Source organism: Podarcis erhardii (assembly GCF_964252035.2).
Source record: "Podarcis erhardii genome assembly, chromosome: 9".
Classification (NCBI taxonomy): domain Eukaryota; kingdom Metazoa; phylum Chordata; class Lepidosauria; order Squamata; family Lacertidae; genus Podarcis; species Podarcis erhardii.
The window spans coordinates 17,395,607-17,467,695 of record NC_138512.1 but is presented as its reverse complement, the minus strand read 5'-3'; the positions used below and the strand labels follow the sequence as shown (position 1 = coordinate 17,467,695).

General features: G+C 41.9%; 1 long non-coding RNA gene across 3 annotated transcripts; it reads left to right on the top strand.

Annotated features, from left to right (window-relative positions):
- The first annotated feature begins 12,376 nt into the window (after window positions 1-12,376).
- On the top strand, window positions 12,377-53,821 carry LOC309349710. Of its 3 annotated transcripts, none has more exons than XR_014160119.1 (5): window positions 12,377-12,556; window positions 18,314-18,390; window positions 21,096-21,213; window positions 37,438-37,495; window positions 53,426-53,821. It is a non-coding gene; the product is annotated as an uncharacterized lncRNA (long non-coding RNA). The 3 variants fall into 3 exon arrangements; XR_014160120.1 differs by having other exon boundaries at window positions 18,314-18,463; window positions 21,122-21,213; XR_014160121.1 differs by lacking the exon at window positions 53,426-53,821 and adding an exon at window positions 38,049-38,153.
- The last annotated feature ends 18,268 nt before the right edge of the window (window positions 53,822-72,089 follow it).

The following is a 72,089-nucleotide window of genomic DNA, read 5'->3' as shown; positions in this document are numbered from 1 at the left end:
TATGGAGCAAAAAAATAAATAAATCATTTTTCTCTTCCCTCCCCACCCCACCCTATGATATGTTTTTTATTTGCTGAGCAGAGCTGATCAATTATTTTTGAAGTGAAAAACCAATTTTAAGTCAGTAAACACTGTCCTCTATCTTTTTGAGAGGAGATGGATGGACTTTATGAGGCTGGACTGAAACTCTGAAGTTTCTTGAACTGTAAAGTACTGATTTGACTAATCCCAAAGGCAACTGTCTCAAATCACAGTGTTCGATCTCAGCCTAGTGAGTTATACCTACTCCTGATCGAATCTGAGAGGGATGGCCCTTTTCTTATATTTTGTGCTTGTTTAGCTTGGCATGCTACTAAAGTATCACTGAATTGAACTGAGTCTATCCATCTCCTCTTCCCAATAATTTAATTTATACCATTTTATTTCCCTGGAGTGATTCAATTTCAAAGACAACTGCACAAATGTTTTCCTAGCTAGAGGGAATCTCCTGCTGCATATGAGGGGGGGGGGGGGGATCCTCAGTGTGGCAGAAGTTTGTTTCCTCATCACAGTGTGCATACATGGCACAGATTTTCACCACATTCCCTCTATTTCTTTCTGCTATGCTGCTTATTATTCTGAAGCTTTGATTGCAAAGTACAAATGTGATCACATGCTTATTAAGGCATGAAGTTTTCAGTCTACTGTCTTGAGCATTAATGGAGGGGGGGAATGCATGATTTAAAAAAAGACATATATCAGGTAGCATTTGTTTGGAGAATAATTTTTTGTAGGAAGAATAACTGCAGTGACTTTGAATTCATAAGTTAGAGGAAGGCAGTGTTCCAGTAAGTCAGCACCCCTGACACCCTTCATTCAGCCAGACCTTGGGTTGACATTAATCCACAATTGTCCAGGGTTCTAAGGTTGCTATGAATTACTGCAGCTAGACTGGTGACCACCAAGACCATATAACACCGGTCCTGAAAGACCTACATTGGCTGCCAGTAAGTTTCTGAGCACAATTCAAAGTGCTGGTGCTGCCCTTTAAAGCCCTGAACAGCCTCGGCCCAGTATACCTGAAGGAGCATCTCCACCCCCATCATTCAGCCCGGACACTGAAGTCCAGCTCCAAGGGCCTTCTGACGGTCCCCTCACTGCGAGAAGTGAGGTTACAGGGAACCACGCAGAGGGCCTTCTTGGTAGGGGCGCCCACTGTGGAAAGCCCTCCCATCAGATGTCAAGGAAATAAGCAACTATCTGACTTTTAGAAGATATCTGCAGGCAGTCCTGTTTAGGGAAGTTTCCAATGTCTGATGTTTTATGGTATTTTTAATACTTTGTGGGAAGCTGTCCAGAGTTGCTGGGGAAGCCCAGCTAGATGGGCAGGGCATAAATAAATTATTATTATTATTACTTGTTTTATTGTAGGTTTTATACTTTTAACTATATTTTATTAGCTTCTTCATTTAATATTTTGTAAACCATCTTGAGATCTTTCGATTCACTTTGATATTTGGTTTCCCGAAACTTCGTTTCCTTGAAATTTCTTAGATATTTTGCCTGAGTAAGAATTTTGTAATTTGCCTTGAAGTGTGTGTGTGTGTGTGTGTGTGTGTGTGTGAGAGAGAGAGAGAGAGAGAGAGAGAGAGAGAGAGAGAGAAGGAAACTATTTGGTACTTCACCTCAGGCAAAAGAATGTCCTATGCTGGTCCAGTTTGGCTGGCTCACACCCAGTCCTATTTTTTTCTAGAAAAAGAGGTGCCAGAGCTCACCATGAACACCTCCCTCATTCTTTTAGAATGTCAGTGGCTCCCACCTGAGAGGTGCTGGAACTGAGTTCTGGAGAATTCTGGCTGGAAAAAAAGTCCTGATCACACCTTTACTTTCCACAGAACAAATCTGGCATAAGATCAGCTCTCAGCGAACAGTCTTTGAAAGAGCTCCATTGATTTTTTTTTTTAAAGGTCTGGTGTCCAGTTATTATAAGAGTCCCCATAAAATCCCATTTGACAGAATTTTGTGTTGTTGCCGACTTTGCAGCATTTTCCTATGATTTCAGACTTGCCTATTGACCTTGTTTGCTACAGGTCACTGAAATGTCATACGTATACTCGAAAATTACCACCTGTCATTTCTTTTAGAAGGGGGAATTGCTAAGATAAAAGGGATGCCAAATCCCCTTAAGGTTCCATTATAGATAAATCCACTGACCTTTCAGTATTGCCACATTCAGCAAAAGAATTAAATTCCGAGCAAAAAGAGAGAGACCAAATTAAAACAGATGAATTACCTTTAGCACAGCAGCAATATCACGGAGTGGCTCAGCTCTTTGCCAATGTACCAGCCACCTACCTTCTCTTTATTCCTTACTCAAAGACCAAGTGCTTCTGCCAAGAGTTAAAATGCAAATCAAGAAGAAGAAAACATTATGTGCACCGGTGAGGCCATTCAGCATCCCAGGTAAGGCAAATCTACATGGACTGTTCAGCCCCACTGACCAAAATGGAATTGAATGCGCTTAAAGTCAATGCTGTCATTCAACAGCGTTGATTGCTGAGCTTGGTTGCCATCGCAGCTAACTTAAAGCAGTGGTTTTCAATTGATGCTCAACAGAACTCTGGTTCTTTGGAAGCTTATCTGTGGTTCTCCTGAAGGAATGGGTTTCCCAAAACCCAAAACTGACTGTGCAGGCAGTTTGAAACTGCACCAAAATCCCTATTTTTCCTTCGCTAAAATCCATTAACTTGAGCTCTGAGACAATGTATAAACAAAAACCTGGCTGTGCTCAGAGCCCTCTCCTTTATCAGTTTGTGACAGCAGGGATGACCCTGACTGCACCAGCAGAACAGAGAAGACATGTTCGTGCCTTATGTGCTGATCACAAAAGACGCACAGGCCCAAGTCTGGGAACAACTCCAGAAAGTGTTCTCAGAGATGATGACCTCTTCCTCCAAGATAAGAGTAGGAAGAGGAAGATCCTTTTATGGTCAGGAGTGCAGGAAGGAAATCCCTTTTATGGTTAAGAGTGCCGGAGCAGGAACATCTGTGATGTCAACCTGCGTGTACAAGCTGACGTGGCTGGGGAAGGGGGAGAGGGTGCCTGGAGGATATAAATACTGCATGAAACTTCTCATTTCTTTGGACTTGCTGTGGACTTGATCACACAAGTGCCTTCTGCTATCCGGAGAGCAGAATAAACTCTTTCTTTGAACCAACCCGGGTGTCATTTGACTTCCTTCCTCCTGTCCTGAGCAACGCAGACCCAATCGGTGAACTCAAATAAGGCTACACTCAGGTGACAAGATGAGCAGCAATGGACTACCTTCATTGAAAGAAAACCTGGGCCATATTATGGAGATCAGGTTATTTTTTTAAAAAAAAAAAAACCTCTATGTCCAAGAGCTACTTGCAGTTGACCTTGCACTCCATGTTATGTATTCAGTGGTTTGTGTTTGCCTGAGCTTGAGTCTGGACTAAGGATTCTGAGCCCCTGTGTTCTCATTCGATACATGATATCCAATCACAGAACATTTCAGGATTTGGGCCTCTGCCATTGGCCCTTAAACGCTGAGTCATGATTCGCAGCTTGGAAGTTTAGACAACCAATCACGTTGGGAGTGGGAGTGGCCCAGGCCTTCAGAAATGTATATAAGCAATTGCTTTGCCCCTGTCGTCCAGTTCTGTAGTTCCATAAAGGTTCTTGCTGTTGTCACTGTGTTTTGCCCCATGGGAACCCACCTCTGCACACTTCACTCTGGGTGTGCAGAGCTCAGTGGCATTCAGTTTCTAGAGCATCCCAGTCTGGGTTGTAAACAAAGGTGAGCAAGCATTTTGCAGGAAAATGAAGCGATCTTCATGACGGAGGTGAGCATCATGGTCTGGACAAAATCACATTCTCATTCAAGTCATTACAGATTTTGTTGACATGGATAGTATTTAGCTCTCAGCCAATCAGTGTCAGAAAGCCTCACAAACAGTGCAATGCAGTATAGATAAGCATTTATTCATTGGCTAGCAAAAAGTGAAACTGACAACACAAAGAGCTTTCCAAAATAATTGTGCTCACGTCTGAGCGACAGAATGTTATTAAGGCAGCAAGATGAAGAACAAACAGACTGGAAATTTTGTGGTATGTGGAAGCATCATAACATTCTTTTTCTGTGTACCAAAAGCAAATAAGCCGTTATTTAAAATTCTACTCATATTCGATCCAACGTGCTGTTATGTTAGAATATTCCCTGGAAATGATCAGGATAATAGCTGCCTTTAGGGAGATGGCAAGGTTGCAAAGCTTGCATTTGCCAGCATTTTGTGTAATTGATTCTTCTTTTAGGCAGAGGAAACCAAAAGCTAGAATTCATTCACATGTTATGTTGGGCCCCTTGCAGAATTGCAAAAACGATGTAGCATGAGCCAGATCAGAGCTACACATTCAGCTGTGGCATGGTAGGAGAGCAATTGGCAGTGAAGAGGCAGCCAGCAGGAGATAAGTGCTCAATCCTTCTCTTTCCGCTGCTGTAACTCCACTTCCTAAACCTCTTTTCCCTAAGCTCCTTTTCTAGACCGGTGTTCACAATGCTGAAGAATTCATTGGTGAGGAGGGTTGCAGGAGGAAGCAAACAATGTGAAAATAGTTAAGAACTCTGTCTTCCTAGTTCTTATCCATTTCAAGTTGTTGTCTTGCTCAGGAGCATAGGAAACAACCGCAGGGGGCCGTGGGTGCTTGGGCACCCACAATAATATAATTGTGGGGGCCAGGCACCCACAAAGTTAATGAGAAAAGCTGGCAGGCAACAGTGACACTGCCTCCAATCAATCAATCAATCAATCAATCAATCAATCAAATATTTTTATACCCTGCCCATGTGGCTGGGTTTCCTCAGCCACTCTGGACAGCTGCCAACAGAATATTAAAAGCACGATAAAACATCAAACTTTAAAAACCTTCCCTAGACAGGGCTGCCTTCAGATGTCTTCTAAAAGTCAGGTAGCTGTTTATTTCCAGATGGGAGGGCGTTTCATAGGGCACCACTACCAAGAAGGTCTGGTTCCCTGCAATCTCACTTCTCACAGTGAGGGAACTGCCAGAAGGCCCTCGGAGCTGGACCTCAGTGTCTGGGCAGAATGATGGGGGTGGAGACATTCCTTCAGGTATACAGCTCTGCCCTACACAACCAGAGATTGAGGCATCCTCTTCCGGAAGGCAGGCTTGGACATGGAGGCTGGCTGGAGAGGAGGAGGAAGAGGAGCTGCTGCAACATGGATGTGCAAAACCTTCCAAAATCCACATGGCCAAAGCAGGCAGTGGAACTAATTATAATTTTACACAGTATGTTATTTTCCACACACACTATGACATGCCTCTCTATTCTCCATTCAGGCAAGTAAGAGTTTTTAGCAGAGTTCAAGGGAATATTCCAGTCAGGCAAAAACATTCATAGGAGGGGCATGGCCTGGGATGTGTTCCAATGTCTAGACAGAGAAACCTGGAGGGGCTGAGGTATTCAGATGGGGCAAATATATATATATATATAAACCCTCCTCAAAAGTTCACCTACATCAAGCATGTACAGTGCACTCTATTCTTCCTTCACTGGAACACGCAAACTGAAATAGTAGCATGTAACAAACACAATAAATAGACCTTAGTATCTAAAAGCTTGCGATGAATAACAGCTCTGCACACCTGTTGTGTTCCAAGTTCAGATGCAGAGATCTTAGTCATGAATCTAGATGTCACTGGTCCACCCTCCTCCTCCCACAGGACTTGATAAACTTAAGTTTATCATCTTTCATCTTAATTTGTGCCATGCTTGGTCACACAACTCAATAATGTTGACAAATCCAATTTTCTAAAAGGCTTCGGGTTGTTTGAGGGGAAATCATGATAGAAGGATCCGCTGTTGAGCGTCTGGCTTCCAATGGGACTTGAGATATGAGCAGACAGGAATGACAGACACACGTTGACCGAACCACTCCCTGTGTCATTATACTCTTGGTTCTTTTCCGAAGGGATAAACATTTGTTGTGGTCTTATTGATTGGTCTAGTTCTGAGCATGATAATTTAAGCCTGTCAAAGCACTATTCCTGCTCAGAAACCTCTTCTGTGCTATGCACCAAGTCTTGCAAAGTGGAAAGTACAATTTAAATCAGAGGTGCAATGTACGAAGGTAGTGGGACACCCCCTTACCATGGGTTATGGACTACAGCTACCTCCCAACTTACGTGGGGGTCATTGTTCCAGAGATAGTGCGAGACACCGAAGTTGCACATTCTCAAAATGAGCCTTTTAAACCTGCAAAAAGCACAGGGTAGTACTTACCACAGTCTCCCAAGGCTGCTACAGACTCTCTATGCACCTCCGTACACTCTCCCAGGATGACTGCGGTGGAGGGTGGAATTGCCTACCTTCCCCCTCCCCTCCCCTTCCAACTCCCTCACCCCACTTTTCCAGCCAAGTGTGTAAAGCTGTGGTCCTGCAAGTTAAATCCACATAAGCTGTTACTCAACTTTGTAAGTCAGCGGCTCTCAAAGTGTTTGGCGTGCCATACAGGTATGGCAAGAGAGAATAGAACTATGGCAGGAAGATTCAAGGACAATCAATATTATATTTCAGGAATGATTCATCTTCATGTATAGTTGCATTGTTTTATACTTTCTGGATATCCCATGATCACATTATAAAGCAGTTGTGTTCTACGTTATAAATCAAGCACTGCTAGGAGTTGTTTCGCTTTGTCTTCCAATGTATTGTATTCCAATGTATTTCTTGTTAATTAAAAAATGGTGTGGCACAAGCACATTTTTGTTCTGAAAGTGTGGCTGAAGAGAAGAAAGTTTGAGAACTCCTGGTGCAAGTGATTGTTTAACCAACCCCATATTTCTGGCTAGCTGACCGGTTCTACATAAACTGATGGCTGTTATAGTAGAGATGTCAGAGCACTCAACTGAAAACAAACCATGAAGCAGATTGTCTACTGTATGCCTATTCAACCTTCACTGCAGCACAGATTCCTGTATTGAAAGCTATTCTTAATTCTCTACAACAAATGTTTTTTAACATGCTACATTATATGTCAATAGAAACATAAATTGTTTTACATGTTCATTTATGTGGGAGTTCCATTCTCAGCACCCATCTGCTTCAGCAGAGCACGTATAAGTGTGCCTATCCCCATTTCACCTCGTTCCACTCCCTGTTCCATCCCTATTCTGGCCTCTTCCAGGTCCAAAAGGACCCGCATGTCAAAGATTTCACATCAATTGGACATGCCTAAAATGGTCGCCATCTGTATACAGATACCTTTTCTCTGTTTGGATGTGTTCTTTGTTGCCAAAGACACTTAACATACACTAAAGCTGCAATCCTAACCATTTGTATTCAGAAGTAAATGCCACTGAATTCAGTGAGGCTTACTGTCTGACCTGTAGGGTTAAGATTTCACGTTCATGCTGCTTCCTTTTGCGAATTTTTAAAACTTGTGGAATGCATCACTCATTATTGTTCTTTCCATGTGGAAACAAAGGATCTCTTTTGTTACCTGTGGATTGTATCTCTTCCCACCAGCTTGGGGACTGCCCATTTTGGACCACCTTAAATTCTCATTTTATAATTATTAATTTTCCTTTTCTCCCCCTGAAGTTTTCTTGACTTTTCACTAAACTATCTCTCCTTGATACCCGAGTGCGGGAAATGAGAAATGACAAGTGTATACTGAACTGTAAAATCAAGGTAGCAAATGTAGCTGCAATCCTAACTCCACTTACCTAGCAGAAAGACCCACTGAATTCAATGGGGCCTACTTCTGAGTAGAAATAGTCAGGTTTGCAGCCATAGATGGCTTTATGATGGACCATTAACTAAGAGAGAACTTAATTGATTTGCAAATATCTGTTGATGGCCGAGCTATATGTGTCTGTTGTGGGCTATATAAAAATACATTAAAATATGTACATTTCTGCATCAGCAAAGAATAAACAAAATAAACCAATTTCAGCAGAATGGAAAATACCAGATGAAAGTGCAAATGAATATTGGAATGCATTGAGTCATCTTTGTACACCCCTAGGGACTACATATTAGCTATTTATATATGCCAAAGGCATAAACACCATTTTTAAAAAATAAATAATCTTTGCTTGCACTGATAACAATGCTACAGTTGTTATGTAATATGCAAAAGTGTATGTGTGTATGCAAATTCATTTATTCAAGAGCAAACCTAAGATGTTGGCTACTTTGTTCTCCCCACTTCTACAGAAATCTGAAAAAACCATCTAAGTTGCAAATGTCTTGGAACAGATAATGACCGCTCCCCACTTAAAACGGGGGGCGCCTTTTGCGTGGACGCGTGCAGCCCTGGATCTGGAGTGGCCCCATCAGCATAGGCTTTGCCTTCCCTCAGGTGGGATACCTGGAGGTCCCCGCCTACCCCAGTGAGTTGTCCAATCCCACCTGGGGGAAGCGTTGCCAGGGAAACCAGGCCAGGTAAGGGGAGGGATTACCTGCCCACACAATAGAGGGTGGATCTTAATTGGTACTCAGGCCTATTGAAATCGAAATACTTTAGGTCTATTCAATAACTAAGTTAGATAGTATCCAACATCTTTAGAACTGGCCAATTTATGAGAATACCTTGAATGGGAGAAGTGTTTCTATAAATGGTTATTCCACCTTCTTATGTTTGTTTGCAGCTTGGTTGTTATAATATTTATGCGTTTATTTTATAGAGGTCTTCAGGTTATATTTTGAATTTTACTTTCATTCCTATTTCCAGTTTGAAAGAATATGCTTTTGAGGTAGATGAACTGTTGTCTCTTTTTTTAAGGAATCTGTTTTGAATTCTGTTTTTTAGACGTGTGTGTGTGTGTGTTTGCGTAGTAAACTTTACAAAATAAACCTGGTAATTTTTATTGTTGATATGATTATATCTTAATCTACTCCACATTTATCGTTCCTCACCTAGTTGTACATTTGCAGTGGCCTCAAAAGAAGAAAAATGAAACACATCTATCCTACAATAAGCTATGTTTCTAGCACTTAGGCTTCCTTTTTGCTGCCTGCCAATGGTGCGGTGCAGATGGCGCTGCGCTGCTGATCTGCTTTCCAATGCTTCACATCACTGCCAGTTACTGAGTAGGAAAGAGCCATGGAGGGAGCATCTGATTGGCTCTGTTGCTGCTCCTGCACTGCACTGAGCTCACTGCTGCCTTGTACCTCCCTCTCATTGACCAGCTAGCACAGGGTTGGAAAGCCAGTTCAGCAATACAACCTTCACCTGCACCACCTTGCCGACATCTATTGCTGCTGCTCAGGCAGTCTCAGTTTTGTAGGGGTTTCTTTTCTATTCAGTTTCTAGCCCACCACGCTCAGTTCATCAGCCATGACCTCTAGTATGCCAAGGTCTTGATAATGCCTGCCACCCAGTATAGATGATCCAGGCAGGCTGGGAAAAGCAGAACTTTATAGAAGCCCCCCTGGGTATAATAATAATAATATAATAATTTATTATTTGTACCCTGCCCATCTGGCTGGGTTTCCCCAGCCACTCTGGGCGGCTTCCACAGAGACCAAAAATACACCAAAATGTCACACATTAAAAACTTCCCTGAACAGGGCTGCCTTAAGATGTCTTCCAAATGTCAGGTAGTTGTTTATCGCTTTGACATCTGATGGGAGGGCGTTCCACAGGGTGGGTGCCACTACCGAGAAGGCCCTCTGCCTGGTTCCCTGTAGCTTTGCTTCTCGCAACGAGGTAACTGCCAGAAGGCCCTCGGTGCTGGACCTCAGCGTCCGGGCAGAATGATGGGGGTGGAGACGCTCCTTCAGGTATACTGGGCTGAGGCAGTTTAGGGCTTTAAAGGTCAACACCAACACTTTGAATTGTGCTCGGAAACGTACTGGGAGTCAACGTACTGGGTACCACTGAAGGTTGCTCTCTTTAAAAGCCTGTGTCTCCTCAGACTTGCCTATTTTCATTCTATGGGCAAGAAGTGGGTACTTAGGTGATGTGAACTTAAGATGTCAGAGTCCGCGCTTAGATACAAAATAAAAGCATGTTCAATGTCCAGTTCAACAACTGATCATTTTTTACCATGCGAGATGGGCAGTGAGGGTCAAAGGGAAATCAACGTGTAGATGATGAGATAAAAACGGGGTATGATGGTGCTGAAGCCAAGCAATGTTGACAGCCATGGCAGGGGGTTGACAACCTGCTCCCTTTACAACAGCTCAACGCCAGGCCCCTTCAGCTCACAGCAAACATGCAAAGCTACCACACATCGCAACATGCCATTGCAAGTAAAGGCAAACCAGGAAGACAAGAGCTAGACAAGGAACCAAATCTGACAGGAGCCACCAAGGTCAGAGTGTAAGAAACATCAGAAGCAGAAAAGCCTATTAATTATAGCAGAGATCCAAATGCAGCACAGCCACAAAGAAACATTAAAGCATATGCAAATTCATTTACATACAGCCACCTAGATTCCTTCAGATACAGCTAAGGACTGAATTTTCAGTTATCTGCTCTCAGCATCATGAGTGGATTAGCAGTGTGGAACTGATCCAGAAAACCATTTTGTTCTGTATGGGCAGCATCCACCAAAGTATTTCTACAACTGCAAGGATTTTTTGGGTTGCTCAATGGTCCCCTGCCTGTCCCCCCACATTCCCCTAAATTTGTTCTGAAATCACTAATCCCTAGTCCAGGAAAGTTAGGAAGTTCAGCTAAATACATACACATTCAATCGACACTACAAGAAAAATTCAATGTTGGAATAAAATGATGGGGGGCTGTACTATGTGATTAATCCCCTTCAATATTCCTCAGATGAAAACAGCAACATTTCTCATTCCCGCCCACCAACTGACACTCCTTTTTTATTTTTTATTTATTTAACATAATTGTTATAAAATATAAGCAAAATATTGCAAATACATACATACATATATATTTCAAATAAGCACATATATATGAAAAAAGGAACAAAAGAGAAAAAAGAAAAGTTGGAATAATTTCTTCAAAGTTTATTCTAGAAATATCTCAGTATGAAAATAATAATAAAATTTCATTGATTAACTTCCATCGCTTACACTGTACTCCCTATATACAAGATTGTATCTGTTATTCCATATTTTTCCCATACAATCTCACACAAATATTCTAACCAATAAGTTTTCTAAATATTTCATAAATCTATTCTTCTTGTTGTTGTTTAGTCGTTTAGTCGTGTCCGACTCTTCATGACCCCATGGACCAGAGCACGCCAGAGTACGCCAGGCACTCCTGTCTTCCACTGCCTCCCGCAGTTTGGTCAGACTCATGTTTGTAGCTTTGAGAACACTGTCTAACCATCTCGTCCTCTGTCCTCCCCTTCTCCTTGTGCCCTCCATCTTTCCCAGCATCAGGGTCTTTTCCAGGGAGTCTTCTCTTCTCATGAGGTGGCCAAAGTATTGGAGCCTCAGCTTCAGGATCTGTCCTTCCAGTGAGCACTCAGGGCTGATTTCCTTAAGAATGGATGCGTTTGATCTTCTTGCAGTCCATGGGACTCTCAAGAGTCTCCTCCAGCACCATAATTCAAAAGCATCAATTCTTCGGCGATCAGCCTTCTTTATGGTCCAGCTTTCACTTCCATACATCACTACTGGGAAAACCATAGCTTTTACTATACGGACCTTTGTTGGCAAGGTGATGTCTCTACTTTTTAAAATGCTGTCTAGGTTTGTCATTGCTTTCCTCCCAAGAAGCAGGCGTCTCTTAATTTCGTGGCTGCTGTCACCATCTGCAGTGATCATGGAGTCCAAGAAAGTAAAATCTCTCACTGCCTCCATTTCTTCCCCTTCTATTTGCCAGGAGGTGATGGGACCAGTGGCCATGATCTTCGTTTTTTTGATGTTGAGCTTCAGACCACATTTTGCGCTCTCCTCTTTCACCCTCAATAAAAGTTTTTTTTTTAATTCCTCCTCACTTTCTGCCATCAAGGTTGTGTCATCTGCATATCTGAGGTTGTTGATATTTCTTCCAGCAATCTTAATTCCGGCTAGGGATTCATCCAGCCCAGCCTTTCACATGATGAATTCTGCATATAAGTTAAATAAGCAGGGAGACAAAATACAGCCTTGTCGTACTCCTTTCCCAATTTTGAACCAATCAGTTGTTCCATATCCAGTTCTAACTGTAGCTTCTTGTCCCACATAGAGATTTCTCAGGAATCTATTCTATTCTAAACACAACCAATACCTTACATTTAATTCTTGTCTACATAAACTGATACTCCTTGACCCCCATTCCCCACCCACCACAGAGCATTTTCTATCACACCGATAGGACACAGCACACACACCCTCTGTCATAATCTCATTGCTGAGCAACCATGTGCAGAGCTCACTGGAGTGGGAAGCCAGCCAACCAGAAGAGTCTCTGAGGTGTACTTGCCTGGAGGCAGAGTCAGCATCCAAAGCCAGGCCCAGTCTAAGGGGCAGTCAAACTGCAATCCATGTGTTCAGATGGTCCAGGAGTCAGGGAATCTGATGATCATGGTGGTCAAGGGTCAAGATGAGCAGGAAGCAGTAAGGTAAGACCAGGAACTAAAAGCATTGTTACCAGTCTCTGACTGCTGCTGGAAGCTCTGCTTAAGAAGGCTGAAGCCAGCGGGTTCTCATCAGCACCTTCTCCTCTGTGTCCTTGAAGGCTGGTCAGCGGCAGATGGAGTCACTCTGCCTTCTCTCCCTTCAGGCTGCTTTTCCACCATCCTGAGAAAACCCCTTAATCCTGATTTGATTTGATTCTTTGGTAGTTTGAAAAAAAGAAAAGCACACACCAACAAATAAATTTAGAAACGGGCAAGATTAGACACGGACACACAAAGCACTTTTAAAATATATAAAAAATCAAGACCTTGCACTCTGTTTCACATTTCTTCCCACCCTGGGTGGCCCTGCCATCTGCCTGCCCCTCAGAGCTGATGTGTCATGCAGGGTTGCACCTTAGGGCGGCAGCCTCTCCTCCTCCTCACCCGCTCTCCAGCAGCCACCACAAGCTGCCCAAGAGGGGAGGCCAGCAGTGGTGGCCATGAAGAGGCAACAGGGTGCTCCTTCAAAGTTGCCACTGCTGCCATTGTCATCGCTCAGGACAAACACTGGATCAATTTTGGCTTTCAAATATTATAAAGGCGATATGCCTTTACTACTTCTTCCCTACTGACAGTTCTGGCAGGTGAAATAGAGCCATTCCAGGATCAAATCAGAAGCTGGGTGGCTTTCATAATTCTGGGACTGTCCCTGGAAAATTGGGACACTTGGAAGATATGATTTGGCCAAGTCACACTGACATTGAGCTCTGATGTTACAACAACCACATAGTGTGGTTTCAGAGATGACCATAGGAAGCTGTTCTCTACCTTCAAGTAGGTAGCCATGTTAGTCTGATGCAGTCTAAAGAAATAAAACTAAAAAATTGTCCAGTAGCACCTTAGAGACCAACTAAGTTTGTTCTGGGTATAAGCTTTCGTGTGCATGTATTCGTGTAACTGAAGAAGTGTGCATGCACACGAAAGCTTATACCCAGAACGAACTTAGTTGGTCTCTAAGGTGCTACTGGACAATTTTTCAAATTTTTTTATGTTCTCTACCTTGTGAGACCCTAGTAACACCTACAACAACTGTCAATAGCTGGATCTCTTTTAGGCCTACTTGGAATTGTTTGTGAGTGGACCTGGGACTTTCTGCATACAAAGCATATGCTATACCACTGAACTAGTCCTTTCCCATTAGCCAGCCATGAACTTTTGACTTCTACCGATGATGACGAAGAAAGCAACTGCCAGCAATGCGGGTGGGACAGAGCCCCAAACTAGTACTGGTTGTGCGATTGGCCTGAAAGATGCATAAATCAACTGTGGTCCATGAAAGCCCATGCCGTTTCCCACTGTAACCATCTATTGTCTCAATTCTTCCTGCTGTTCAAATTACCTTCCATAGAACAAAATATATTTGTGAAAGAAACAAATACTTTCTTGTCTTTTCCCTTTAAACTTTTGCTTTCCACTCTAATTTACCCCCCTTACAACTTTACTCTTGCCCCCCCCCCCCCCGATGTTTTACTCACCACAATTCTGCTGTTCATTTCCCCTCATTGCTTCTCAGCTTTTCCTCTCCTGGATTTTCTTCTTCTTCCAACCTGTATTGCATCAACTGTACCCTAAGTTACAGGGGAAGCTGTGCTTCTGTTTTGTTTTCCATACCTATCCTGCAAATCTTCCTTAAACTAAAAAAGTCCCACTGTGCGAAAAACCTTTTTGAGCTACATGCAGCTGCAGACGCTTTGTGTGTTTCCTCAATTAATAATTTTGGCTTTCAAATATAATAAAGGCAATATGCCTTTACTACTTCTTCCCTACCAACCTATTCATTGTTAGTAGTTGGCCACTTCAGCTGGTTTCCCCCTGGGGGAGCAGGAGGGGAAGGCAAGAACTCCATTAACCAGCCTTTCTTTCCATGTCAGAAAATTATGCCAAATGTTTATTGAAACTTGGATAGACAAGGCAAATTTATGCTTGGGCAACCAAAGCGATTTTGCCTTATTAGGAAGGCACTTTAGCTCCTGGGCTACTTCCAAAATTACCATGTGATTGAAGCTTTACTGCTTCTTTATTTTTGCATCCAAAATGTCCATATGTCAAGTGCATATATTCCAGCTGAGATAACAAGGCGGGGGGGGGGGGGAGGAGGAATAAAACCAATTCATTCTTTCACAGAAAATAATGCAACGGTGACGTGCCCTGTTCCAGAGTTTTTAATATTTTAGACACCCCAGAGGTTTTATTGTGACATTGCCAAAAACAAATGAACGGAGGCCTTTTGTTAATTGCTCCATTGTACTCACTCTTTATCTGGGGAGTTGATCAGTTAAAAGGGGAAACGGTTGGTGGATATTTAGTGCAATCCTTTGCAGGACCAAGTAAGTCCCGCTATATTCAGTCAAACTTACTCTCTCCACCAACTGTGTATAGGGTTTCATCCTGCCAACTTCTGTCTCTTGAGGATTATATTACCTACTGTTGAAGCTTCCAGTGGGGTGGAGTCTTCACGAGGCTATATTTTCTAGACTATATCTCATTGCAATTTGTGTATTTTCTCCTGATCTTGAAAGATCAATGGGAAAAGATCAATGGGACTTACATCATAAACATGCACACTACATTTTAGTCTCGTATGTCAGGGCTTAGACTGTGGCCTGGTCCTTTTAAAACTTGATGAACCTGTCATAATAGAGTCCAGCCTTGAAACACAGGCACCATCAGTGCTGAACTTTCATTCCAATATCACCATCTTTAAGGGAAACAATCTTCAATACCACCCTGAAGAATCCCAGTGGGTTGTATGCCAGGTTTCAATGGAGGCCACAATGTATGCCTTCTTTGCAGTCTTTACTGCCACATGGCAGTTGTGATCATGTGCTTTAATATTCAGCCATCCTCGTAGCAAGAGCTCTAGTTGGTTTTTAATCCTTGTTTTTGCAAAATGTTCAAGCCAGGGGGGTAAAGCTTGCCTGGATTGCACTGATAGCTCAGTTTGTTAGAACATGGTGCTGATAATGCCAGAGTTGCAGGTTCAATCCGCATATGGGACAGTGGCTTATTCCTGCATTTGGGGTGAGCTTGAGTCTGAGCCTGGTCCAATGCTCCCCCACAATGTTTACCTGTACTGACCTCTGCCAGTGTCCAGTTGTCAGTTCTGCCCTGCCAGTGCAGCTAGTCAGGAACCAATGCCTAAGCCAGCGGTTCTCAACCTGTGGGTCCTCAGATGTTGTTGGACTACAACTCCCATAATCCCTGAGCTCTGGCCTTGCTAGCTAGGGGTGATGGGAGTTGTAGTTCAACAACATCTGGGGACCCACAGGTTGAGAAAGGCTGGCCTAAGCAAACCACTCACAATCTGTAATCAATAAAGTTGTGGCCAAAATTATGCCAATAACCTTAAACTAAATTCTGTGTCAATTGTGTCTTTATTATGGGGGAGGTCTTGGGATCTTAGCACGCAAACAAGAATGTTTGTATGTGTTTTCTAGGACTAATGGCAAGTTAAAATGGAGCCCCCCCCCCCTTGCTGCCTGCTCTTATTTCACTTTCATTGTACATACCAAAGTTGAAATAATATAAATAATATAACCTGGGTACAATTAAATAGAACTTAATTTAATTGTGCCCAGGTTATATTGTTTATATTATTTCTTAAATTTAGATCTTGCACACATATAAAACAGTATAATTAAAACTTCTGGAAAAAAGTTAAAAACAACATTCTAAAACACACACAGAAACAACTCATTAAAAACAGACTGCATTTTATTGTCAGCTTAGGACACCTACCCATTTCAACATTTTGGAAGTATATTCCCTTTGCACTGGTGGTTAAGGCTTGCCAAAATTGCTGGTGCTCAAAACTCCTTCTGGTTTCAGCTCAGTCGTAAAGCTTTTCCTACAAGCCGCATGTCAGCTGCACCTCCTTGTTCCTACACTACAACTAAAATAAAACAACTTGAAAAATGTTTCTCCAACTTTTCATTTCTACAGATGTTCTCAAGTTGTTCTTTTAAAGGAGTCAATATAAAAGGAGAATGTACCGAATTCTACTGACTTCATCGTGAGGAGTAACCATACCAATCACCAGACTGTGAAGTCAAATATTTTTTCTGGGGGGTGAGGGGACTCCTGCACTGCTTGCAAAGCTTCAGGCACAATCTGTTGATCATTTCTTATAGATTGATGACTCTGTAGGGTATGACTCACGGGATGCAGAACTGAGTTGTTCAAATAACTTTCTCAAGGCCACAAAATGAATCCAAGGCAGATGTGGGAATTTTTAACCCAGGCCTCCCAAAAGCAAGCCCAATTTCACAATTCAATTTATGCTAGCAAAATTCAGTTCCCAAGTAAGACAAACAACATTACTGCAGAAGTCCCATGCATATAATTAGCCAAGTAAACTCCAATACGAGGAACAGACTTGGCATATGGGAAGGGCTGGTTATATGATGTGGCATTGCATTGTGTTATGGTATATTCATGTATCACCTTTTGGCCTAAAGACCAAACTACATTCAGTTGTGAATGAAAAACAACTTGAGGAAGTACAGGAGGAAGTCTCCATAACAGTGAAATATGTAGAAGCCAAGTTATGTGATGAATGGTTGGAGGAATGTTGTTCGCTTAGTTGGAGAAGAGAAGAGTGAGGTGTGACATAAGAGCAGTTTTCATGAAGGGCTGTCATGAAGATGATGAAACAGACTTGTTCTCTGTTACTCCAGAGGGCAAGACTAGAACCATTATTTGGAAAGTTGCCGGGGGAGCATATTTCAGCTAAGTATTAGGAGAAAAACTGTTCAACAGTAGCACAGAGTGCATTGGGAATGGTGGGATCTTTCACTGGAGATATTTTTTTTGGGGGGGGTGGATGGCTATTATCCATGGTTGCTGTGGTGGCATCACAAATTGCAGGCCCTATGCTGAGTAGTGGGCTTATACAAGATGACAAGATGGAAAACTTTTGGGAAAAGTATTTCTGAGGTTTGATGGCTCATAACACCTGATTGGCTCTCTCATGCTCATTGGCTACATTCAAATGAAGGAAAACTACTGCATATCAACCTAAGCAAGTTGTGCTTCCCTTTTCTGGTTATTTGGCTATAACTTTTGATAGTATACAGATAATGGAACCAACTTTGTTGCATTGTTGTTGTTTAGTGGTTTAGTCGTCTCCGACTCTTTGTGACCCCATGGACTAGAGCACGCCAGGCACTCCTGTCTTCCGCTGCCTCCCGCTGTTTGGGCAATCTTTTATTGTGCTTTTCACTTTGGCTGCAAATCAATTTGGGACTTTCTTGATGAGAAGCAATGTGCACATTTAATGAATAATAATAAATGAACCAAATCGGACCTAAACTTTACGATACAAGAAAACCTCGAGGCCTTTTATGCAAGCAAATATGCATGGGCAGCATTTTCTCCAGTAAGAATTAAACCTGCATGCACCTTCCAGTGATCTGACCAAGAAATGCAAAGGTATACCTAACAAGCATTAGGTGCTTACAGTGTTATTTTATAAATATGTATGTTATTATAATACTGTATTTACCACTGTAAAATAACATCAGACCTGTTAGTCTGCTGTGTCATACACCATCAGAAGTATATCTGTTTTTTGCTATGGTTCTTGTTGTGCATATGGTAAAGAGGTAAAATTCCAGTATTTGCCATGAAGTGGGATATAGCAATGCAAAGCTGTTGTTTTTTAGTGTGGTGTCTGCCCTTGAAATTTTATCTATCTTCCAGAAACAGAGCTTGTGCGTGTTCCAATAAAGGACTGGATGGCTGATCTTGCATAGAGATAGATTTATCATGACATGGAGGTGAGCCTGCAATACCATGGGCTTTTCAGATTCGATTTCAATGTCTTTCTTCATGATATCTGACACCAGAAAGGTACCATTTACCTTCATATTTTCACAATTTAATTAGTTGTTAATATACTGGGATAGGAGGAGATGAAACATCAGTGCAGAAGACAGTGTCATCATTCAAGTTCCAACTTTCTATGCACAAAAAGCACCTGGGGCCAAAAGGAAAAGAAAACCCACCTTAAAGAAAACGAACTGATTTTTACATGATCCGATGGTGCAGGTTTAAGTGTCTGTGTTTGGTTTGTGAAAATCAAAAAGAGTTGAGAGAACATCCCAAGAAATCCCTTGATTTTTGCTACTGGCATGGTTCCCTCCCAGCTACTGTGAAAGTATTGGGATTTAAAACCAACCAACCGTTTGCAACAAAAACTGATCCAGGAAAGCTGCCTTAAGTGTGGTTGTAGCAATTCTGGCACTCGCCCCACCTCCCCATCTGCCCTCCAGTCCGGCAGGACCCGGCTAAGAGAGAGGAGGGTGTGCCGAACACTTTTATTTTCAGGACAAAACACAACAAAATTGGTAAATGCTGCCACCACTTCCTTATCTTAGGATAGCCCAGAAGAATAACCTAAGGAAGGAGATTACTCTTCAGTGTTACCGGCCACCCCACCCTGCATTGCTTTACCACAGTTGCAGGCAGAAATTCAACAGGTCTGGTACACGGCTAAGTGGTCAGACTTGGGATTTAGATTTCCCCTACAGAAGGCACACAGAACAGAACAGGAAAATCCTTTTTCAAGGTTTATTTAAAAACAAAATTAATCATACTTAAAAGTAGGCACATCTCTTACAGGGTTCAAACAAGAAAATAAAAACATTGTATAGCATCGCTAGCTAACATACTTACAAATGAGAACACAAGAAAACTTAGGACAAAAGCCAGAGGCCTTTTTATTAGGAATCATTGGAGAAGAAATTAGGAAAGAAGACAGGACTCTATTTCAATATTCGACAGCAGCGGCCAGAATATTAATCGCACAAAACTGGAAAAGCACAAACATCCCAAAAGTGAGGGATTGGCACACAAAATTATTTGAATTCGTCGAATTGGCAAGAATGACGCAAAGGGTCAGAAATCAAAAAAATACAAAGTTTATTGGAGATTGGAATAAATTTATGGCCTATATTGAAGGAAACTATAGAAATTTACCAACTATAGTAGGTCTGTTATAAACTTACGATGTATAAACTAGTAATCAATACCAGCTGCAGAAAATGAAGCCTTTAATTTAAGAAACCCGAAACCAGCAGGGAAGGAAGTCAGTATGTATATTTGAAATGTATATTTAAATCTGTTGTTTGTGTCTAATGTTCTCCTTTTAATTTCTTTTATGCCTTTTATTAATTCTTTTTCTTGTTTTATGTGTAAGTGTACGTGTTTTCTAATTTATTTTTTGTTTAGGTTTATGTTTATGTGTATGTGGCAAATGAAAACTAATAAAAAATATTTAAAAAAAGAAAAAGAAAACTTAGGACAGTTCGTAAGGTTCTTCGCTGAATCCGCATCTCAAGAAGACAACAAGAATTCTACATCACAAAGAACATGCATATGAATGTAGAGAGGATGGCAACTGCCAGCATCTTACTCTGCCTGGCAGAAGGGCAGATGCTACTCGCTTTCAGGCTCCATTCCTAAAGATTTTATCCTTGAGAACCCACGTGTAGTTGGACCCAAGGACCAATCAGTTTTTCTGATTAATTAAAAATTTACAAATGGTCACATAGTAGGGTGATAACTCAGCTTGTGACAGCTGAAGCTTATTTGTTCTCAAGACCTTGAGATGAAAAGGTTCCTCCCCATTTCCAGAAACACCAGATCCTCCTTTCTTGTTGTAATGTGGTTTGATAGCCCCCATTCACACCAGGACAGCATCTTAGATAACCAGGTGTTAAAACCCACAAGTCAACTAGGGAAAGTTTCCTTCCTGCAGATGCATGAGATAACTTATTCACACTTCCAGAGCCAATTACCGGTAGTCTACAGTTTAAAGTAACAGATACACATTTCGCATAAATCCTTTGGTCTTCGGTTCTCCCACAATGCCTTTCCTCAGCTGGACCAAAGTTTGTCTAACTAAGATTTCCTGACATCACTACAGTGGTATTCAGGTGCAATACATATTTTACAGAGCAATCCATATCTGCTTTTCACCAGGCTATGGGGGGGGGGGTGAACTTGGTGAAGGAGCTCGAAACTGCCAATCTTTCACCAGCCAGCACCTGGTGAGTGATGCCAGGGCAGATCTCCTCCTGCCAACTCCCAAACAGGGCCTGCTGGGAACAGGGCTAAGTTGGCCTGGAGTCTATTGTTTTGTGAGTCAGTCCTGCTGCCATCAGATGATGGTGTCAGGCCTGATCTGGGTCCAATCACTGCTCTAGCTTCCAGCTGATGTCACAATCTGCCTGCCACTCTACCTTCTACCATGACCACAGTGTATAGCATGGCTGTGGACGTGGTTAGAAAATCACCCCCCTCACAAAACCCCCGATTTGTTTTATGCTTTTCAGGAGTCTGTGCTAGTGACATAGCTACTCCCCTCTACACTCCAAATTCGGCATCAGCCATTGTTCATACCTCTACTAAAATGTCCTATAATTAATAATATAGTTAATGAGCTACATCAATTATACCTCTTTTGTTTCTCTTATCTAAGGTGCAGGTGTGTCATTTACATTGCAGATTAATATTTGCTATAGTGGATTGTCAATCTGAGTTTCCGTCATTCATCAACACCGCCTCTGGCAATCTTCAACAGGTTCTTTCTTTAGCAGGTGAGATTCTGCCTGCTATGTCACAGGCATTCTAACATCTCACTGACTGTTAAGACAGTAGAAATGGAATAGTAATTGGGTAACAACTTCCTCCTCAGATAGGTAGACGTGGTTCCGACTTTTTGCACTTTCATATATGGGACATAACTTTGGGAAGACTTTTTAATATATAGCACTGAGTCTTTAAAACCCATTTACCCTAAGAAACATATAAGCAGCTCAGCTCTATGCATATTTATTCAACAGCAAGTTCCAATGAGCTTAATAAGAATTATTCTTATTATGAAAATGTGCTGAAGATTTCAGCCTTATCTCTCCCCCCCCCCATTGCATATTGCCCCCCTATTCAGAAAGTTGTGGCTGACAAGTGTTTCTTTCCCCGGAGTCTGCTCCTGGGTACTTCATTTGAGTGGACCCCATATGACAGTTGCACTCTTAGCCTCCATGAATATTTTTATTGAAATAGGTAAAGGTAAAGGGACCCCTGACCGTTAGGTCCAGTCGTGGCCGACTCTGGGGTTGCGGCGCTCATCTCGCTTTATTGGCCGAGGGAGCCAGCGTACAGCTTCCGGGTCATGTGGCCAGCATGACTAAGCCACTTCTGGCGAACCAGAGCAGCACACAGAAACGCCATTTACCTTCCCGCTGGAGCGGTACCTATTTATCTACTTGCACTGGTGTGCTTTCAAACAGCTAGGTTGGCAGAAGCTGGGACAGAGCAACGGGAGCTCACCCCGTCGCGGGGATTCGATCGGCATCGGCTTCTGATCGGCAAGTCCTAGGCTCTGTGGTGTTGGTAAAAAATAGTGCCCCCCCAAAAAAACCCCATACCTTACTTCTACTACTACCATGGCTATTGAGTGGATTGTACCAAAGGTTCCGGCTCTGGAAATTTCTTCTCACTGAACATAACACTTTCGAAACAAAATAAAAAAATTCCTTCCAGTAGCACCTTAAAGACCAACTGAGTTAGTTCTAGGTATGAGCTTTCGTGTGCATGCACACGAAAGCTCATACCTAGAACTAACTCAGTTGGTCTTTAAGGTGCTACTGGAAGGAATTTTTTTATTTTTATTTTTTTATTTTTTATTTTTTATTTTTATTTTTATTTTTTATTTTTTTATTTTGTTTTGACCATGGCAGACCAACACGGCTACCTATCTGTAAATAACACTTTCGAGTCAGTGATTTTATTCAGGGCTGTTGCAAGAGAGAAAAGGGTTCAAGTCCTGCTTGTGAAAAATTATTCCCATTGTGTTCCATGTGCTTCCTCTCAAGGAAGTATGCACAGGGCTGCATTTGTCTTGTTCACACATTAATATTATTATTATTATTCTCATCATTAAATGCATTGCCTGCCCTTCTCCAGAAGGTCCCCGGGTGAACCACAACTGTTTTAAATTTAGAATTAAAAACAGAACATATTACATTCACAAGAATAAGGTGGGCCCCTGAAATCACATATCTCAGTTGTCAAAAGCAAAGGTAAAGAGATGCGTCTTCAGCATTGACCAAAGATTGTACAGTGAAGAAGTCAGATACAGTAGAACCTCGAGTTGACATAATCATGGAGGCACGTCTGCAATTCGAAGCGTTCGCATACAGAATCGCACACCCGTGCACCCGCGAGTGGCAAACCCGGAAGTAACCCATTCCAGTACTTCCGGGTTGCCATGGGACGCAACTTGAAAAGACGTAACCTGAAGTGAACGCAACATAAGGTATGGCTGTACAGTTTTGTAGGGAGAGCATTCTATGGTTACGGGGTTGCTACTACCACATATCTTCTGAAGGAGGTGAAACTATCAAGAGGGCCTCCTCTGCTGATCTTAATACCTGAGGGGGTCTGTAAAGAAAGAGGGAGTCTTTGAGATACTTAGGCCTAAGTCAGTTGAGAGCTTTGAATGTGATCACCATGAACTGGGCCCTGAACACAGGTACAAGCTACACATCTGTAAAGGTTTGTGTGAAAGAGTGGACACTTGTTGTATCTGTGTACACTCACTGAACGTAGCACATGAACACCCCTGTTGTTATCTCACAAACAAAAGTGTGATGGGTGTTTGGTTCCAAGGGCTTGTATTATACAAAGGGGGAAAAGAAGTTAACGAAAAGCACAATCCAAGCTATTTGGAAGCTATGAAAGTATTCACTGTAGCCTTGAGTCAAGCACTCCTTCCAACTTTATTTAAGAGTATTTTTATATTGAATTCTAATCACCATGTTTCTCACCTCCTAACCTGCTTGGGAAGTAAATAGCATGCTTCCAGAGTACAGGCACCGAGAAAAATTTGCCAATTGTCCATTAGAGGATTATACTTTTGTGGTAGCTGTCATTAGTTGCCCTGTTCTCTGGTTCCTTTCTAAGTGATGTGACATTTCAAAATTGATAGATTGTTGTGAGCACATGTATGCACCATGTTGCCTTGGTTCGTTTGTTTTCAAGCATTACTGAAAAGAAAGAGCTTGGTTATTATTAGTTTTTTAGTCTTTTTTATTTCTGCAAAATAGCCCAATAACAAACATTAGTACAGATGGAAAGCCTCAGAACCATTCTTCACAAATGAATGGATTCTGATTATGGGAGCTTGGCTGTTTTGGGAACAATACAGCAGGTTTATGAAAGATTATGTTGCCTCAGTTGTCTGTGAAGTTTTGGCATTTGGTCCTGATTCTGTTTTTTGTTTGTTTTTGCCTAAGCCTTTGGAGAGCTTATTTGAACAGGAAGCCTTCCATGGCACCACAGCCTTATTGGGCCTATTGATTTATGACTTGCCTTTCTGATTTGAGACTAGTGTACACTGGCAGTAGAATGAGGTGGGAGAATGGACTGTGATCGTTCAGACTAGGTGGGGTCTTGCCACATTTTAAAACGATCCCTGCTGTAAAAACAAGTATCCAATCTGCCTGCAAGTTGAAGCAACCACAGAAGAGAAAATGATGTACTATAACTTTTCCCCTGATGTGCTTCATAATATTGTTACATGGTGGAACATTTTCTTTTAAAATAATAATAATATGTGAACCCTGTTTTCAATCTGGCTAGTTTCAATCTGGCTACCTCATTCTGCTACAGGTGTAAAGCAAATGTAAAGGAATTCTAGCAGGGGAGATTCATAAGGAAGCAGGCTTTCTCCCAGGAAGACATATCTCGAGTAATGTGAGGAACATTTTAGACATTTTGGAATTGTTGGAAAGAGAGATTAACAGAAAAGCAGTTTTGATCTTTGTGGACACGGAGAAAGCCTTTGACAATATTTGTTGGAGTTTTATGAGGAAGAATCTCCATGGGATGGGGGTAGGCCAGGGATTTGAAAACGGTATTGGTGCGATATATTCTGAACAAAAAGCTAAACTGATAGTGAATGGTATGGTTATGGACGAAATCTCAATAGAAAAAGGGACACGACAGGGATGCCTGATATCCCCCCTTCTTTTTATATCGGTCCTGGAGGTTTTATTAAATATGATTCGAGCGGACCCGCTGGTTAAAGGGATTCAGGTCGGAGTGAAATTCTATAAATTAAGGGCATATGCAGATGATCTGGTGTTAACACTGCAACAGCCAGATGAGAGTACTAAAAGAGTATTAGAACTAATTGAAGTTTTTGGTCAAGTGGCAGGGTTTAAACTGAATAAGCAAAAAACGAAAGTGTTGGGAAAAAATTTGACATTGGAAGAGAAAGATAGATTCCAGAGTGTAACTGGTTTGGAAATAGTAAAGAAAGTGAAATATCTGGGGGTGGATGTAACATCAAAAAATATTAATTTATTTAAGGACAATTATGAAAAATGTTGGACAGAAGTTAAAAAAGATCTAGACACATGGTCGAGGCTGAAACTTTCCTTGCTAGGCCGTATTGCTGTTATTAAAATGAATGTATTGCCAAGAGTGTTGTTTTTGTTTCAAACATTACAAATTCTAGACAAGGTGGAGTGCCTCAGAAGATGGCAAAAAGATATTTCTAAATTTGTCTGGCAGGGCAAAAAGCCAAGAATTAAATTTAAGATTTTAACAGATGCGAAAGATAGAGGGGGTTTTGCCCTGCCGGACTTAAGGCTTTACTACGAGGCAGCAGCTTTCTGCTGGCTGAAATCATGGCTACTTCTTGAGGACACAGATATCTTGGATCTAGAAGGATATGACAATAATTTTGGTTGGCATGCGTATTTATGGTATGACAAGGTAAAAGTACACAAGAGTTTCAAAAACCATATTGTCAGAAAGGCGCTGTATAATGTTTGGATTAGATATAAGGATTTATTAGAAAGTAAAACCCCCAGATGGTTATCACCAATGGAAGCAAAGGCAGTTAAAAGACTCAACATGGACTCCGATTGGTTAAAATACTCAGAAATTTTGGAACATGATGGTGATAAATATAAACTTAAGAGCTACGAGAAGCTAAAGTCAAAAGTCCGAGACTGGTTGCATTATCATCAGATAAATGAAGTATTTAAGCAAGACAGGAAGATAGGCTTTCAGAGTGAGAGGTCTAAGTTAGAAACAGAGCTATTAGATTCCAATACTAAGAATCTTTCTAGAATGTATAATCTACTGCTGAAATGGAATGTACAGGATGAAACGGTAAAATCAGCAATGATTAAGTGGGCGCAAGATGTAGGTCATGATATTATGTTTGCTGACTGGGAACAGTTATGGACCACCGGCATGAAATTTACGGCATGTTCTGCCTTGAAAGAAAACATAATGAAAATGATCTATAGGTGGTACATGACCCCAGTCAAGCTGGCTAAGATCTATCATCTGCCTGACAATAAATGTTGGAAATGTAAAGAGTCTGAAGGAACCTTTTATCACCTTTGGTGGACCTGCCCAAAGATTAAGGCCTACTGGGAAATGATCTATAATGAAATTAAGAAAGTCCTTAAGTGGACATTTCCTAAGAAACCAGAGGCCTTTCTCTTGGGTATGGTGGGCCAATTGGTACCAAAGAAGGATAGGACTTTTTTTATGTACGCCACTACAGCAGCAAGAATACTACTAGCAAAGTATTGGAAGTTGCAAGAACTACCCACTCTGGAAGAATGGCAAACGAAGGTGATTGAATATATGGGACTGGCAGAGATGACCGGCAGAATCCGTGACCAGAGGAAGGAGGCGGTGGAGGAGGACTGGAAGAAATTTAAAGTGTATCTTGAGAATTGTTGTCAAATTAAGGACTGAAAAGATGTCGAGGGGTAAGAAATAAAGATTTACAGCTGTAAACTATAAACCATAGGGAAGAAGTTTTAAGGAGGTGATATGTAAAAATTGACTGAAGGGTTGCTAGAGAGAATTGTGAAATAAGGGTGCAGAACAGGAGAGGTATGGGGAAGTCTTCAAGTTTGTATGATCTGTGTTTTTTCTCTTTCTATGTGGTATTGTTATTTTTTCTTGTTATGTTTATGTTGTTATGTTTATGTTGTGAAAACTTAATAAAAATTATTATAAAAAAAAATAAAATAAAGCAGTTCTAAGGCTAAATGATCAATGTATTTATTTCATTTGTAGTTGGCCTCCACCACAGGGAAGTGGTGCCACTGCTATAACAAACGAATTGTGTTAGGGCAGTTCAGTGGAATCAATAATCTGGACCTTGTGTAGCTATATATGAGCTTTCCCCACCAAGAATGAGTTTCAAAGTTTTACTGCAGAACAGTCTTAAATACTAGTTACATACCATGAACAAAATAACAGAGTAACATATTGCAAACAAGTAGTGTGGTTCAGTCTTTTAACTGCCTTATGCAGTTTTGAAAATCTTCTTCTCTCTGGTCCCAGAGAGAGATCCTAAGCTCGTTCATCATTGCAGGGAGTTGCATTGAGAGTTGGAGTCGAACTACATTTGGATGGTCATATGTTCTCCATCCTTGATATATAATCATAACCATATATTTTTATGTGGATGGTTGATTTCCTCTCTCTGATTCCAGAGAGAGATCCTAAGCTCGTACATCATTGCAGTTATCCTCTGCTACAGCTCCTGTTACTAAGCACCTCTGACTTCTCAGGTTTCATCTTCTGCTGTGAGGGCTGCAGCTTGGGTTTCCTGTGATGTGTCATCAGGAACTCACTAAAATGGAAACACACCAGCTTTCCGCTTTCACCCAGAGTGAAACCTCTTGCTTAAGGTTAACTTCTCTTTACAGCAATCCAAATACAGTGGTACCTCGGGTTACATACACTTCAGGTTACATACGCTTGAGTTTACAGATTCCGCTAACCCAGAAATAGTACCTTGGGTTAAGAACTTTGCTTCAGGATGAGAACAGAAATCGTGCTCCGGCGGTGTGGCGGCAGCAGGAGGCCCCATTAGCTAAAGTGGTGCTTCAGGTTAAGAACAGTTTCAAGTTAAGAATGGACCTCTGGAATGAATTAAGTACTTAACCCGAGGTACCACTGTACAATGCATTCAAATATAGCATTTTATGTACTTGTAATTTTAACAGATTGGTCTCAACTACAGCCACACCACAGGATTGGCAGATATTCAGTTTTTCATCCCTTGTAACCTGTGGCATATTCCTCTTTCCCCCCTTTAACTGTAGATCATAAGTACCTTTGGCTATGTCGTTTCCCTTCGTCATTTTGTAAAGTATTGTGTGCACTAAAAGTTCCATATATATTGGTGTGAGGAACCTGTGGAACCCCCACCCCCCTTCTGGTTTTGCTGGACTAAAATTCCCATTATTCCACCATGCTGGCTGGTGTTGATGAGAGTTCAAATCCAACCACATTTAGGTGGTCATGTGTTCTCCACCCTTGATATATCACTATAACCATATCTTTTTATGTTGGATGGTCAGTCTCTCTCCACAGTGATTGATATTTGTACAGCCGTCATCAGCTAAGGTCCTTACTTATATGAGATATAAACCCAGTCTCAGACTGGTCCATAATACATAACAAAATATGTATTTTATCAAAGTAATTGTTGAACTGAAATACAATTAAGAAGAAATATATTAATAGTGAAATACAATTAAGAAGAGGTACCAGTATATTAATAGTGAAATAATTATTAAGCTCTGACTTACGGTAAAATTATTTTTTATTCATAACCAACTTAATAATGCAAACACATTGGCATTTGGCAATAACAAAAGTTCCTTTAGAAACACAATTTACAAAGACTCATAATCTAGTCCCTCAAAACTTGCTATATCATGAAATAATAATAGGTTTAAATATATGATGCAAACTACTAATAATTATAAATAGCAGAATGTAGGCACCCTATATATAGAAATGAGCAAAGCAGTGATATTTTAAGGAGCAGGCTAGCAGGCGGGGCCCATCATAGGAGCCTACACAACACAAAACACTATTGCTGCATGTAAGTTTTATTTTATTTGTTTTTTATCTTATATTTTGGAAATGTACATCCAGATTTTTATCTTTATTTTTTTTTTACGTATAAGCTTGTTTAGTTTATACATAGATCTGGAATTGGACCTCTCTCAAAAACTGTCCTGATCACCTGTCTCCAATTGATCATAAATCTGATGCATACATATTTGTTAAAACCCTGAAATGGAAATATGGCTGATATGTGGCACAACAGAATGGGTCTGTAAGACAAATTTGCACAGTGTCATTGTTACCCCCCCCCCCATTTTTCTTTTGTTGGGTTGGGATCAACACACGTCATTACCTTCGCCATCATAAAAACAAGCAAACATAGCAATCATATATGGACAGCATGCTGTGCCACAAACTTCACGATTTATTGTGTCAAAGGACATTGTCTAATCCACAGGAGTTTGTAGTCCACTCACAGGCTCCTTCTTGAATTTTTCGCACTGCAAAAATAATGCCCAATAAAAACTAATTTCAGTGATATAGTGCTATATTTCACCGTACAGTCCTTATGGAGTTTGCAGCTGAGCTAGATAAACGTAGAAGTAGATTATGTTGATCACTGTCAAAGTTAGATGAAATAATAGTATCATCTAATAAGTCATTGGCAAAAGACTTGTGTCACCTACTAATCAATATCCAAGTTAAGTAGCTAGCCCAGGGGTCAGCAAACTTTTTCAGCAGGGGGCCAGTCCACTGTCTCTCAGACCTTGTGGGGGAAATGGACTATATATTTTTTTTTGGGGGGGGGGGGATGAACAAATTCCTATGCCCCACAAATAACCCAGAGATGCATTTTAAATAAAAGCACACATTCTACTGATGTTAAAACACCAGGCAGGCCCCACAAATAACCCAGAGATGCATTTTAAATAAAAGGACACATTCTACTTTTGTAAAAACATGCTGATTCCTGGACCGTCTGTGGGCTGGATTGAGAAGGCGATTCGGCTGGATCCAGCCCCCAGGCCTTAGTTTGCCTACCCATGAGCTAACCTGTTCCAAACAACAACAACAACAACAAACAAACAAAAAAACAACAACAGATGACATCCAATCCTATCATGCATGAAAATCTCCTTGTGTTTGAGTAATGGTCTTGTGAATAGGGATATCTGAGGAATTCAGTCTTCGAAGATTCCAATATGAACTGACCTTATCACCAGCTCCTGAAATAATGTGTAGATCAGAAAGGAGCTGTCCACTGAATTTTGCATTCCTGCAAATGTTGTGACACAGCCCCTAGCTCGCAAAATGTCGAAAAAATATGTTTTTTAAAAGTATGTTTTGAGGCAAAAAAATTAAATTGAAAAAAGAAACAGTTTAAAAATGTGTATTTTGAGAGAATACACTGGGGGGGGGGAGTGGGTGCAAATTAATGTGACGATGTGATGTAAACACATTTGAAAGCGACATGGACTGAAAATAGATTGATTTGTTCATCCCTGCATGTAAGCTAACCCACAAGGAAGATGTTTTCACTCTGTGACAATTAGCTATTCTGGTCAGTAATAATTTATCTGTAATTTCTCAGCTGAGTTGCCAACTGAATGAACCATTACTTTATTTCTGGTAAGTTAGACCCGCTATTACAAATCTTCAGGTTACTATTCCGTGTTTATCAATTTGCTCAATGCACAAAAATGATAATGTGTGCTGTGTATCGAAGAGTGTCTAGGCTATTAGGAAGAGATGGAATTCTTTTTAGAAACGCCAACAACTACTGCTTTAAATTGGAATGAATTTCTACAGGGCACGCATATAAGTTAAGCTAAAGTTAATTTAGTTTGGCAGATAGAATATGTAGGAAAATCATCAAACTTTAAGTTTGCATTAATGCAGTTCTTCAAACTTTGTGCATAAAAGTATGAATAAGGTAGGAATTTTAGTATAGGGATGTTCCTGTGTTCTTTGGCCATTGGGGGGAACAGATGTATGGACACCACCCACAAAATCTCCATCACTGCCCAGTCCAGCACCTGTGTTGAGTGCTAAGATCTGATGTGAAGCTTCTTAAGTGCATTTGGTTCAATGCACTTAGAAGCCTTCTTTTGTGTCAGAACCCATAGGCTCCTGACAGAACCATCAATGACTAGAGAGAGATGTTGTGGCAGCTCCTCCCCAACCTTTCCTTAGTTTAAAAAAAGATCTGTGTGCTCTGAGGGAAGGCGGAACTGATGGGGCAGCCATTTCCAGACCACGAATGGACCTGAGGGAAAGAAGAAACGAGGGAGCCCAGACCAGAGAACTTGTGTCATCAGCTCCTGGTTGGCCTGCTTTTTCTTCTTCTTTCTTTCTGGAAATAAGTAACATGGAAATGAGCATTAAACTCTAGCTAGATTCCACTGTATTTGAAGAAGGCTTTACATTGTGCGAAAGATCACATTGCGAGCAAAAATTAACTGGTGAGCAAACATCAGGAAGATGGAATGAAGCACTGTCTGTGTGCAACCTAGCTATTTTTTTATGAGCTGGGGAAAATCAACACATACTGATGTTTTCCTATCATGGAAAGTCATTAACAATAACTTACTGTGAATGAAAAATATACAAGTGCACTACTGACTCACACCTGTCTCACTCCACTCTTCCTTGAGTCAAGTACAAGTCATAAGTCTTAGCTTACTATGGTATGTAAGCTAATATTCATGGTTTGCTTCTCTCCAGTCAAACCACAATGCCAAACCAATGGGTTTTCTTGGTTCACCAAGGGCCAGCTCACATGACACAATAAACCAAAGCCAATAAAGGGGGGGGGGGAATGACAAAACACAAAGGAAGTGATAAAGTGATGCTGCTAATTCATGGTAAGCCATGTTTTATTTGATGTGCAAGTAAGGTGTTAATAAGTGGATGTGTGCCACAGACTAAAAACAGATCAAAAATAATGAAAAGTGTGGTTTCGATAAGATTCTCTTTTGGAAAACGCACAAATGGTTGCTCTACTTATGCTGGATCAGTTTTAGACCAATCTTCCTCCATTTTCTTCTCAGTATATCTCCCCCCCCCACACTTTGTTATTATTTACTTAGCGTCCAGTACTGGGAAATGTGAAACCTCTGGAACATTTTGCTATCTATGGCATCCCTTGGGCATTTCTCCTGAGAAGGAATCTCCAAATTCACCAAGAATTTTACTTTGGCAAAATTTAGGGACTATCTAGAGATGTGGAGGCATCCCTCCATGGACTTTTAGACACTATGCAGTCACACATCTGAGGCTTCCCTCAAAAGCCTTGCATGTTTTACGAGAGGAAGAGTTTCCAAATCTGGTTCAGAGTTTGATCTCTGTGTGACGCCTTTCATGGTCTCTTCTGCACTGGCAGTGGGCTTATGCAGGTCATATCCTGTCTGCAGTCACCCTTTGTTCCCTCTTGCAATAAGATCAGCTTGCCCCACTTGTACTATTTCTAGTGTTGGCAACTGTGTTTCACCCCAGAATTGAACAGCTGTCCTTTAGAGTACTAGGATAAGCCCCTAAGGGACTAGTAATGACATCAGCCATTTCCTAAATAGCCGGAACACAGCTCTGTTGGAGGGAAGCATTATAGAGATGAATAATCACTAGTGACAAATCCTCGCAATAGTATTTCAACATCTAATTAGGGATGTTGTCACAGCTAGTGGCAGTTCTTCTTTGTAAAGCTTGCATGAGAAGTATCTCCTCTCTCCTCAGTACAAGGTACTGCAGCTGACAGACTAGGAGCAGGTGATGTCTCAGGGGTCAGTGTGCAGCTGCCCAGAACAGTGAAGGAATGATTAAACGTCTTCCATCTCGGTGGGAAGGATGTTCTCCGACTAATCCTAGTGAGATTTTGCCATGTCATTCTTTCATCATATAAAAAAGCAGACTTGTGTACATGATATCTTATCTCTAAAATGGAAAGGTCCATTATTACAATGGTAGCTTGCTGGTCTGTTTTTGCATTTTCAATAGAGATTTCAACATATCGTTGTCGGGAAAACTTGGGGAGCAAACAAATGAGCCTAGAGGGAATAATCAGTTCCATCTATATTATCATTCCTCCCTCACAATCTGAGCAGCTTACTTAGAGAATGTCAAACCTTGCCATTAGTGGAGAGCAGGTCTGCCCCCTCCCACAAAAAGCTAGAATGAAGTCATGTGGAAGGGACACATGGGTGCCCCAATGTGGTGGTGTTGGCATCCGTTAATCTTGAGAGACAATGGAGTGTGCCACCAGGACTGAACTCAAACCACTGGAGATTCACAGCATGTGCTGTGGCTACAGGGACCCATAACTTGTAACTGCTCCCTCCTTCATTGTTTCTGCTGTATCAGCAGCACCGAAGTACCCCTCCAAGGTGCAAGCCTAGGGAGTGTGTATGGAGGTCCTGGGTTGCCCAGACACATAGCCCATCTTGGCCCCACTGATGCTGTCAGAAGGAAAGCAAAGCAATACATTTGGCACCAGCCTGGCTGCCAGAGTTGCCAGAAGGAGGTGCCATCTGTCAGGAGTCCAATTCCCGGCTTGATAACACAGTGAGCGTTGTTAATTAAAAAGGATGGGGGTTTTTTTGGCAAAACAAACAAATAGCTCTGGATGGTTTTAAGACAGCCTCCGCCATCATCAATCAAGATGACCCTTCTGAGGACTGCTTCCGGCGTGACCAGAAGTAACTGAACTTTCACTTCATTTGTCTTTTGTTTTGCTTCCTATCTTGCAGCCCTCCCATTCGTCGTGAACTCAGACTGAGTGGGTCAGCTCCCAGCTCTACCCCATTCTCTGAGAGGCTGTCTCTTAATGCTTCTCCACCTGTTTGTGTTTCCGGTGAGCTTTGCCCACGTCCAACTTGCTCTCCGCCATTCCCTTATCAGCCGGCATTCCTAGGGGTGGGAGAGTTGGCACCAGCCAATGCTCATCCTGCATGGCAGTTAACCCTCTCTGTTCCTGGCTGCTTTCTTCAGTTGGCAGTAATCCTTCCCTGGGAGCTAGCTCATTCATGACACCATCCAACCATCCTAGGGACTCCACTATGGATTTGGGTAGGGTTTACTCCGTAGCCCTTTCTTCTCCCAGAGATGTCCCACAAGTTGGCGGGTATGGAGTTTCCCTCGGGGTTCACTCCCAAAGCCTTTCTCATGAATGTGTAGAGCCACAAGGCAGCAGAGATTTAGGGTCAGAGTTTTCCTTCTCCTAGTGGGGCTACCTTCCCATCCACTCAGCTGTACAGTGGTACCTCGGGTTACATACGCTTCAGGTTACAGACTCTGCTAACCCAGAAATAGTACCTCGAGTTAAGAACTCTGGTGGCACGGCAGCAGCAGGAGGCCCCATTAGCTAAAGTGGTGCTTCAGGTTAAGAACAGTTTCAGGTTAAGAACGGACCTCCGGAATGAATTAAGTACTTAACCCGAGGTGCCACTGTACACACAGCCAATCAGAAGGGGTAAGGTTGGTATAAACATCTTTGCCATCTGTTCCTCCTCAGCTGCATTTGGCACACCAACCCAGCTGTCCATGGTACGGACTGTTTGGGCTTCAGGGGAGTTGCTGCCTGGGAAGTCTGTATAGATTTTGCGGGGAGGGGATCACTCTGTTTTAAAGCACAGCACTGGCCTGTTTGAAAGCCCCTTTAAACTTTCTAAACAGATTTTGGAGATTAAAGGAGCAGCACTGGGAGGGGGAAACCACTGCTAAAAATGGAGATTCCTCCCCTCCATTTTAAAAGTGGTTTCACTGGAAACCGCTCTCCTCTTCCGGGGTTAGGGACATTCTTACCACCAGTAAGTTGATGGGCCATGGAGGGCATGTCTTGCTCCAGCAAAAGAACAGCCAGGAGCTCACTTAAAGTTCTTGATTGTTACTTTGAAGCTCCGCCCTTAACTGCTCCAAACACATCAGGTAAGGGGGGGTATGGCAGGCATGGCACGCCCCAAACAGCCTTGCAGACCAATTGGGGAGGCCTAGTGATCAAAGTTTGGCCTGCAGGTCAGAAGTCCCCCATCCCTGGACTAGACACAGCCTTGAGCCAGGCAGGTTTGCCCAAGTTTGGAACCAAAGGTGAACGAGCATCGGCCACTTCCTAGAACAAGCTGCTGTTCATGCATGTTTATTTCCTGCTGCAGAACTTTAGGTAAGATAGCCTTGACTCTTTTACCCAACTTATTTTCCTTACGTCTTCATTCTGGTGGTGGTGAATTGAAAAGACATTTAACAGTGTTGAAGGCATAGACTGGGTCAGATGTTTCAAGAACCTTACTAGATAAAAGGGACAGAAGTTTCTCATTTTGGCTCTGGAGCAAAGTGTGCTTTCTGAAAGCCCCCAATCTGGTCATAAAATAGGTCTGCATCTATATTCTGAGTTTAAAAAGAAGGGTGCCAAATGAGGATTCCCAGGTAAGAGCCTCCCTCTATTGTGTGGGCAGGTAATCCCTCCCCTACCTGGCCTGGTCTCCTTGGCAACGCTTCCCCCAGGTGGGATTGGACAACTGACTGAGGTAGGCGGAGACCTCCAGGTATCCCACCTGAGGGAAGGCAAAGTCAAGCCTATGCTGATGGAGCCGCTCCAGATCCAGGGGCTGCGCGTGTCCACGCAAAGGGCGCCCCCGGTTTTATGTGGGGAGCGGTCATTTTGATATTCTTGTTTGGGCTTAAAGGCCTCATTGGAGAGATGTCGCAATTCCTGACAAATGCAGTTATACTTTTTACCACAAGTTTAAATGAGATGATTGCTATCCTCTCAAAAAAACAACAACCCATATTTCTCAGACACATGCAGATCCATGATGAGAACCTTTAATTTCATATATTTATACATTTGTACTTCACCTTGTTCTTCAGGTTCTTCTGGAAAATAGACTTGGGCCTGAACCTCTGTTTTTAACAGCAGGTTAAGTGCTAATTGTTGTGGGTTAAAATGCAGCTCTAGAAGCTACTTCTTAGTGACCCTCACTTGGTTCATGAGAATATTGCAAAAATAATAAGTAGATATCCATAAATTCCCATAATACCCCCCAAAAGCAGTCCGCAGCAGAAGCACATTCAGCAACAGAGTACTGAAATAAAGTCTTCATAATGCACTGCGGCCTGACAAGAAGGGGTTTATAGAACTAAGACTTCAGGGTGAAAAGGCTTTCTCACTTCCTTTGCTAGTTTTTAACTTGCAGAATGTCCTTAAAGGTGAACTTAGATTCTTGCCTACAGTTTAAAAATTCAGCCATATGATCAGCCGTGAAGGGGGGGAAATGTTTCTGTTCATGGACCACTGCATCTTCACGGAACTCAAAACTTTCACTGACTGAGCCTTTATCCAGAGTTTGTTTATATTGTTTCCATCCCTGTCATTCACATATCAAACCACAAATAGAGCATAGACTGCATGCAATGGGAACATTTCAAAGTTTTATATTCTTTAAGCGGGGAGAGACAGGATGAAGAAAGAAGGCAAGCTTTTTAAATTTTATTTTCAAACATGCATTTCTTTCTTGCATGCTGGCTGTTTTTCTCCTAATAGCTTGTTACTAACTATTAAGATAAAGTGGGCATTGTCGGCCAGAAGGTGTTAAAGAAGGATCGAACATTTTTTATGTATGCAACAACGGCAGCAAGGATTCTCATCGCAAAAAACTGGAAAACTCAAGATCTACCCACACTGGAAGAGTGGCAGATGCAGCTGATGGACTATATGCAACTGGCCGAGATGACCGGCAGAATCCGTGATCTGGGAGAAGAGAAGTTGGAGGAAGACTGGGAGAAATTCAAGATGTATCTACAAAAACATTGTAATTTGGTTGAATGTTAAGAAAGATGCTAGATTATAAAAAACTGGTCACCACTAAACTAGATTTAAATTTGATGATAAGTGAGACTAAAGAAAATATAAAATTTTTTGGAAGAAGCGCTAGATTATATGTGAATGAGTGGACATGAGATTGTAAACAAGTTGATAATTTGTTTGGAAAATTTTTTTTTTTTTTAACGATGTAAATGGGAGCGGGAGACGTGAGGGAGTCCAAAGAAGTGATGAATTTGTTGTGAAAGAAGTAAGATTGTTTATTATGTGTGCATTTATATTTAAAAACCTTAATAAATATTTATAAAAAATAAAAAAATAAAATGCCATCAATTTGATTTGGCTCCAAAAAACAACAACAAAAAAAACAACTATTAAGATAAAGCTATTATGGGTGGAATTCAACATTGTGCAAAGGTAACTGCTTGCCAGACAGAACGGCCACTCATTTCCTCCCTCTGCTCTGTTTAAGGGTTGTCCCAAGAAGATTTGGGGAAGGTATGAAGGTAACATGGGGAGACCACTGGCTCCCACAAGCACAATTTGGTTGAATCAAGCATTAAAAAATAAAAATAATGAATGCTGTTAGGTGAATGCATCACCCATATTCCTATATGATTTTTGGAAAAGGGATAAAATGTTGATTCATCTTTCTTCAATATATTTCAAGTATTTAAGTTATATACTACATTCTTCCAGGATTTGGACATGCGGCAAATAAGCAAATTCTGTTCCTGTTTCCATTTTTCTTCTGAGTTTGCTGAAACCCTAATTGCAATTGCTGAGCCCTCCATCAATAGAAGCCAACTACTATTAAAGACCAACTAAACAAGGAACACTCAACACCTGAACACCCCTCATTGGCACTAGTTATGAAGCCTGAATATCTTGGGGACGTCAGCTCCATTTAGACTGAAATTCAAGGGCACCTAAATCAGAAGAAGAAAATCATGTGGTAGGGTTGTGTGTGGCCATTAATTGATCTAGAAGTGAGATTGAGAAAGCTTAATGTAGCTTGAAGTTTTAATGCATGGGCAGATCCTTGCTGTCCACAAATTTTGTCCTACCAAATCCTGAGAGATCCACCTGGGCTGTTTTGTTCTCCCAGTGGTCATGCAATATGAAAGAAATACAAGAATGTCTGATACTATGGGATAATTATAAAAGTAAGTAGTACTATCCTGATTTATCCTGATTTATTTCAATACAGCAGCATCAAATGTTTTCCATTTACACAGCAAAGTTTGGCAGAAGCCTGAGAGTTAAACACCAGACATTGTCTGATGTGTTTAAAAAGATGCTACAAAGTATCTTTCCATCCAAACCTCACAATCCAACAGTTTATGCAGAACGAATTTGTGAAAACATGAAATAAAATATGGCCTTTCAAAGTGTAGGCCTTAGTAAGATTCCTAATTAAAGCACAAAGCAGAACTTAAGTAAAGGGCTATATATCATTTCCAGCTTTCCCTTTTATCACTACATTTTTCACTCGGTTCCAGCCAGGATCTGAAACAACAAGCTGTCAGAATAAAAAGTGACACTGTGCACTAAAGAGAAATTGATGCAAGGATTGATTTAATAACGTGATACTCCTGTGTCATTTTCTCAGACTTTATGAAAGACTTTGGGCTTTGGTTCAGATAAAATTCTTGCAATTAAGGGAGAAAAAGTAACTTTCTGCCTGCTTATATGCTCAAATCATTCCACTCTTTCAAGGGAGACAGCAAATCTGCATGTCCATGATAGTGCTCTGGATTAGAACCATGATGGCCCCTTCAACATCCCTACCAGGAAACTCCAGAACATCAGTAAAGACCCCCCAAAATCTGGGGAGAATTCTATTGATCAAGTTAGGATCAAAATGTAGTCCATAGTTTCTCTCAAAAAGAATGGAGAATTATTTCATGCTGTAAGAGTAGAGCAGCATTATCCAATCTGGTGCCAACCAGATGTAAACCTACAACTTACATGGGGGATATGTTCCAGGGGATAGTGCCTAAAGCCAAAATCACGTGTAGTCAAAACACACTGGGTGCAATGCCAGGTGGTATTGTCTCCCCCCCCTTCTGCGCCCCCTTTTAATTCTTTTTGCCAAGCATGTAAAGCTGAATGCACACAAGTTAAATGTTCATAAATTGAGGGCTTACTGTACTCTACACTTTGGGGCATAGGTGGTGCTGTGGTCTAAACAACTGACCCTCTTGGGCTTGCTAATCAGAATGCCAGTGGTTCGAACCCCTGCAATGGGGTGAGCTCTCGTTGCTCTGTCCCAGCTCCTGCCAACCTAGCAGTTCGAAAGCATGCCAGTGCAAGTAGATAAATAGGTACCACTGTGGAGGGAAGGTAAACGGTGTTTCTGTGCACTCTGGTTTCCGTCACAGTGTCCCATTGTGCCAGAAGCGGTTTAGTCATGCTGGCCACATGACCCGGAAAGATGTATATGGGTGAACGCCATTGGCCTGAGAGGCAAGATGAGCGTCGCAACCCCATAGTCGCCTTTCACTGGACTTAACCATCCAGGGGTCCTTTACCTTACTCTGCACTTTAATTCCAGGAATTGGGGAACATTTTGTTCTGTTGGGGGTCACATTCTTTCAAGGGTAATTCATAGGAAGCCACATGCCAGCAGTGGCCAGGACCAAAGACAAAATTCAGTGAAGGTTGAAGCATTCCTGGATTGCATTTCTCAGTTCCTTGTTTAATGTTACATCCTCCTTGTCGGGACGACATATGTGTACCATAAAATGCATTTTTCTGACTCACTGTCTAGAGAACAGAGTGATGCTAAGGGCTATCCTAGATTTGATGTTTGCATTGTACACTTGCCTGTGTCTCTCCAGGTGTTGTTGGACTTCAATTCCTATCCACAGTAGGCCAAGAGTCAGAGATGATGGGAGTTGTACACAGATTCCCTACTCGTTTAACAAATAGTTGGCATGGGAGGGTGGAGTCAGATTGGGACATGACACAAGGGAAGTGGTCTTTAACATTTTGTCACTACCGCTGTCTCAATTGGTCTAATGATATCTGGCAGACAATCAGTGGCGTAGCGTGGGGGGTGCAGGGGGGGCCGGCCGCACCGGGCGCAACATCTGGGGTTAGGGCAAATCCACGGGTTAGGGGGCGCAAATCCACGGGTTGGGGGCGCAAATCCATGGGTTAGGGGGCGCAAATTACTTGCCTTGCCCCGGGTGCTGACAACCCACGCTACGCCACTGCAGACAATCAAGCCCTGATAAGAAGTAATAACTCTCCGGCAGTTTTATGTACATACGGCCTCTCGCCTGCTCACATTTACATTAGTTGGTCAGTCTGAAATTTCGCCCCTCCCACAGCAGGAAGGATGCGAAACCCGCCTTTCCCCTCTTGCCCTTCTGTTGCCATCTGATCTTATCCAGACTCCTAGCCTGAGGACTGTGAAGCTGGCCTGCTCCCTTCACACTGCAACTCGACCCAGACTCAGACCTCTGCTTATCTGCTGATTGCCTAGCAACGCTCTGGCTGTCTTCCAATTCTTCTTCATCTTGAGAGCTAACAGAGTTTTCCCCGAAAGGGGGGTTGAACTGCCCTTTCTCGACTCTGACAGCCAGCTCTCATCTGCAAAGTCTGGCCCTCGTTTGTTTAGTTCGATTTCTGAGTCTAGCTCTTCTCCTGCGCTCGGGGGGGGGGGCACGTTCCTGACAGTCCCTCCACCATGCTGCTATCCCACAAGGGAGGGCAAATACTGGCCATCCCTGACATTATAATATAATTAATAACTGCATACCTGGCATTGTTCAGGAACTCAAGCAGCCAAAAAATCAGTGCAGTTGTGAAATCAGCTGTTAAAATCAAAGCAGTTTTGAAAAGGTCACTCCATCCACTGGATTCAAAATAGTGTCCAATTGTATCCAAACATAGATGAAAATGGACTTACTGCTCTCAGGAACCACCATACAAAAGTTGATTGTGGTAACTTAAGAGGTGTCCAAATGCCTAGCAAATAAACAACTTCTCAAAATATAAAGTAGATAAATACAGAACTTCTTAGCTGTCTCAAGATCATGATGATGATCATCAACCCTGCACATTCAAAACTAACCTGCCAAGGAGAATACCAGCTGGAACTGTGTGAAATAATCAGAATGAGAAATACTTGAACCAGCATTTCTGAAAGAGAATCAGAAGGAGGATGAATTGAAAAGAGGGAAATGACAAGATTTAGTGTTTCATGAGATGAATGTCGTCCACGGGCTGCTTGCTGCTTACTTTAGTGCAATCATCCTATTGTGGAATGATTGATCATGAAGAAATAGAATACGCCAGAATGAGGCACTGTAAATACCAGCCTACTTTCTCAGTTTGCATATCTTTGGAGATAAATTAAGAGATTTACTTCTGTAGATTGAGGGCTGGGTACAAGGTGGGGGGGGGGACATCACAGTGAGCAACTTCATTTGAAAGCAGAACTAGAAAACTTCAGGTCTGTGGGCCAATTGTGGCCCCAAGCCTCTCTCACCGTGATGGGGTGAGCTCCCATTGCTCGGTCCCAGCTCCTGCCAACTTAGCATTTTGAAAGCATACCCAAAATGTAAGTAGATAAATAGGTACCGCTCCGGTGGGAAGGTAAACGGCGTTTCCGTGCGCTGGTTTCGCCAGAAGCGGCTTAGTCATGCTGGCCACATGACCCGGAAAAACTGTCTGAGGACAAACACCGGCTCCCTCGGCCTGTAAAGCGAGATGAGCGCCGCAACCTCAGAGTCGTTTGCAACTGGACTTAACTGTCAGGGGTCCTTTAACTTAACCTTTAAAAAGTGGTGGCGGCAGGGGGAAATCATAGTGAGCAACTTCATTTGAAAGCAGGACTAGAAAACTTCAGGCCTGTGTGCCAATTGTGGCCCCAAGTCTCTCTATCTGGCTGTATCTCATTTTCCCAGGCTGCATTCCACACTGCTTTATGCCCTCCTTGTGTCTTTTTGCATGGTTGGAGTGTGTCCCTGAACCCTGATAATACCTTTTGCTTGCGAGGGTGGAGAATAGAGAGATTGAAAATTGCTTGCAACATGCACATTTGCTGCTCTGCCTGTTTTTGCAGTACATTGGCCTATGGCCCCTGGAACGTTGCCCAGATGGAAATGTGGCCCCATGGGATAAAAAAATGTTTCCCATCCCTGCTTTAAAGGTGAAGAATAAACCCTTCCTCAAGGCCATTTGGACTGGGTGGTCTGACATGTGTCCCACCAAACCCAATGCATGTATCGGGGCCTTCCATGACCTCTTGGCATAGATGTTGAAGTCCCATGCAGCCAATGAAGCTAGGACATTTTTTGTGCTCCTGGTAGGTCATCATGCAAGGGTGAGTTTGGCACGGTTGCTTGTAAGTTGAGCATGCCTGATTTAGAGGGGAATTCATGTTGCTGGTGTGCTTTTTAAAAGGTCTTTCCTAAATGGCACCTTGCATTTTTCTGCCTGTACAGTATCTCTACTGATGCTGCCCAGTTGGATCTATTCTGGTCAAATGAGGAAAAGCCTAATTAGTACTCCATATGCTCAGTTTCATTTCTAAATTGAAAAACTGGCTTCATGCCACTGCTACAGCCACTGTTGTCATCTCCTGCTGCTGTGGACGGCACTAAAGCAGACAGTTTCCTCAGTCTCCTGCACTCAAGAATGCAAATCCCTGAAACCTGCTCTGCTTCCTGAGAAATTTTTGGCAGGCACAAAAGCCGTCCTGCTCCAGTTTGCTTGAGAAAATATCGTTCTGGAAATAAGCAACAGTAACAAAACAAGGATTTACCCTCTAGAAAGATGCTTATTCGTTTTGCCAACGTATTCTTTTCATTGTCTAATTTGACTGGAAGGGAGGGGACTTCAAAATATAAGTCTTCATTGAGGTGATTAGATGGTTAGAATTGTACTGGCCAAATACGGGGGAAGGATATGTCAATTTCGATTTTCTCGGCTTGTCATTTTTCCCATCTTAAATTCACTTCTCCACATTTTGCAGCAATTCGTGATTTTTTAAAATCCTCATGAAATTCACCACAATGAATTTCTCCCAGTGAATTTCTCCCAGTGGGCACATTTGTATATGCAGTTTTAACAAATGGGCACATTTCTGCAAGCAATTTCCATTAATATAAGGCATTCTGTGTGGTATTTTCACTAGTATATTCATTTTTATGCACCCTTCGTCTCATATATGCATTTTCGTAAAGATTGCTTAGCTGGTGAACTGCATCACAGAATTTTACAAAGTGTGAATTTTGAAGGAAAGCTGTGCTTCAGTTTGCATATTGTTTTGGAAAATCCTCATTTGATAGAGCCAGCTTTCAATGATTTAGTCGTTTAGTCGTTTAGTCGTGTCCGACTCTTCGTGACCCCGTGGACCAGAGTACGCCAGGCACTTCTGTCTTCCACTGCCTCCCACAGTTTGGTCAAACTCATGCTGGTAGCTTTGAGAACACTGTCCAACCATCTCGTCCTCTGTCGTCCCCTTCTCCTTGTGCCCTCCATCTTTCCCAACATCAGGGTCTTTTCCAGGGAGTCTTCTCTTCTCATAAGGTGGCCAAAGTACTGGAGCCTCAGCTTCAGGATCTGTCCTTCCAGTGAGCACTCAGGGCTGATTTCCTTAAGAATGGATGCGTTTGATCTTCTTGCAGTCCATGGGACTCTCAAGAGTCTCCTCCAGCACCATAATTCAAAAGCATCAATTCTTCGGCGATCAGCCTTCTTTATGGTCCAGCTTTCATTTCCATACATCACTACTGGGAAAACCATAGCTTTTACCATACGGACCTTTGTTGGCAAGGTGATGTCTCTACTTTTTAAGATGCTGTCTAGGTTTGTCATTGCTTTTCTTCCAAAAAGCAGGCGTCTTTTAATTTCGTGGCTGCTCTCACCATCTGCAGTGATAATGAAGCCCAAGAAAGTAAAAACTCTCACTGCCTCCATTGTTTCAATGATACCTAGACTGAATTTCTTTCCCCTCCTTGACAGTAATTGATTTTAATGAGACTGAAGAATCCATAAATTTTGATGGATTGCACTCTTTAATCCACTAATGGGTAACCTGTGAAGTCCAGGTGTTTCTGGGCTCCAACTTACATTATCCCCAATCAACAGGGCTGATTGTCAGGGATGATGGGAGTTGTAGTCTAGTAACATTTAGTGAGCCACAGGCTCCTCATTCCTGCCTCAATCCTGCCAGAATCCATGCTGTGCCTATACTTTGTTGATGTTGTCTTTCATAAATATGTCACAGGTAAAATGTGTTAAGCATAATTATGCTTTCAGGGTTTTTAATGAGGAAGAAACAAAAAGCTGAAAAGTAAGGACTGTTATATGCCTTTAAAAAGATAAAACGTCTGTTACAAGCTTTATTTTGATCGCGTACAAGGCCAAAACTGCATGAATGATTTTAACTGACACGGAAAAGCAGTCATCTCATTCCCGTCCTTGTTCTTTGGATGATAAAGAGAATGCCTTATTGCGCCTCATGATCATCTTGGCAACCTACATGAACATAACAATAGCAAGCTGAAGTGCCATTTTTTTCTTCTCCTGCGTGCAACACGAAACATAACACTTATTCACGAAATGACAATTAGCATTCAGGAGATTGTCATTTTTGGTAAGTAGAGATTTCATTTACACAAGTAAACAAGACATATATAGAACAGCCTGCATTTCGGAGATGTGGTTCAGGATTCTCTCCAAAAACAGAAAATCTTGGAATTTCTTTGGTGAAGCTTTTAGAAAAAGTCACTGATATCAGAGGGAAATGATGCCCAATACAGGAAATACCAATCTGATGGAGTCAATTTAGTCATAGACTGTGTACACACGACATTTTATTCTAAAATCAGTGGTAACTGAGCACTTGTTTTGTGTACACAGTCGTCACACAATCCAGATCTCTTGCATGTTTTTTTGCTTGTAAAAAGTGCTTACTGAGAAACTGGTTTCATTCTAAATATAAAATCTCATTGCACATTGATTCTTCACTACCCTGAAGTGTATCCATTTGAAAACAGATACAGGGTTGGGACGCTGCCGTGACTTGGTTTGAGCCCTGTGGGATGACTGTATGCATATTAAATAGCAAACATTGTCTAATCTCCCTGCAAAAAAATCAGGATGAATGCTCAATAAACTGGGCATTTGGAATTCTCATCACTTTATTAATGTGTATCCACTGAAGAGCATTACACCTGACGAAAGATGATGTGGTAGATTTTTGTTTAGGACAACACATTCAAAAGTGCCATGGTTCAGGGGTACCAACTTGAATAAAATATTGTGGAGGCCTAGGTAAGCCCCGCGCCACATAAATCGATTACATGACACAGTGCACCCACACCATTTGACTGTGAATACCCATCAACTTTGTGGGGGCCCGTCCCCCCCATATATTTTATTGTGGGGGCCAAAGCCCCCAAAGCCCCTACGAGGTAGCTCTGAGGACATGGTTTGATGGCACAGTCATTTGGTGACCAGTGCGCATGGGTGAACCAAGACTGAGTGTTCTATGAATGTGAATGTTCAGAATGGTATTCTAGATCTTCGTTAATACGTGGAAAACTAACTCCTTGCTTTATAATGACAAGCTGCTATGTCTCAAAACAGTCACCATAACAAGCTGTCTGACCTCAGCTTGTTTTCACCACTGAGAGCAAATGAAAGTGACATACAAGGTGTTTAGGGAAGCTTGTAATATTTGATGAATTATTGTATTTTAATATTGTGATGGAAGCCACCCAGAGTAGCTGGGGAAACCCAGCCAGATGGGCAGGATATTAATAAATTATTCTTATTCTTATTCTTATTCTTATTCTTATTATATTTGTTATTTGCTGCAACTCTTACACAGTTGTTTTCAGGGGACTATATATGTGGCGCCCATGCATTTTTCGAAACAGGAGAGGTATAAACCCTGTAGCTGTTCAGATGATAATATCACACTTTGGAGAAAATGGAAAACATTTTGTACTTTGACCCTGAAAGACTTTGATAACACTTCACCCACTTTGAACTAGAATTTTTTTCCGGCTCAGACACTAATCCTTTCCATTGTCTCTTGCTTCTCTGACTTCAAAGAATCGTTTAGGTTCTTTGTTGTCTCATTCACAACTGACATTAACATTTGCATCAGTATTATTGCTTTACTTGCTTTGCTAATTTAGCTTATCTAATTAGAAAGCTTCTATTTTGGGAGCTTGAACTTATCTTTCATTGCTCTTTAGCTAAAAATCCAGAGCTTCCAATCTGGACAACCTAACATTCATATGGATGCCATCAATTACTTTGGATGACAGCATAATCCACTAAAACAGGGGTTGCTAACTTGGTCAGTGGCTAGAGAAAATGGGACATACAGAACATCTGGAGGGCTACGGGTTAGTCATCCCTGCACTAAAAGGGTTCTATGGTCCGATCCAGCCATCACCAACATGCAGACCTTGAGGTCTTCTGTGGTGTTCACAAAGCTTCTGTGGTGGTGGGATAATATCAAAGACAGGAGTCTCTGCTCCAACTTGGGTCATTTCTGTTGTGCATTTTTATTTAGTTCAGCTTTTTGAATCATTAAAACTAGAAGTAGTTTGCATGCAAGTCCATGCAGCATGAGGCTTCTGAATGCAACTGAGTGCATGATGTGTGGGAGATCTGAAGCGACAATTTACCATGTTTTTCCATGTATAAGACTAGGTTTTCTCCCTAAAAAAACAATGTCCAAAATTTGGGGGCATCTTATACATGGATAGCTCTTCCCTCATTTTCTTAAATCAGAGTCCCCCAAAATAGGGGGCGTCTTATACATAGGGTTGTCTTATAGATGGAAAAATATGGCAAGTAGTTTGACTTCTGCTCCAAACTGAAAGGTATCAGGGATTTCTGCACTTAAAACATACATAACCACTGTTTAAAAACAGCTGCATTGGCTACCACTGCCAGTTTGTTTCACGGCCCAATTCAAAGTGTTCACATTAATAATAATAGTAATATTTATTTATACCCCGCCCTCCCCAGCCAAGGCCAGCCTCAGGGCGGCTAACAAGCAATAATAAAAACAAGTTGAATGAATACAACTTAAAAACAAGATTAAAATACAACATTAAAATATTGAAACATTAAAATATTAAAATGCAGCCTCATCACAGGAGGAGAAAGGAAAAAGGAAAAAGAAAGAGGGGGAGGGAATCAAATTGGCTCCAAGCGGAAGGCCAGGCGGAACAGCTCTGTCTTACAAGCCCTGTGGATAGAAATCAGATCCTGCAGGGCCCTGGTCTCATGAGGCAGAGCGTTCCACCAAGCCGGAGCCAGAGTTGAAAAGGCCCTGGTTCTGGTTGAAACTAATCTAACTTCCTTAGGGCCCGGGACCACTAGGGTGTTGCTATTTATGGACCTTGAGGCTCTCTGTGGGGCATACCAAGAGAGGCGGTCCCGTAGGTACAAGGGTCCTAGGCCATGAAGGGCTTTAAAGGTCAAAACCAGCACCTTAAATCTGACCCTGTACTCCACCGGGAGCCAGTGCAGCTGGAAAAGCACTGGGTGAATATGCTCCCATGGCAGAGACCCCGTGAGGAGCCTCGCTGCAGCATTCTGCACCCGCTGGAGTTTCTGGGACAGCTTCAAGGGCAGCCCCGCGTAGAGCGAATTACAGTAGTCAAGCCTGGAGATAACCCTCGCACGGATCACTGTGGCCAGGTCGGGGCAGGAAAGGTAAGGGACCACTAATAATTAAAGCTCTAAATGACGTCAGCCCCAGATATCTGAAAGACCACCTCCATCCCTAAAGACCACCTTGGGTCTTAAGTTCAGCAGAGGGAGTCCTCTTGGTAGTTCTGTGGTCCTCAGAAATTCAGAAAGTAGCAGCTTGGAAGAGGGCATTCTTTGTGGCAGCCCCTAAGCTGTGGACCCCTTTGATATAGTGTGGGCATCGGGCTATTTCATTATGTAGTTTGCTTTTTGATGACAAAGGCACACCTTTTTATGCTGGACTTTGGCACCTGCTTTTTTTTGGGGGGGGGGGAACCTACCCTATTTCTGTGACTGGAATTCGTTTGAACTGTTTTAAAAACTGAATTCTATCTTGCTGTAACCTGCCCTGGGAACCTATGGTGAATGGTGGGCAAAAAATTGTAATAAGAAACAACAGTAATGGAGTACTGGGAAGAGGCACTGGGTTTTTAGCTACTTCTTTCTATATTGTGCTGAACATCTGAGTGAGGTTATATGTAGTGTAACAAACAGTCCAAGAAAGAAAGAAAAAGTTAATTCTGGGAAACTAACTTTTTGACAATCACTAGGAACTTTTACATTTTCTTTCCTTGCATGCACTCGGTGTTTAATTTGGATTTAATAGGGTAGCAAGTACTTGTTAAATACAAATCTGATTACTAAGTACATATTTATTGGTGCTTAGGAAAGATCATAATAATGTGTCATCTTGTTATACAGTTTGTAAGCCTCAATAAAGAGAATGTGACACTTTGTTTAAGTTAGGGGTAAAATATTTTTACATCCATAATTCCATGATCATAAATGAAATTGCAATTAAATATTGTAATTCCGCTCTAATTTACATTTTGTTTACAGGATTAGAAGTCTACTTAATGCAGATTCTGATTTACCTTGCCTATAGATTTCTGCATTAGAAAAATGCTGCTTTGTTAATGTCCACCTCTAAGAGTGAATGAGCCTGTTTGCTTAAAATTCTCACTGTGTTCAGGCACCCACATACACTAGCCTCTATCATGCACAAACCTTATAAATTAACTGGCTTGCATTATTCTACAAGGAAAAGGAGGACTGGATAATTACAATCTTTGATAAGCTTCTCAGACGCTCAAGAACAGTGGTTATCAAATTGGTATACAGCCACAAAATATGTGCACTGGTCACAACACTATAATATTGCACACAGCTCAACGGGGGGGGGGGGGATGGAGACTTTATTAGAAGATCCTGGTGACCACATTTAAATTTAGATTTTTGGTTTTTTTTATTAAAATCGTTCTTGTTTTACAGAAGTATGTGTAATGTCTCTCGTATTTTTCCCATGTAACATTTTTACAAATCCGTTTCACTTGTTGAGACATTAGGGGGAGGGGAAAAAGGGGGTGGAGGGGGGGAAGATGGGTGGGGTTGGGGTTTGGGTGGCAATGTATCTATTATGCTTAATGTACGTAGGGTTTGGTGCCAGCGTTGCTTGTGCTGTTCACTTGTGTTCCTTTGGTGGTGAGAGAGGTTGGGGTTGGCCTAGAGTGTGGTTGTTTGTTTGTGATTGGCTGTGGTGATCTTTGTTTTTGTCTGTGAGTGGGGTGGGTGGGTGTTTTGTATCAATATGTAGCCATATTGATTTGTAAGCTGTTGGTGGATTATTGTCATTGTCTTGTTGGGCATTTCAAAGCTGAAATGAATGGCAATGATAGTGTTCATTCCCCTCCACCAATACTCAAGAAGATCAGCAGCTGCACATGTGTATGGGATAGCTCTCACTCCCTGCCAAAGAACTGAATGTGAGAGATTATATCATGATGAAGGCCACCACTGACTTGCAATTTGAATCAAGGTCACCCAGGTCCGCAGCCAACACTTCTTTGAGGTGTATTCTTCCAGTTATATGGCTATGTGATTGGTTTTCGAGTGGCAGAAGGAGTAATGCCCCATCTAGGATGAACCAGGCAAAGAAGCCACCAGCAGCAGCTCAGGCTGTGAAAACACAGCACAAGATATGAAAAAAAATAATGTATGAAATCAAAGCTAAAGAGGATTTGTGCAGTCCATGGTAGTGGTAGAACAGACAGCATGGAGCTCAAAGGTCAGTGGGACCATAGTCAATGAGAGGCAGAGGCAATTTATTCCAGTTTAGTCCCCATCTTTTTTGATGAGTTCTACAAAGGCAAAACTGAGACTAAGTAAGAGGAATCTGGCAGCCTTGAACTGAATGTATGGAAGAAGGCAGGCAGGTGGGGGCAATTCAGCTTGGTGGTGCCGTTTCCTAATTCTGGACCAGAAGAGAACAGAAGAGACATGTGAAATGGACAATGAGAAATGTTTGTCTGAAAACCCCTACACATGTGCCACCTGATAAAGAACCTTCACTTTTGGTGAAATGCAGCAATCGCTTAGATGAGTCCAACTCACACCTCCTGAAATATTACTATGCAGTGATACCTTGGTTTGCAGATGTCTTGGTTCGCATACGTTTTGGATTACAAACACGTCAAACCCAGAAGTGTGTGTTTGCAACCTTTTTTTTTTTTTTTTTTTTTGGATTACAACCCATTGTTTTTTATTACGAGCAAATTTTTTGGGGAGGCCTCATTGGTGAAAGTGCGCCTTGGGTTGCAACCTGTTTTGGTTTACAAATGGACCTCCGGAACGGATTATGATTGTAAACCAAGGTACCACTGTATTTAAAATTAAAATTGCTATAACTACCCTTTGATTTCTTGCAGAAGTATTTGCCTGAACAGGACCCACCAAAATATGCCTCAATTTCAGGGGAGTATTGTGTGTGTGTGTGTGTGTATGTGTGTGTGTGTGAGAGAGAGAGAGGGAGAGAGAGAGAGGCAGACCTACTGGAAATAATGGGTGGCGCTGTAGTCTAAACCTCTGAGCCTCTTGGGTTTGCTGATCAGAAGGTTGGTGGTTCGAATCCCCATGATAGAGTGAGCTCCCATTGCTCTGTCCCAGCTCCTGCCAACCTAGAAGTTCGAAAGCACGCCAGTGCAAGTAGATAAATAGGTACCACTGCGGCGGGAAGGGAAATGGCATTTCTGTGCACTCTGGTTTCTGTCATGGTGTTCTGTTGTGCCAGAAGCGGTTTAGTCATGCTGGCCACATGACCCGGAAAGCTGTCTGTGGACAAACACCAGTTGCCTCGGCCTGAAAGTGAGATGAGTGCTGCAACCCCATAGTCGCCTTTGACTGGACTTAACCGTCCAGGGGTCCTTTACCATTTACCTTACTGGAAATGTTTTGTTAATGTCAGTGAACTTCCTTTGTTTCCCCTTGAAATTCTAGAACTGTTTTGCCTAAATAGGGTCTACCAATTTCACCTCAAATCTCACTTTAGGAGAAAGCTGGTGGCAACTCTGTTTGAAAAGAACAAATAAAATTCTTTCTTTGAAGCATGCAGGGGAACACTGGCGAGTGAAAACTGCAAGTAGTTCCAGGCAAGTTCAATTATATAATCCTAGTTTAGGCACTATTGAACATCCCTGTATTCTGAACCCTGTAAATTATTACAGAACAGCACACATTTTTCTCTCTCTTTGAAGCAGTAAACATCCATTACATGCTGACGACAGTATACAAATATGCCACTGATCCCTGGGTCCTTGATAGGATGCCAGCCTCTCAGTATCACTATTTGCATAAACAGCTGGAGTTTTCCTGGACCTCTTTCTGTCATATAGCTGGATGCCTTCCTGACTGTTTGTACTTCATCATATCTCAAATGAGCCTGTGTGTTTATGATCTCTCTGACAACTTCATATATGCAGGAACGGATAAAGTCCCCAGTCACATTTAATTTAAGCAGGTTTAGAAATAAATTAAGTGGAATGGTGAATCGGAACCACCAGGGCAGACTTTGCATTTTCCGGGAAAGACCTACATGGGTAGAAAATTGAAATTTGATGAAACTTTGTGGCAGATGACTAGCACCTGATGTTGAAAGCAGGTGGAATGATGATGGGGGAAGAAAGGAACAGGGAGATTTTTAAAATTCTTGGTGTCTGGACAGGAGCTCAGGGGAGTTTGGGAATGGGTGAAAAACAAGCATCAAGATTACCTCTCACAGTTGTTCCTGCCACATTGCCATGTTGCTCTGCCACACCCTATCTTGCCTCCCTCAGTTCCACTGAACGGGGGTGGGGGGCAAGTATGGGATGAATCACAAACATACATCCCCTCAGCAGTCTTCTAAGAAACATGTGAAATAGTGGTTTGGGCTGAGCTCAACAAACTCACACGCTTAAATTCCCATGCTTAGGGAATTTAAGAGAGCCAGTGTGGTGTAGTGGTTAAGAGCGGTAGTCTCGTAATCTGGTGAACCGGGTTCGGGTCTCCACTCCTCCAGATGCAGCTGCTGGGTGACCTTGGGCTAGTCACACTTCTCTGAAGTCTCTCAGCCCCACTCACCTCACAGAGTGTTTGTTGTGGGGGAGGAAGGGAAAGGAGAATGTTAGCCGCTTTGAGACTCCTTCGGGTAGTGATAAAGCGGGATATCAAATCCAAACTCTTCTTCTTCTACACAGCATGCACTCTACATGGGGCTACCTTTGAAGGCGACCCAGAAACTACAACTAATCCAGAATGTGGCAGCCAGTCCTGAAAGACCTACATTGGCTCCCAGTACGTTTCCGATCACAATTCAAAGTGTTTGTTCTGAATTAAATGGCTTTGGCCCCATATACCAGAAGGAGCGTCTCCACCCCCATTGTTTAGCCTGGACGCTGAGGTCCAACTTCGAGGGCCTTCTGGCAGTTACCTCATTGCAAGGAGTGAGGTTACAGGGAACCAGGCAGAGGGCCTTCTCGGTGGTGGCACCCTCCGTGTGGAACGCCCTCCCATCAGATGTCAAGGAAATAAACAACTATCTGACTTTTAGAAGCTTCTGAAGGCAGCACAGTTTAGGGAAGTTTTTAATGTTTGATTTTTGTGTGCTTTTAATTCTGTTGGGAGCTGCCCAGAGTGACTAGGGAAACCCAGCCAGATGGGTGGGTTATAAATAATAAATAAATTATTGTTGTTGTTATACTTTTTCTTTGCTTTATATCAAGAATGGGAAACTTGTGATCCACCAGGTGTTGCTGAACCCAACTAGGGATCTTGGAGAATTTAGTTTCAGCACTCTCCTTGCTGAACTTCAAGTGCATGACAAAGCAACTCTTTAAATAATAATAATAATAATTTATTTACAACATAGTTCACAACAACTCATACATACAAACAAACCCACCACTATTGACAATTTAATTATCAAAATTAAACTCCTATTCCCTTACATGAAGAAAACAAACATCAAAATAGAAGACTTCCTTCATCCTGTAAATGGCCTCGTTATTTACTTCTTGTATATAATTTTTCCTAGGTAGGACTTTTAAAAACCGCAAAGTCTCCTGTAGAAATTAATCAAAACAAGTCCAGGTATATATTTGTCCAGGTATATATTTTGGGGCACTGTTTGGTAAAGTATTCTCTGCATTTTCCCTATTCTTTTTGAAATTCTTGACTGGGTTGTCCCCTAATTGCCTCTGTTAAACTGGCCAGTTCAGTATAATATAATAATTTATCCTGGCATCCCTTTTTTGTTGGCACAAATTCTTTTTTCACATTTCTGGCAATTAAGGTCCTCACCGCGCCTGTGGCATAAAGGAATGTTTTCCAATCTTCCTTTGCTATACCTGTGTCTGTTATTCCCAAGAGGAAAGCTTCTGTATTTTTCACAAACTTATAATTAAACATTTTTTTAAAGTTCATCATATACTATATCCCAGAAGCTTTTGATATTTTCACAGGTCCACCAGATATGTATAAGCAACTCTTATTCCAGTAGGCATTTTCAGGTAATGTCCGGGCTTCTGTTTGGTTTTATGACTACTTTTTATTATTTTATTCTCCGTAGCCTTATGAGATACCTTCAGGAGTAGAAAAGAATAAGGAGTACAGTGGTACCTCTGGTTATGTACTTAATTCATTCCAGAGGTCTGTTCTTAATCTGAAACTGTTCTTAACCTGAAGCACCACTTTAGCTAATGGGGCCTCCTGCTGCTGCCGCACCCCTGGAGCGCGATTTCTGTTCTCATCCTGAAGCAAAGTTCTTAACCTGAAGCGTATGTAACCTGAGGTACCACTGTAAACCCTACACAATGGTCAAACGTAATCTGTTCTGGAAGTCCGTTCAACTTCCGAAACGTTCGACAACCAAGGTGCAATTGCCGGTCGGAAAATTCCTTTAGCAAGACTTCTGAGGTGCGTTCAAAAATGGAACCATTCACTTCTGGGTTATCAGCACTTGGGTTCCAAATTGTTCAGCTTCTGAAGTGTTCGACAACCGAGGTTCCCCTGTAATCCTCTCCGATTTTGTTTCCACATGGCAGTACCTGAAACTGTGGCTTTTTGACTCATATACCAGCATATGTTACCTTAAATTTCAATCACCTCAGTTGACATGATGACACAACAATGAATATCATTGGACAACGATGCTACTCCCTCAGCCTTTCTGCACATGATACCCCCTTAAAACATCTGCCTCTTCCAAAGTCTCTCAAGAAATTTGGGATAAGTAACATCTAGGGATGCCCCTTGTATATTGACTTTGTAGATCTGACAAAGACTTTTGACCTTGCCAGCCCCAAATAACTCTTTACACTATTCAACAAGATAGTTAATTTTGTTAACTTTTCTTAACTGTTTTAATTGTTATGCTTTTAAATTGTTTGTCTGTTGTATTTTTAACTGAGGATGTTTTAACAATAAAATGGATTTATTATTGTGCATTTTAATTATGCATTGATTTTATAGTTGTAAACCACTTAGAAGTAATTTTGGAATATAAAATTTATATAAAAGAATACTTCAAAGCCATGAAGGCATATTGAATACTAGTTGCTCAGTAACAACTGTATCCTGCTTCTAGAGGTTCTGCCAGAGAAACTGGGTTGGCTACCATAGAAAACAGGCTACTGGGTTAGTCTGCCTTTAGTCTGACTCAGTAGAGCTCTTTTTATTACTTATATTATTCTCTCCCCAAGCCTTAAAATTCAGCCAAATACAACACAACAGCCCAGAAAGTAAAAGAAATTCTGTGCACTTCTGAAGGTTATTAATCAAGATGTCCTCTAGCTCAACAACACCATACTGGACATCCTTTCTCTCAAAATCCTGCCAATCTCGTCTGACTCCTTTAATTATCCAGAGATCCAGGCTTGCACAATTTACTGTTATTTTTGTGCAATAAATGTCATTTTGCATTTAGACAAATAAAGATTAAATGCAAAGGATCAATGAATGTTAATATCATTGGAGTAGAGGACTGCTTAGATTGCTGTAATTAGTTTAGAGTTATTGCTTTATTGGGAGGGAGAGAAAAAAACACACTCACCATTTCTGAAAATTTTAATGACTCATGCCTATTCCCTGAGTGGCTTCACATAAATGATGCCTTGTCTTTTCTCATTCATGGTAATGACAGCAGCAAACCCAATCTGCCCCGGTACCTGAAAAAAAAAGCAGAACCGTATTGTGGGAAAGTAATGGTGTCAATATTTCCCCAGTCTCTCAAGCCACAATTCTCAAACTGTGTGCTTTAAAACAGCTCTGAAAAATGAAGCCACTGTATTGAATTCAGCCTCTACTCTGTGCTCCTCAGAGTGGCAAACCAGAGCACACAGAAACACCACTTAGCTTCTCGCCACAGCGGTACCTGTTTATCTTCTTGCACTGGCATGCTTTTGATCTACTAGGTTGGCAGGAGCTGGGACAGAGCAATGGGAGCTCATCTCATCACATGGATTTGAACTGTTGACCTTCTGACCAGCAAGCCCAAGAGGCTGATGATCACCATTCATCATTTTTAATTTGTATACCATCTTTCTATCTTACAATGCTCAAGGCAGTTTACAAGCTGAAGAAACAAAAAATATACATTTAAAAACAATCTAATGCAATACAAAAACGTGATAATAAAACGTAACTTTAAAATAAGTAACCTATATCAAAAAAGTATCATCCAGCAATCATTAGAATAGTATTAAATAATAATAATAACATAGAAAAGTAAACAGAAATCCACTCAGCAGTTATAATAAATAATTTCTAAACCATAATCAATAAAACAATGACAAGCCACGGTACATAAAATAATACAATACAAATTGAGAAACAGAGACTAGAGGGTGGGGCAAGGCAGGTGGAAAGAGGCCTTGCCTGATGGAATGGTTTAGACCACAGAATCACCTGTGTTTCTGTTATGGTGTCCTGTTGCACCAGAAGCAGTTTAGTCATGCTGGCCACATGACCTGGAAAGCTGTCTGTGGACCAACGCCAGCTCCCTCAGCCTGAAAGCGAGACGAGCGCTGCAACCCCATCTTAACCATCCAGGAATCCTTTACCTTTTTTTTACCTAGTGGGAAAGCTTCATGCAAGATTGGCCTCTATGCTAATACTGCAAGAGGTTTCTAGGGATCAGCAGATCTCCCTCATTGTGTAACTTTATTATTCTATGGACTCACTGTGGCCAGGATATTGCTCTTGCAAAATTTCAAGTTATTTAGGACATTGTTTTGAAAACAACAACAAACTAATTACCAGATTTCAGCATGCATGCTTTCTGCATCTTTCTTCCATCCATGCTTTCCTACCTACACATGACCAAGGGGGTTGTGTCCATATTTAGTCCCTCAGAGTAGAACTATAGAAAGTAATGGGCATGACTAACTTAGGTCCATTGTTATTCATGGATCTACTCTGAATTGGAGACAACCCAAAATGTTCACCAAGGACACTGTCCCTTCAGAAGTATTGGCCTACATCAACCATCTCTTTAAAAAAAATGAAAAAAAAATGGAGGCCACTCTTTTTTCACCTACAGTGCATCTGAAAAAGTATCACATTGGAGGCAGTTTATAAAAGACTTATATGCTGCAATTTTGATGCTTTTGCCATATTTTATTATCTTGTGTTTCATTGATACACTGCTCTGAGATTTTTTGAACAATAAAAGGCAGATGATGAAGATGGCATTCAATAATAATACTTTATTACTCACCCTTCACACTAAGGTCCCATGGCAGGCTACAATAATTAAAACAAAATATTAAAAACAATTGAAAAGCAATTGAAAAGTACAGAAATAAGATTATTTCATTCGTGTGTGTGTGTGTGTGTGTGTGTGCATTTTTTTAACAGAGACACAAAATGTACACAGCTTTTTAAAAACAAAATTGGTAGGTCAAGTAAAAGTTACAGGTGAATAGATTCAGTGAATAGACTGGAGTTTACTGCTGCTTGCCTAACTTTCTGTCACATCTGTGTAAATTAACTTTATCTTCCACTGGCTGCAATGCAAAATTCCAATAAAGTATTAATAAAAATGGAAAGGTCATATGTAGATATCAGAGATTTCAAAATGAACCAGAAAATTTGCTGATTTGAATTAACTAAAAAGATTCATTGCGTTGCTTGATCTGACTTGAGTTATAGTCATGTGCAGGGTGCTTTTTTTATCTTCAGAAATATACAGAGGAACAGCCCTCCAAGAATGGTAGGTGTGAAGCAACATGTGCAGGTATTATTTTACGAAATTTCTGTGGAATGAGCCAGCCAGGCTGCTGCCACGTACCACTGTTCTATCCAATGACTGAAGTCAGAACTGTGGTTGCTAAGTGAGTTGTTTGGACATAAGGCAACAGGAATCCCTGGGATCATAAGAGCTTCTGTTTTCTCCTCCCATTTAGTGTGTTTTTTTTACAGTTCTGTTTTATTTCCCAAATGTCCTTGGAATCTCCATACCCTTCCTTTCCACCAAATAATAATAATAATAATAATAATAATAATAATAATAATAATAATAATTTTTTATTTCTATCCCACCCATGTTTCTGTCCTGTGGTTGGCTCATCTAAGATCAGGTATTCATTGGAATATGTTTTCTGCAAATACTCCTACACAATAAGTGTGGATAGATGTTAAATAATCCCCTCCCCAAATGGCAAATACAAAATATGATTAAAGTCTAACACTTACTGGGTCCAGGAATTTAGGGAAGTCTGGCAGGCCCAAACTTATAACATTGTATAGGATCTCTTGGTTCCAGTACTACACTGTGAACTGAACACCCTGCACACAGATGCATGCACACACTTTCACACACTCTACTCTTGCAAAGGTAAAATGGGGGTAAAAGGTAAAGGGACCCCTGACCATTAGGTCCAGTCGTGACCGACTCTGGGGTTGCAGTGCTCATCTCGCTTTATTGGCCGAGGGAGCTGGCATACAGCTTCCGGGTCATGTGGCCAACATGACTAAGCCGCTTCTGGTAAACCAGAGCAGCACACGGAAACGCCATTTACCTTCCCGCCGGAGTGGTACCTATTTATCTACTTGCACTTTGTGCTTTCGAAATGCTAGGTTGGCAGGAGCAGGGACCGGGCAACGGGAGCTCACCCCATTGCAGGGATTCAAACCACTGATCTTCTGATCGGCAAGTCCTAGGCTCTGTGGTTTAACCCACAGCGCCACCCACGTCCCTAATATGGGGGAGAGGAGGGTAATAGCTCAGTTGGTAGAACATGAGACTCTTAATCTCTGGGTCATGCGTTCACGCCCCACCTTGGGTAAAAAGATTTCTGCATTGCAGGGGCTTGGACCAGATGACCCTCATGTTCCCTTCTACAATTCTACCACTCTATGATACATCCCAGGAGCTCAAGGAAGTGTACATTACCCTCCTTCATTTTATCTTTGCAATAGCCCTGTGAGGTAAGCTAAGCTAATTTAACATATGAACATAAACAGCAGAACTAACCAGTAAATTGTGTGTGCATGCTGTGATGTTAACATATGAGTGCTGGATGTGAAATAGTTAAACAGGTTACCCAATCAGAACCCAGGGGGTGGAGTCAGAGGGACTATAAAACCAGCTCTGGGAGGGGCAAAGGGAGGAGTTTGTTGGGTGGTTGGTTGGAGTGGGAGTGAATTGGATAGAGTTTGTGGGTAGGTTGAGTTAGTGTAGTGAAATAAGCTGAGTCAGGAACAGTTAGGGGCTAGGAAGACAAGTAAATATCTGAGAGGTGGTTGTTTTTAACATTTAACATTTGATTATTATTATTTAGTGAGTGAGAGCAAGTAGCAGAAGTTATAGGTCTGGATGGGTACCCCATGATTGTAATTGACCGATACCATTAATGAAACCACACGTTTGTTAAACTGCAATAAATAAACAAAAGTTTATGTTCCAATTTAACCCTGACTGGACTCAGTATTGTCCCAGGTAGGGCCTGGGTGGTGGCAGCGAGAAATAAAGTGGTGGCACAGGGATCAATAGATGGTGAAACGTCCGGGGACCCAGTGTGATCGCCACACATGCATGCATTTTGGGAGCTCATACTGGAACCAGGAAATCCTCTTGACATCCCTGTACAGCACTGAAACAAAACATTACTGTTACAAGCTCATTTTAATCTAGTGTGCATGCTGTTTTGAAAATACAAAATAAGCATCATGTTTAAATATAGCTTCATAGAGATGAAGGTAATAAAATAGCATCTTGTTTGATGTAATGTTTTAATATCTTTATCCATTTAAACGTTCCCAATGTACTCTTAATTATCCTAAAGACTATATTATCCAGATACCCATGGATCCTTATTTTCATGACTTTCCTGCATCTCCTCAAAAAAAGCATATTCAGAGTTTAAGATGAAACTCTGCCAATATTTAAATATGACATCTCTGCATTTATTTAGGCTGCAATTCTAATCAGGCTTACATTGAATTGAATGCAACTGACATCTCCGTAAACAGGAACAGGACTGTGCTCTCAAAAGCTGGTTTAAGTTAAAATTGTCCTACAGTAACAAATTGAAAACAAAAAGAAATGGAGAACTCTTTGATTTCTGTGAATTAACCTGAAGTTTCTCCTGAACAGAAATCCTCAGAGTTGCCATGAATTTTCACTTTAGATGATACTTGTGATTTCCCGCAGGTCATGTTCTTGCACACAGCGTGGAGTGTTTCTTATCTAGTCCAAAGTTCTCAACCAAACATCCAATACAGTTGAGATCCAGAAGATAACAAAACCTGTATCCTCTGTAGATTTCAAGCAGAGACGTGCTGGAACTAGGGATGTACATTTGGTTTGGGTTAATCCTTAACTGAAAAAAGCCAAACTGGTGGATTTGAGGTACGTCCAAATAGAAATGGATGCCCCCCCCAAGGAGCTCAAACTGAACTGGGCATTTCCAAAAGCTTTGGGACCAATTTGGTGATTCAGAGGAACTCAGAGACACAATGTGTCTGCAAAAATGGATACCACTCCTCCCCCTGGCAGCACTCTAATTAGGAAAACATCACATGGAGGGAGGGGAGGGAGTACAGTTTTGTTACTGACACATCTCATTTCCATCCAGGAATTACCATATTTTTTGCACCATAACACTCACTTTTTTCCTCCTAGAAAGTAAGGGGAAATGTCTGTGCGTGTTATGGAGGGAATGCCCACGGGTGGCGGAGGGATCTGCTGCAGTGGTGAGCAGAGGATCCATGGTTCCCTTTCCTTCCCTCCTCCGTGGCTCGCTTTGAAACAGCAAAGCGGGAGAAGAGCCGCTGAGTGGGGAGGAGAGAGGGACAGAGAGCCTGCATCTTTAAAGGAGCAAAGTGGGAGAGGAGAGGAGCCTTCTCCCCTTATACCCCTCTTCTGCATTATTAGCAGCATCCTTCTCCACACACCCCACGCGTGCTCCTTGTCCCTTCAGTGCTTTTCCTTCCCTCCCCACTTAAAACGTGGTTACAAAGCACAGATCCACATGGATCCTCAGGATTTTTGCACAGGGACACCCCAAATTCACCATCAGATCACATAGCATGTCCATCTTGCACCAAAAAAATCACACACCCACTGTTGCCTGAGGCCGCAGTGGTGCAAAAACGTGGTTATAAAGCATGGATCCACATGGATCCTCAGGATTTTTGCATTGGGTTACTACAAACTCACTGTCAGATCACATGTCTGTGGCCACAGCATGAACCACAAAAATCATACATCCACTGTTTCGTTTAGAATATTTTTTTTCTTGTTTTCCTCCTCTAAAAACTACGTGCGTGTTATGGTCTGGTGCGTGTTATAGAGCGAAAAATACGGGTAACCAGCCATCTCCTTTGTACTTTCAGTCACAGTGCTTTTGTAAGCAATGCAGAAAATATCTATCTGACTGAAAACTATCAGGTCACATTTCCTCAGAAGTTGACTGTAAAATTCATCCAGTTCTTCCGTTTTTTAAATGGTTGTTGTTGTTTAGTCATTTAGTCGTGTCTGACTTTTCGTGACCCCATGGACCAGAGCACGCCAGGCACTCCTGTCTTCCACTGCCTCCCGCAGTTTGGTCAGACTCATGCTGGTAGCTTCGAGAACACTGTCCAACCATCTCACCCTCTGTCGTCCCCTTCTCCTTGTGCCCTCCATCTTTCCCAGCATCAGGGTCTTTTCCAGGGAGTCTTCTCTTCTCATGAGGTGGCCAAAGTACTGGAGCCTCAGCTTCACAATCTGTCCTTCCAGTGAGCACTCAGGGCTGATTTCCCTAAGAATGGATGGGTTTGATCTTCTTGCAGTCCATGGGACGCTCAAGGGTCTCCTCCAGCACCATAATTCAAAAGCATCAATTCTTCGGCGACCAGCCTTCTTTATGGTCCAGCTCTCACTTCTATACATCACTACTGGGAAAACCATAGCTTTAACTATACGGACCTTTGTTGGCAAGGTGATGTCTCTGCTTTTTAAGATGCTGTTTTAAATGGTAGTTCACTTTTAAAAAATATATATATATCAAAATTTAAAGCTTATTTTTTGAAACCTGTACTCATTTGTCTGAAATTGGGCAGATATCCTCTGCTCAGGGTGATATATTGCACATGCAAATTTCATCCAATTCTGTTGAAAGTTAAAGAAGTTATAGCCATGTTTTCATTTCCCTCTTGTAAGCCAATGGGGAGATAGAGAAACCATCAGGCTTTCCAAAGAGAGGGTCTGATTCTGACCTGTGTATGTCCTCTGAAGCAGTCTAGGCAAAAGAACCACTTCCCAAAGTGCCAAAACTGGATTCAAACTAAATATTGTCTTCAGCGCACATACCTTTAGCAAAATAAAAGCTTTAAAAAATTACTTACCAAAATAATTCCGCCCCCTTTCCTCAAAATACCTTAGATATTTTACCCAAACAGAAGCCTTAACGTTGATTGTAAAATTTCACTTTGGTTGAAAGTTATTTTTTTTAAAAAAATAGTTCATATATATATGTTGATGCACTTATGTTTCAGTGAAATATAACACTGATTGAATGTTTTATTCAATCTTCCCACTTCTATTTTTCTTTCCAACTTTTTGGCATTTTTAATTAAGCTCTCTTGAAAGTAAAGAAAGGCTTTTCCAGCGGGTGGGGGGGATGCCACAGCTTTAGTTCAAAGGAAACAGTAGCCTTAATTTCGTTTTAACCTTTAGGACAATTAGCTTTTGGCAACTAAGCAAATTTGAAGCTTTGAACAGCACAAATCAGACCTATTTAAAGGGTAATTATCTACAAAAAAGGTTTTCAAAGCTAACTCCCCCCACTCCTGAAAACGAATATGTTACAGACTTACTTTTCCTACTTTATTCATTTATGTCTGTTTTTTGAATCCAGCAGTGACCAGGACACTGAGTTAAACAAATTGCTCACTGAGAGCTCTTCTTGATGCCCTGACAACCAATGCATACTTGGTACATTTTAACTATGGAGAAGTATGAAATCTGTTGAATACTTATATTCTGATCCTCAAAGTAGTCCAAGACCCACAGGTCAGGATAGGACGTCCCTATTTTCATTGGAGAAATGTTGGAGGGTGTGCTTTCATATAGGACTTTACAAAGCTTGAATTTCTCGTGCAGCCTTGCAACGCTCAGCAAAATGAGTGAGAAGAGAATAGTTGCATTGGATGGGGCTTCTCATCCACTGGCAGGAGATCTGAAACTACTGCCCCTTCCTCTCCAAAACAGGTCCTAGCATCAGAGAGGCCTATGTGGGGAGGAGGGGAGAGGAGGGAAGAGACAGAATAAATTAAAGTGAAGAAAGAAATGCTAGCCACTTCTCCCTTCCAACCATTAAGATAACAGAAGGCACACATCCAACAGCAGAAGAAGACTTCTCAAGTTAAGAAGAGCCAGGCTGAATCAGGGCAAAGACTCATCTACACCAGCATCCTGTTTTCACAGGGGCCAACCAGATGCCTATGGAACCCTCAAAGTGGTCCTGAACACATCAAAACACTCCACACTTATGAGCAGCTGGTGCTCAGAAGCATACTGCCTCCAACAGTGGAGGTAGAAGGAAGTTTCTAAGACCAATGAACAATCCAGAACTGGTACCCTATATAAAGGTCAAGGAGTACCACCTGATCTCATCTCAGCTATTGCTGGTTCATAGGATTCATGGTTTGTTGACTGATCTCCTCCATCGTTCAGCCCAGACACTGAGATCCAGCTCTGTGGGCCTTCAGGTGGTTCCCTCACTGCAAGAAGTGAAGCCACAGGAACAAGGATGAGGGCCTTCTCAGCAGTGGCACCCATCGTGTGGAACACCCTAACATTAGATGTCAAGGGGATGAGGAACAATATAACCTTTATAAGACATCTGAAGGCAGCCCTGTGTAGGGAAGCTTTTTTAATGTGGAATGTTTTTGTATATGTGGGAAGTGTCTCAGAGCACTGGGGCAACCCAGTCAGATGGCTGGGGTACAAACAAACAAACAAACAAACAAACAAACAATAATATCTCCCTGGAGGGTGATGGCGCACTTCTTGATAAAACTTCCTGATAACACTCCAGGTCCAATTTTGAGGATGGCTACAAGTACAGTGGTACCTCGGGTTAGGAACTTAATTCGTTCTGGAGGTCTGTTCTTAACCTGAAACTGTTCTTAACCTGAGGTACCACTTTAGCCAATGGGGCCTCCTGCTGCTGCCACACCACCACTGCACAATTTCTGTTCTCATTCTGAAGTAAAGTTATTAACCCGAGGTATTATTTCTGGGTTAGTGGAGTCTGTAACCTGAAGCGTCTGTAACCCGAGGTACCACTGTAGTCCCAAAACCCACCTAAACTAACAGTTTCTCATTCACCTGCAGTTTGTGGAGCTGGGATATATCCACTGACATCTTGCAGTTCCCTCTCCTTAGCCCCACGGGGGGGGGAAATGTTTTCTTATAATTGGTTTCCATTCATGCATCCAGTGAGCTGGGCTCTCACAATAAGTGTCTTGATCATTAAGGTGCCATTGCAAGGCTCTGTTGTTTTTGCTAATGGGAGCTGGCATGCTGAATCTTCCCAAAAATTCTTGTTAAACATTTTGTTCCCGTGGCTGCCCACATTGGTCCAGGTAAACTGTAAGTAGGGTCGTGTGTGCTCATCCCTTTAAATCTCCTGTTCCTTATGATTATGTTCCCTTCCCAAGGAGAAGCGGACTGGGAGGTGTGCCAAAGAAGTGCTAAGCCGAAACACAAACCCACAGACAATTAGCACAAACTGTCAATAGTTCACTCAGTGGTCAGCGGAGAGGGGAATACATGCTGGGCAGAAATCATAAATCTTGCAGAGCTTTACCCCATGGTTTCAAGTGTGCAGGCTCCTTTGCAACAGAAAAGGGATTTGGTCTCAGTCAGATCTCACAGCTGTTAAGGATGCTCTTGTAACAAGGATGAATAACTTTTATATTCTTGGTGCCTCCATGCACTTCTCCAAGGACTGGAACTGTGTAACCCGATAGCGGATGCTTAGAATTTACAACAAAGTTGCCTATGGTTAAGGAACTCATAGGTGTTCATTTATGTCCCAACATTTAGGAAAAATGTACTCACAAGGTGGCATGTGGAAAGCATGAAAAATAGAAACAACAATTTCAGACAACAATTAAACACCTTAGAATGAGCAGATAAAGTGACCCAATCATTGTGTTCTGCTGGAAAGAGCAACTGGCATTTACCATCCTACCAGGATGTCAGCATGGGGCCTTTAGTGTGGTGGCACCTATATATTGGAACTTGCTCCTATTGTGTATCAGACAAGCACTTTCTATCAGACACTGCCTGCTAAAGGAGCACCTATTTCAACAAACCTTCTAAAAGCTTCATCACAGTTGATATCTGCGTTGGAAATGAATTGGTGTGTTGTTTTAATTGTTTTGTAATATTTATGTGATTGTTTCAACTGCTTTTATATATGTATCTGCTTTATAGTGTGTTCTCTTTCATAGAGAGCACGTGTTGCAGTGGGGTCTGACAGGCCACCCCTCTGTTGCTGGGCAGGTTAGTATGGATCACCATCCACAGTGATTGGGCAGTTGGGTTACTGGGCACATTTTGGTGTTGCCATTTAGGAAGACGGACCAAAGGTTATAAAATCAAGTCACGCAGCACTGACTGGGCTCTTTTGCTGCATGCATCGGATCACCCGCCACCCTCCCTAATCTAGGGCTATCGTGTTGACCTTGCTATGCCTGTCATGGGGTCATCTGCTTTTGGCATTGGTCAAAAAATTGGTTGGTGGAGGGGTAAGGATTGGCGGTGCCTGCCCCTCCAATGCTGCTGTGGGAAGGGAATTCCATTAAAGGAATCTAGGGGCTTGCCATTCTTTCGTCCGTACCCCTGAATGGGGCTTAGGGCCGCGCAAGCCCCCGGGAGCATGGGGGGGGGAATGAGGGTCTGGTGCCCGACTCCATGCTCTCCCCAATATTGTTTTCTCTTACTGGCTTTCGCTGGAATCCGGAAGTCAGTTCTGTCCCTGGGCGTGGGGACAGATAGTCGGAAACAATGCCTAAGAAACCACTCACATTTATGTATTTTAATAAAGTTGTGGCCAAAATTATGCCAAAAACCTTAAACAAAAATTATGTGTGAATTGTGAATTATTTAGGGGTGGCTTGGGGGACCTCAACACGCAAATAGTTTATTATATTGCAGATCGCTTTGGGGTTCCTTGTGGAAAGTGATTCATCAATGAAATGAAACAACAGCGAGTTCCAGCTAATAAAAAACAGATCCGATATTAACATGCCTTGAGAGTCCTTTAAACAAAACCATTAAGGAAAAGGTCCATACACACTTCCTTGGGGATCATAATCTATAGGTATGGGGGCAACACTGAAAGGGCCCTGTTTCTGGTACCCATCTTCCTACCCTTTACTATACAGTGTGGCAGATATTATTAATATTGTGCAGTTTCAAGCAATTGGATGCATGTAAATGGATTCTTTTTGGAAATGAAGCATTGTCCAGACCCATGAAAATATTATTCAAATTTTACTAGTAGAACTCTTCAAAATAAAACAAAAACTGTTCAGCAAACAGTTCCATGTCACCACAGCTTAACCAACTGGTGTTAAGATGCTTCATTGCAGTACCACAAATAAATTGTCAGTAAACTGAAGCTAACAACCCAATCCTAACTGAGTTTACCCAGAAGAAAGTCCTACTTAATCCATAGGCGCTTACTTCAAGTGTGGTTAGGATTGCATCAAAAGTCCACTGAATGACACTACATTCAAGTTGCTATAGCTTTGAAAGTTTGATTTGGATTATGCCTGTGGGTCTCTGTCAAAACCATTGTTTTATATCTGTGGGATGGGAGTTCACTGTAGAAGGGTCTGCTGAAGTGGTCAGGCCAGATTTTTTTTAAAGGTAATGGGCCGAGCCAAGTCTGCTAGGCATACATTTACATGTCTAAAGTCTTGGTCAAGAACAGATAGAGACAACTGACTGAGGTGCACATTAAGGAAGGGGTAAGCCTGCTCCCCTCACCTACAAGAGGCCATGCCATTTTGTAGGTAGAAGAACAATAGGCCAAGATCTAGCCTTATTTTTTTTATTTTTTTTAGTCTGGTCTGAAGCTGGGACCTTGAAAAATGTAGAACCTGGGCATGCTTTCTGTGTTGAAATGAAAACTATGACTTTTGGGACCCTTCTAAAAACTAGGGGAAGCAAGATCTTTTGGGGCACTAATGTTGTGAGCCCTTTTATATTGTGCTCAGGCTGCATATATATGTAAACAAAACAATATATCCTAAAGACTTCGCCACTTCCAGTGACCTTCAATCCAAGGAAACAGAATTCTGGGTAAAAGCTGGCACCCCTAGAGCTGCTCAGAAATTGGGGTGTGCACGACAGTATTAATCCCCCCATTGTCTACTTTAAATAGGGTTGCTATACAGTGGTACCTCAGGTTAAGTACTTAATTCATTCTTAACCTGAAACTGTTCTTAACCTGAAGCACCACTTTAGCTAATGGGGCCTCCTGCTGCTGCCGCGCCACCGGAGCACGATTTCTGTTCTCATCCTGAAGCAAAGTTCTTAACCTGAAGCACTATTTCTGGGTTAGTGGAGTCTGTAACTTTTTTTTCCGGAAGCCCCCCAAATCGTGATATTTCACAATTTTTTGATTGACTTGCCTAAGATTCAGCCCTACTTTAAAAGATGCCTTAAAGGATTTGCTACTATTTTTTTAAAGGCCTATAGTTTCTAAAAGTCTTGATGTGGTTTTGAATCTACATGCTTTTCCCCCTTCCCCGCCCCTGTTGGCAAGCTTTCACAAAGGTTCAGTGCAGCACTTTGTACAGTACAAGAAATCTTCAGATAATACCAGGACATTTTTGCCCATTTCCCCTTAGCAAACAAGTTATTGTGTTGCACAGCTGAGCTTGTGGTGACAATGACCACTGTATGGCAGGTGTTCTGTAATGCTGGAGAATAAAATCCCTATGGGGAAGCTGTGCATTCTCTGAAAATGTCACTACCTTCCTAGCAGTTCCAGCTTTTGCATGGTGATAAATATGGCGATTAGAGCTATTGAGTTGTGCATAAAATGACCCATTTCTAAGCTCAAATTAACCCTAGATTTGTTGGTGACAGAATAAATCTGAAATTTTCTTTCCCCTCAACAAGAACTGCGTCCTTTCGAAACTGGACATGTGCCACAGCTTAGAATAAAAAAGTAAAAAGGAAAGAAATCAAGACAACAAAATCTATAGTTACTTACAAAGAGCAAGGAAAGCAATAATGACTTTCTTCTAAAGTATAATTACTAGGTGGATGTGGGCATACTTACCTGGGCAAAAGGGTGAGTGGCTCCCCTTGTACCATTCCATCAAGTTCAGAGATTTCCATATCTGGGCATCTTAGATTCTTAAGATCACTGCTGTCTTTTTCTGATCATTTACACTTTTGCCACTTGAGCTAATGTACATATTTGCTTATGTACTTACATACCCCAACTGTATTGATATGCGGCATCTAGACTGGTGACTGAGAACAGCTGCCAGGATAATACAACACTGGTCCTAAAGGATCTACATTGGCTCCTGGTATGTTTGCGAGCACAATTCAAAGTGTTTGTTGGGAAACTGTGTACGTGCAGCTACTCACACAGAGTCAATTAAGGTTTGGCAAACAGCCAGAAGGCAATCTGAAGGAGTAAGTCTGCCTGGTGATAACAGAGACATGGAGACCGCTCCCTGATTGGTCAAGCTCTCTCAAGGGAGTGATAATTAATGGCCTACTAACTGGGATGTGTTAGTTCGGAGTTTGTGTTCAGAGTTCTGTGTGTCAGTGTAGGAGTTGTGAGTCGTGTCAGAGAGAGCTAGCAAAAGATCCATGTTCTGTTCCTGTAAATAGTCCACTGTATATAATAAACACCTAACTGCAAGTTCCTGGTTCCCGCTTCGTCTATCCTGTCAGCAGCCAAGTCGCCAATTGCTTCCGTGGATTCTGCGTTTACTCTGCTAGGTCTGGCTAAGGTCCTGCAACTAGTCAGAAAGTTGCGAAACACCAATAGGTTTTACCAATAGTGTTGGCGCTGAGCTCTGAGGGCATTTTGGTGGTTCCCTCCCTGTAAGAAGTGAAGTTACAGGGCTTTCTTGGTAGTGGCCCCCATCCTGTGGAATGCCCTTCCATCAGATATCAAGCAGATAAACAACTATACAACTTTTAGAAATCATCTGAAGACAGTCCTGTATCAGGAAGTTTAAAATGTTTGGTGTTTTATTATGTTTTTATATGTGTTGGAAGCCGCCCAGAGTGGCTGGGGCAACCCAGCCAGATGGGTGGGGTATAAATAATAAGAAAACTATTATTATTATTATTATTATGTTCGCCAAACATCAACTCTTCCTTTGTTAAGGAGATTGCTGGTTAATAGTTTTGTATGTTCCACTGATCTCTTCCTTATGAAATGACCTAACTAAATGTGTTCTTCCCTTGAATATATCCTGTGCACCAGAGCACCTCGCTCCCAAGGTGTTGGGCACTGTTTGATCTATACATTTGCTGTGATAGTTTCTGTGATATTTCCCTACACTGTCTGTGGTTCTGCTCACTCATGAGGGGCTTCTCTGTAGTAGGGTTGTCGTATTTCAAAAAGTAAAAACACGGAGCATATGTTGTTTCTAGGTCAGCCCAAAGCAGAGTGGCCTGATCTCCCCCCACCCCAAATTGGAGACGCATGGTGGATGGGGGGACAACTCTAGTGAGCATCACCACACAACACAGCATGCATTTCACAGCAGAGAGAGTAGGTGTAGATAGGAATAATTTCATTAATGGTAAAAAGTTAAAGAGACCCCTGACCGTTAAGTCCAGTCGTGGACAACTCTCGGGTTGTAGCGCTCATCTCGCTTTAGTGGCCGAGGGAGCCAGCATACAGCTTCCAGGTCATGTGGCCAGCATGACTAAGCCGCTTCTGGCAAACCAGAGCAGTGCACAGAAACACCGTTTACCTTCCCTCCGGAGCGGTACCTATTGATCTACTTGCACTTTGACGTGTTTTTGAACTGCTAGGTGGGCAGGAGCTGGGACCAAACAACGGGAGCTCACCTCATCGTGGGGATTTGAACCGCCGACCTTCTGATCAGCAAGCCTTAGGCTCTGTGGTTCAGACCACAGTGCCACCTGCATCCCAGTCACTAATGGTAGTGCATACAAAATACAGACGCTTTCTTTTAATTGAGACTGTGGCATGATGGATGAAGGACACAAAAGAAGAATAGGAAAATGTGTGCCTTGGCCAGAGCCGTCGTCTTGACAAAGCAGAACTTCCCCCTGTTGGTCTTTCTGCTTCCACATTCTGTGCCAGATTAAGAAGAATGTTACTTTTTCACAGCTGATTTTCTCTGTTGCTCATGTGCGATTTACAGTGTTGGTGCTGATCACTATAATAGAGAAGGCGGTTTTCCTCCTTTTTAAAGGAGGAAAAAGAGAGAGAGAATCAAGACGAATTCTTTGCAGTGCGAAGTAAACCAATGGCTATCTGGTCAAATGAAAACAAGGGAATGCAGCACACTTACCCCAACCATGCCAGAGAAAGATAAGCAATTTCAAGTTGATTTTATGCCTGTCATTTCAATTAACCCATTAATAAGCTGTTGAGGTGGATTTATTTCCATCATCAACAGGGCCAGCTGTTTTTGTCACTACAGTTGTACCTTGGTTGTCAAATGCCTTGGTACTTGAATGTTTTGGCTCCCAAATGGTGGAAACCCGGAAGTGAGTGTTCCAGTTTGCAAATGTTTTTCGGAAGCCGAACGTCTGACATGGCTTCTGATTGAGTGCAGGAAGCTCCTGCAGCCAATAGGAAGCTGCGCCTTGGTTTTTGAACCATTTCAGGAGTCAAACAGACTCCTGGAATGGATTAAATACAACAACCAAGGTACGACTGTAAAACTATTCTAAGGAGTGTCACTAGAAAAGCATTTCAGATATCTGGGATGGGAGTATATTTATTTAGTCGTTAATTGTGTTAACGACTAAATATCGATTGAGAAGGAGGGTGTTTTCAGTATTTTTTAAAGAGGCTTTAGCCTGTTGTGAACAATGCAGAGATCTGCTTGTGATGACAAAGAGGGTTTTTTAAGAAGAATAAAGAATAAAGAATAAAGAATAAAGAATAAAGAATAAAGAATAAAGAATAAAGAATAAAGAATAAAGAATATTAGTTGCTCTGGTGTTGTGGAGTGCACTTTGCGTGGACAGGCGGAGTCCCCAGATCCCGAGTGGTCCCCCCGTCATGTGGAATAACGACTCTAGACAACGTGCTATGGGATTAAATTGGCCACAACTTTATTAAATTTCAAATGTGGGTAGACCTTGGCTCAGGCATTGGGCGTTCTCCCTCCCTAGTCCCCAGCCGGGGACCTAGGGAGCATCAGGGTTATCCAGTGTGTGTGGGGGGGATGGGCCGGCTCTGGAGAACATATGTTCAAGCAGAGATAGCCGCCCCCGTTACGCCGCCGCAGGGGAGAGCAATGACAACCTTTCGGCGTACGGCCAAAGCCTCCCTTCAAAAACCCCTTTAACGGGGAACCCTGGTATCACCGCCGCAAAGAGGAAGATGGACTAAAGGATTCCGCCCAAGGCCTGATACCGCCAAAGTTGTGACGTTTTGCTACGGGAAAGGCGAAACCTGCCAATGCAGGGAAATTCCTTTCCGGCCCTTTAACAGCGACCTTATCGTAGCAGCGCCCGCATACCTGTGGAGACAGGTTAACCTGCAAAACCTATGAAGAAAAGTTAACCTGCAAAAGAAGACATTAACTGAGGGTGGGTAGGGTGGGAGAAGCTCTGGAGCCAAGTGAGGATTAACAATTAAGATCCACCCTCTATTGTGTGGGCAGGTAATCCCTCCCCTTACCTGGCCTGGTTTCCCTGGCAACACTTCCCCCAGGTGGGATTGGACAACTCGCTGGGGTAGGCGGGGACCTCCAGGTATCCCACCTGAGGGAAGGCAAAGCCTATGCTGATGGGGCCACTCCAGATCCAGGGCTGCACGCGTCCACGCAAAAGGCGCCCCCCGTTTTAAGTGGGGAGCGGTCATTCTGCTGAAATACCAAAAACACCCACCCCCCGGCTTCCCTCAGTTCCAGTCTTTGGTTTATCTGAGAATGCTGTTTTCTGCATGTTACAAAGTTCTATAGATCCTCAAACTATTTAGGTGATTATTATCAATAAAAAGCTTGTGAATGTTTATTCAAAGCCAGCCAAGGAGTCCAGTTTGCTTTGTTGCGAAATTGCCGTGTTATTTTAATAAGATATTTTATTGTACGTTTTAAACATGGTCATTTATGTTTTAATGTTTTAATGGAATTGTTACAGCATTTATTTCAATTTAAAATTATTTTTGCCACATATGTGCTGCTTGTGCACTAACTGTGTACAATATACTCGCAAGACTTTCTAGGCAGTAGTCAACAAAATCTTTGTACTTATGTAAAGATGATGGGTATTATTAATTAACTAACTAACCTACACATCACCCCCCAAGACCCAAGTGCAGGTCACAACAATTTACAACAGTAAAAACAGTTTTAAAACAAACAAACTTAAATGGCTGGCAGTCTTGAAGCTGCCAGTCTAGTTGGTATAAATTGGGGAAGGGGCATAATCTTGCTATTTGCCTCAGGCATCAAAATGCCTTGGGCTGCTCTAAAGCACGTGTGCCACTTTTCATACGATGATGAAGGATATTTGGACTTGCACAGAAAAGGGTTTAACACGGGACTGTTCATTTGCTACAGGAGAGAAGATGAAATGCAAATGTAAAATATGCAAATATGCATTTGTTCATTTATTAGCATTTGCTGTGAAGGCCCAAGTATAATGAAGTGTTATTGTGAAGTACCTGCATGTCTTCTGCTTCAGAATATATGGCACTGGTTTCTAAAAGGCATTAGCAGAAGAGGAAAATAAAATCTCCTGCCATTGTCTTTGTGTCTGTAGGTGGAGATATGAGACCATATTTCAATTATATATATAATTGCTTATACATAGGATACTCTTATTTCACCTTCTTGGATTCATCATCTAGAAAAGGAATTCAAATTGGAAATAATTTCTTTTAAAAATCATGTCAACCAGAACCTTCTGCGGTGACAAACAGATATTAGCAAAGACTTCTGGGTATGTGGACACTCAACTGAATATACTATGCGTGTGATACATTTCTTTAAAACAAAATGCTCAGGCACTTGCAA